Source organism: Cenococcum geophilum, assembly GCF_001692895.1.
Source record: "Cenococcum geophilum 1.58 unplaced genomic scaffold K441scaffold_74, whole genome shotgun sequence".
NCBI classification, from domain to species: Eukaryota; Fungi; Ascomycota; class Dothideomycetes; order Gloniales; family Gloniaceae; genus Cenococcum; species Cenococcum geophilum.
The window spans coordinates 132,951-201,330 of NW_027137632.1; the positions used below are offsets into that span (position 1 = coordinate 132,951).

General features: G+C 40.5%; 11 protein-coding genes across 11 annotated transcripts; 5 read left to right on the plus strand and 6 right to left on the minus strand.

The window, feature by feature from the left end:
• The first annotated feature begins 15,788 nt into the window (after positions 1 to 15,788).
• K441DRAFT_700754 (uncharacterized protein) lies at positions 15,789 to 16,698 on the plus strand. Its single transcript, XM_067653280.1, has 2 exons — positions 15,789 to 16,057; positions 16,115 to 16,698. Exons 1-2 carry the CDS (start codon positions 15,871 to 15,873, stop codon positions 16,444 to 16,446), a joined length of 519 nt encoding a protein of 172 aa, XP_067497555.1. The 5' UTR covers positions 15,789 to 15,870; the 3' UTR covers positions 16,447 to 16,698.
• A 4,593-nt stretch (positions 16,699 to 21,291) lies between these two features.
• Positions 21,292 to 21,978, minus strand: K441DRAFT_682086 (uncharacterized protein; the record flags this gene model as incomplete). Its single annotated transcript, XM_067651539.1, has 3 exons — positions 21,292 to 21,324; positions 21,392 to 21,787; positions 21,946 to 21,978. The coding sequence occupies 3 exons, from the start codon at positions 21,976 to 21,978 to the stop codon at positions 21,292 to 21,294; spliced, it is 462 nt and encodes a 153-aa protein (XP_067497556.1).
• A 17,322-nt stretch (positions 21,979 to 39,300) lies between these two features.
• On the plus strand, positions 39,301 to 40,717 carry K441DRAFT_739727 (uncharacterized protein; the record flags this gene model as incomplete). The annotated part of the gene is made up of 3 exons (XM_067654360.1): positions 39,301 to 39,918; positions 39,994 to 40,088; positions 40,157 to 40,717. Exons 1-3 carry the CDS (start codon positions 39,777 to 39,779, stop codon positions 40,715 to 40,717), a joined length of 798 nt encoding a protein of 265 aa, XP_067497557.1. The 5' UTR covers positions 39,301 to 39,776.
• A 3,999-nt stretch (positions 40,718 to 44,716) lies between these two features.
• Positions 44,717 to 46,484, minus strand: K441DRAFT_682088 (uncharacterized protein; the record flags this gene model as incomplete). Its single annotated transcript, XM_067651540.1, has 5 exons — positions 44,717 to 45,683; positions 45,735 to 46,112; positions 46,166 to 46,241; positions 46,304 to 46,332; positions 46,384 to 46,484. 5 exons carry the CDS (start codon positions 46,482 to 46,484, stop codon positions 44,717 to 44,719), a joined length of 1,551 nt encoding a protein of 516 aa, XP_067497558.1.
• Positions 46,485 to 46,969: 485 nt separating this feature from the next.
• On the plus strand, positions 46,970 to 50,336 carry K441DRAFT_690767 (ARM repeat-containing protein; the record flags this gene model as incomplete). Its single annotated transcript, XM_067652414.1, has 10 exons — positions 46,970 to 47,037; positions 47,170 to 47,332; positions 47,388 to 47,555; positions 47,609 to 48,323; positions 48,372 to 48,925; positions 48,982 to 49,260; positions 49,305 to 49,409; positions 49,455 to 49,573; positions 49,623 to 49,702; positions 49,753 to 50,336. 10 exons carry the CDS (start codon positions 46,970 to 46,972, stop codon positions 50,334 to 50,336), a joined length of 2,835 nt encoding a protein of 944 aa, XP_067497559.1.
• An 88-nt stretch (positions 50,337 to 50,424) lies between these two features.
• Positions 50,425 to 51,281, minus strand: K441DRAFT_591001 (uncharacterized protein; the record flags this gene model as incomplete). The annotated part of the gene is made up of 2 exons (XM_067644822.1): positions 50,425 to 50,958; positions 51,012 to 51,281. The coding sequence occupies 2 exons, from the start codon at positions 51,279 to 51,281 to the stop codon at positions 50,425 to 50,427; spliced, it is 804 nt and encodes a 267-aa protein (XP_067497560.1).
• A 136-nt stretch (positions 51,282 to 51,417) lies between these two features.
• On the plus strand, positions 51,418 to 53,344 carry K441DRAFT_647282 (decaprenyl-diphosphate synthase subunit 1). Its single transcript, XM_067646849.1, has 2 exons — positions 51,418 to 52,712; positions 52,767 to 53,344. The coding sequence occupies exons 1-2, from the start codon at positions 51,522 to 51,524 to the stop codon at positions 52,926 to 52,928; spliced, it is 1,353 nt and encodes a 450-aa protein (XP_067497561.1). The 5' UTR covers positions 51,418 to 51,521; the 3' UTR covers positions 52,929 to 53,344.
• Positions 53,345 to 53,362: 18 nt separating this feature from the next.
• K441DRAFT_669653 (putative acyl-CoA dehydrogenase) lies at positions 53,363 to 55,144 on the minus strand. Its single transcript, XM_067650172.1, has 3 exons — positions 54,528 to 55,144; positions 53,831 to 54,459; positions 53,363 to 53,728 (listed from the first exon to the last, which is right to left on the minus strand). Exons 1-3 carry the CDS (start codon positions 55,026 to 55,028, stop codon positions 53,569 to 53,571), a joined length of 1,290 nt encoding a protein of 429 aa, XP_067497562.1. The 5' UTR covers positions 55,029 to 55,144; the 3' UTR covers positions 53,363 to 53,568.
• Positions 55,145 to 55,625: 481 nt separating this feature from the next.
• K441DRAFT_621810 (DASH complex, subunit Spc34) lies at positions 55,626 to 56,563 on the minus strand (the record flags this gene model as incomplete). The annotated part of the gene is made up of 3 exons (XM_067645978.1): positions 56,458 to 56,563; positions 56,000 to 56,407; positions 55,626 to 55,944 (listed from the first exon to the last, which is right to left on the minus strand). The coding sequence occupies exons 1-3, from the start codon at positions 56,529 to 56,531 to the stop codon at positions 55,626 to 55,628; spliced, it is 801 nt and encodes a 266-aa protein (XP_067497563.1). The 5' UTR covers positions 56,532 to 56,563.
• Positions 56,564 to 56,762: 199 nt separating this feature from the next.
• On the plus strand, positions 56,763 to 58,513 carry K441DRAFT_690771 (26S proteasome non-ATPase regulatory subunit 3; the record flags this gene model as incomplete). Its single annotated transcript, XM_067652415.1, has 3 exons — positions 56,763 to 56,841; positions 57,006 to 57,313; positions 57,383 to 58,513. The coding sequence occupies 3 exons, from the start codon at positions 56,763 to 56,765 to the stop codon at positions 58,511 to 58,513; spliced, it is 1,518 nt and encodes a 505-aa protein (XP_067497564.1).
• A 194-nt stretch (positions 58,514 to 58,707) lies between these two features.
• On the minus strand, positions 58,708 to 60,075 carry K441DRAFT_328529 (ankyrin). Its single transcript, XM_067641206.1, has 4 exons — positions 60,030 to 60,075; positions 59,813 to 59,978; positions 59,543 to 59,710; positions 58,708 to 59,417 (listed from the first exon to the last, which is right to left on the minus strand). Coding segments are annotated over exons 1-4 (852 nt in total). The 5' UTR covers positions 60,032 to 60,075; the 3' UTR covers positions 58,708 to 58,901.
• Positions 60,076 to 68,380: the final 8,305 nt, after the last annotated feature.

A 68,380-nucleotide genomic window follows, 5' to 3' on the forward strand; every position in this document is an offset into this window, starting at 1 on the left:
CGAGCTCAGACGTGAATTTGATTGGAGCGGATGTTCCTTCGGCCCGTTAACAAGTTAACTAACATCTACTAAAATCACGTCTAAGAGCGTTTGGCGAGTTTTGTTAAAAGCATAAGCAAAAATCTTAGTTTTAGCAATTTTATAAGGGGATTTCCTCCACAATATAATAAAATAAAGTCTTTAAAAGTTAATATATAAATTTTAGGGGGCTACTTTATATTATCCCCTCCTAAATTTAAAATTAATTTTGTTAAAGTTAAAATTCCTATTATTAAAAGTATAAGTACTTTTTATATAGGCCTATATAGGCCTATATAAAAATATAAAAAGCCTAAAATCTTATAATCTATAGAGCTTAATCTCCTAAGTAATTTGATATAATTTTTACCTTAAAATATATTATGGGGATATTAATTAATTTTGTTAGGGTTTATAAGTTTTCCTTACTAAAAATGCTTGTGTTTCTATATAAATCTTACTAAAGTGCCTTAAACTAAGAAATCGATCAAATATCCGAAGGAGATTAGCGCGCTAGTGTAATTGATTTCTTGGTCTAAGCTTCTAAGGTAAGACTACGTTAACCCTCTCGCCTCCTTACCTTAGCGAGCTTAGACGTAATTTTTTAGCTAGTTTTATTAAAAGTGTAAGTAAAAATCCTTAGTTTTAGCAATTTTATAAGGGGATTTCCTCTACAATATAATAAAATTAAGTCTTTAAAAGTTTATAGATATACCTTAGGGGGCTACTTTATATACTAATAGCTTTAGAATTATATTATCCCCTCCTAAACCTAAAATTAATTTTATTAAAGTTAAAATTCCTATTATTAAAAAAATTAATACCTTTACTATTACGGAACCCTACCGCAGGGGCCTCTATAGGAGAGCCCCGTGCTCTCGCGTATACTTTACGTATAGCTTATATTAGCTACGCGTAGGTATATTACCTCCTTACGCCCTTAACCCTTACGATTGATCGCATAACGTCTTATAGACTCCTTAAATATATACGCTCTATAGCCACTACCCCCGTTCTATAATATTACGTTACACCTTTTTACTACTAATGCTTAGCCTATAACTAATTCTACGTCTCTATAATATTGTAGGCGCTACTAAAAGCAGTATATCTATAAATTACCTTACTTTATACTTCTAAGGAACCTATAATAGTAAGACGATATTCCTTACTAGCTACTATATTAAACCTAAAGAACAATTTAATACCTATACTTAACCTATAACGCCAATTAATCCTAGGAGAATTTAATTTATTAGCCCTAGCCTTAACCCCTAAGGAGATAAACACTAATAATGTCTTATCTTTTATTAACTATATAACTACAGATAAGTAAACAGAAGGGCTACTACCTATTAAAATAAAAATATAAGACGCCGAGATATTTGCAAAAATGGTAGTATAAGACCCTAATAAATACTACCGCATTTTATAGAACTACTACCTAAAGCTTATATAAGCTAAGATGTATATTACCTAAGATTACGATATTATCTAAGACCTATAAGCTTATAAGGCGCTTACCGATAATATATGTTAAGAAACTAAAGATAACCTCCGCGTGTCTAAACGCGACGTTTAATAGTTAAAAAAGGCTAAGATTGTACTAATTACTACAGTTACTGAAAAAGAAGGCATAATTAAATACCTATAATCTTAGCTTAATAAGTATATTTGTAATAACGCCAGATACCTCTCTACTATATATAACGCCACCTAAGTCTTTATACCCCTAGCAACTTTACCTACTTAACGCTTAACGGAGGGCTAGTGCTAAGCAGCTTTACCTAATAGGAACCCCTACTAAAGCAGCGACGATAAAAGCTATAATAATTGGACTTAAACTGCTACTATAGGGTCTAATATACGCTACCCTAATCCCCTAGTCTTTTAGGGAGACCGTAAGGAATATAGCCACTAAAAGATATAAATCCGCGAGAAACTAACTTAGAGCGCCTGCCTTTTTCCTACAGAAGATATTAAGATTGGCTATATTATTAGGCGAATAAAGGGTATACTATTTAACAGACTCTTCGCCTAATGGGAGACTAGTGGCCCCTAAAAGTGGCAGTCTTACTAAGAAGTCCTTAACGATCTTAACCTAATATACTGCGACTACGACCTATTGGCCACCAACTAAGCTAAACTACGTGCCCTAAAGATAAGCCCTACTAAATTATTTAATGAGTTTTATATTAAATTCTAGGAATATACCGAAGCCCTTGCCTAAGACGATATTAAAGACTAAAAGGATTTCCTTAAAAAAGTTACTTATTGCCTTAGTTACGCAGCCGCCAGCTATAACTATAACGATGTTTATAAGATGGTAGTAGCCCTATAGAAGATTAAACGACGACTAAATTAGATTACTACTGCTAACCCTTACCTAAAGACCTCTTTATAGAAGCCCTCTGGACCTACTAAACCTATATATACTAAGCCACTAACGCCTACTACCTTAAGTACCACTAGAGCCAATATTAACCTCTCTATACTAACCTTTCTGTAAAAACTCCTAAATAGAGAGCGTAAGCTATTCTAGAAACTAGGACGCTACTATAGATGCTATTAAGAAGGCTATTATTACGATAACCCAAACTGCCTAATAGCTAGGTTTAGTACCCGCCGCCTAATACCTAACCTAATGCCCTAAATACTAAATATATTACTACGCGCCACTACTATATAAGACGAAGACGTAGTAATAGTAGTAGAATTAGATATAGAAGCGGAAAACGCTAAGTTTCTACCCTAAGTCGCGGGTTGGGACGCCCTAATAATAGAGGGATTTATATATCGGCCTGCTTAATAGATAACTTAGTAAAGATAAATAGATAGAAATAGATAGTTTTACTTATAATAGGAACTACTACTAAAAAATAATATAAAAGCTGTTCTATAATTAACTGCGAAGCTACTAATAAATTTATAGATACCTAATTTATATGCACTTATAGCCTACCTACCTTACCCCTTACTAAAGCCCGCGCCCTATAACTCGCTAATAGTAGTTCTACTATATAGAAGATTACCTATATAGTATAACTCTACTTAGATATAAACGGGCACTAGAAAGAGCTTTAGGCCTATATTATACCACTTACTAACTACCCTATTATCCTTAAAATAAGCTAGCTTAAATAATACAACCCCGCTATTAACTAGGAAAAGAAAAAAGTAACCTTTAACTCTAAATACTGTAGAGAGACTTGCCTAGGATATAGCCTAGCCGCCTCTATTTACTTACTAGGATATTAACCTAAGAAACCCCTTATTACCCTACCTACGACTAACTACTACTATGTAAGTGCCGCGGCCTTCTACCGTATAGCACGTAGGAAAGGCTAGACCGTTGCTGTAGCCTCCTAATTATAACTATATAAGCTTAATAAAGAATAAGACTATATCCTCTATAGTAATAGGATAGATATAGTTGACCTTTTAGAAGATAACGCCCCTGCGGAACTCCATGGACTTTTACTTTTAGACTTTAAGAAGTTTATAAAGCTTAAAAAAGGACTTACTAATAAGGAACTCTATAAGCTCCTCCCTAAAAGGTACTACTATTACGGACGCTTTAAGTACAATGTTACGACTACTTAGAGAAGAGTCAGAAGAAGCTAGTTAGTTAATACAGGCACGGTCCAGAATAGAGCCGGTAGAACTATGTAATAAGGAATAGTAAGCGAGTCATATAATATTGTACGCAGTATACGCAGTGTATAAAGGGAACGTACGTACAATATGTATAACACGTACATTATATATAAGAAGGATTTTATAGGAGTACGGTTATGTATTTAAGGACCCTTAGTCCCTACCTAGATAGTTCCTTCCTTATAGTAATTCTTAGAATACAATTAGAGTTAATCTGTTAGGCAACCACTCCACCAGTTATTATTACGTTGTTAACTTTAATTTGCATTACCTATATACCTAGCCCAATAATAAGCCCATTATAGTACTTGCTATAAGGTTCCGTTATACAATTACTACCTAGTTACAGTATTAAATACAGAAAGTTAAACAATATGCTACCAAAAGCAGCCACTATAACGCTATCGACGGCGGCAACTACTTTAAAGTTAGGAGGTAACACCAGTATAGCAGATACTAACTTATAACAACCTATAACGGTTAGATAACTATAAGAGATAGTTAACTAGTTAATAGAGAATAATATAACACTTAAACAGCGGATTAACGGGATAGGGGTAGCAAAGATTAAGTTACCTTTAATTAAAAGATTCTTAGGGGAGAGATTAAAGCTTAAAGGATTCCTTATATAAATGCACTTTAAGGTTACGCAAGAAGGAGTAAAACTACTAACACCTATAGATCGAATAGCATATGCAGGGCTATTCCTATTAGGAAGAGCACTTAAATGGTTTAAGCCTTACCTTATAGAAATACAGACAAATAAAATAACAACCACTAACTAAGAGGTGCGGTTTATATTCTTAAGTTAGAAGGGATTCACGGAGCGACTTATACAGATATTTGGAAACCTAGAGGCAGTAACTATAGCAAAAAGAAAACTCTAAGATATTACGTAACAAACCTTAGCAATTAAGTATATAATATAGTTCTAAATATTAGCTATATAAGTTAAGTAGAATAATAAGGCGCTTATGGCACAGTATAAATAGGGACTTAAGGCTAAAGTCTAGGACGTAATTATTCTAATAGAAGATGTGGATACTCTAAGGGATTTAATAGATTAAGCGATTAAGATTAATAATTAGATCTACTAAAGAGAACAGGCTAAGAGAGGTTAGGATAGAGTTCTATAGTTATATAAGACGTAGAGTACGTAACGATTAAAGCTAAGTTAAAAACTATGGTATAGTGCAGAGCTAATAGACCTAAGCGGTACTAAAGAAATCTATAGGAGATAGAGTAAGAAACTATAGAAACCTAGAGGTTAAGGATCTAATAATTATAGGACTAAAAAGTAAAGGCTAAACCAGGGATCTTAGTAGTAAAAGATGTTTAGGCAAACTCTATAATAAAGTTAGTGGTTTAGAGATAGAGCTTATATAAATTATAGGAAACAAGGTCACTTTGTAAGGGATTATAAAGATAGTTAGAGTCACTATGTAATAAAGGGAACTAGACTAGTAGAAGACACATATATATAAAGGGATAATAGTATACTATAAGGAACAAAGGAATGTTTAATTAAAAGTTTCGCGTTTTATTATAACAACGTATGCTAAATTTATAAAGACGCTAAGTATAGTGTAAGCTATTAACTATAAGAGCTAGAGTTTAGAGAACTTAAAGGAACTAAGGAGTTAAATAAAGAATAAAATTAACTCTATAAGCTGGATTAAGATTTTATAGTAATATATAGATAAAGATTAGCTATAATAAAAATAGAGTCGGAGTACTTATTAATTAACAGCGATAAGGACAGTAAGGGAACTAACTAGGGGTATCTGAACCTTAATAACGCAATAGAAGTAGAGACTGAGACCGCCACAGAGCAAGGTTCAGTAACGGGCATTATAACACCATTAAATACGGCATCTATCGCTTTATAAGACAGAAGGAGTAATATTTAAGAAAAATTAAGCAAGCAGACGACTGCTAGTACTAGCTTACCACTTAATAAAGGTAAAAGGCCAAAAGCTTAAGATTCTTAAGATAAGATAAGGTATACCTAAGGACCCACAATAGACAAAAACCAATAGAGTAGGGTAGTAGCTTAGTTTAAGAATATACAAATAAGCTTAGGACAGAGTTTCCTATAGGCATAAGACTCTTAAGACAAGATAAGTAAGATTTAAGATTCTTAAGAAGAGATAAGAATACCTAAGCCTAGCTAGACTAAGGCTAGAGTATAGCTTAAGAAAGAAGCAAGCTTAGGATTAAGAATCCTATAAAACTAAAAATTCAATATATAAATAAGGACCATTAACGGAATTAAGAAGTAAGGGGACTTTAAGGATCCACTTGCGAGACGCGAAAGAAAAGAAACTATAGAGGAATTTAGAGTAAGAATTACCTTATAATAAGAGCAGAAGATCTAGTACGCTAGGTTATATAAGGGACAGAGCACCTATATAAAGAATTACTAATAGACCTAGAATAGGTACACTAAGAGCTAAGTAGCTTACTAAACTAAAAGAAGAAGAGAATCTAGGGATTTTAACTAGGTTTAAAGAACGATATATAAAGGGCTGTTATAACGCAGTAATAAAGAGATACTTTCTTACGGACGAGCCGTATACACTTAAAGGACTGTACTAAAAGTGGTATAGATAATAACACAATAACAAGTAGGAAGATTTCTATATATAGTTAGATAAAAAAGTTATCTAAGACCACCCGATTACGGAAAAGGCTATAACTTATATTAAGAGAGCCTTAATTATAACATTAAAGGATCTAAAGGAGTAATTAGAGGACTAAAAAAGTAAAAAGTGAATCTTAGTACCTGTAAACAAAGTCGCAACGCTTAGATTAATATAAGAAAGGTTTAAACTTAAGGATAAAGACGAGCTAAGAGTTAACCTAAAACACTAAGTATATTATATATGTAGATAATGCGTATAATATATATAGAGCACCTAAGGATAGGAACCGGAAATACCTAGTAAGGATATATTGGGCACCAGATAAGGCAAAATATTAAAACGCTAAGTATATATATAGTTGGCACCTAGTAGAAGTTCAAGGACAAGGGGACTTAACGCTTTAACTAGGAAGATTCCTTACGGAAGAATACCTAAATAGACGACAGTGGTGGGAATATCTAGAGAACACCTATTTATAGTATATTAAAGATAAAAAGCAAACTAAGTATTAGCTAAAAGTGGACTAAGTATAAATAGGATTAAGCAGCCAATAATTAGGAAAAGTGGAGGCCTATAGGACTAGAGGGAACCAGTAGTAGAGCCTTAAACCCTTAAAGGAATTTAAGGTCAACACCTAAATTTACGAATTAAGTGGTAAGATTAATAGTTTAAGGCACTAATAGATAGTAGGGCAATACGGAACCATATCTTACTAGCAGTAGTTAAAAAAAATAGGGTTACTATACAGAAAAAGGGAGCACCCTTACCTATTAGTAATAATTTTAGGAGATCCGATAGCCTATAGAGGAGGTATTATTAATCTTAAAATAAGACCTATTTAGTTAACCATTAAAGGAAGATAAGTTAAGATATTTTTTAATATATTACTATTAGGGAATAATAAGGCAGTGTTAGGGATACCTTAGTTATAGGAATACAATCTAAAGATTAATTAGGTTATAGGTTAGGTTAATATTAGAGATACTTAATAATATAAGATATAATAACAAGCCAAGTTAGTATAGTACTAAGTAGAAGCGACCTATAAAGAAATAGAAAAAGGGCTAAGCTATATACTAAAGAGATACTATAAGTACGGCAAAAAACTATAATCACTAGAAAGTAAAAAGCTGTTAGAGTACGTAGCATAGGACTATAAGATAGAATTAGAACTAGGAATAAGTCTAAGGTTCTTTCTAATCTATAAGCTTACCAAAGAAGAGGGTAAAGCACTAAAAGAGTTTATCTAGGAAAACTTATAAAAGGGATACATTAGACCATCGCAGTCATTAGCGGGTTATCCAGTACTATTTGTACTAAAGAAAAATAGCAAACTAAGGCTGTATATTGACTATAGATAGTTAAACAGCATTACTAGGAAGGATAGGTATCCTTTACCCTTAATTAGCAAAATCTAAGATAGAATAGGCAATGCGCAAATCTTTACAAAAATAAATCTAAGATGGGCATACTATTAGATTAGGATTAAGGAAAGCAATAAATAGAAGGCAGCCTTTAGGTTAAAGGAAGGACTATATAAACCATTAGTTATACAATTTAGGCTTATAAATGCACTAGTAATATTCCAGAAGCGAATTAATAATATATTAGGAAAATACTTAGATAAATTTGTTATAGTATATCTTAACAATATTATTATCTACTTAATAACGAAGAAAGAATATGGAGAACATATTAAATGGGTTTTAAGGAGACTACAAAAGGAGCAGATGCTAGTAGTAATTAAGAAATACAAGTTCTTTACTAGGAAGACCAATTTTATCGGATTTATTATTAAACTAGGCCAACTTAGTATAGATCTAAAGAAGATTAAGGCTATAGTAAATTAGCAAGAACTAGAAAATATTACGTAGTTTAAATCGTTCCTAGGGTTTTGTAATTACTGCAGAAGGTTTATAGCTTAATAGTTAAAGGATATTAAGCCATTTATAAAACTAATAAAGAAAGAAGAACTATAGGTATAGAAGAGGAATAAAGGGAACTATTTAAAAGAGTTAAATAGTTGTTTACCTAGGAGCCAGTTCTTAAAATCTATTAACTATAGTTAGAGACGGTTATAGAAACAGATATATTAGACTTTATACTAGGGGCATACTTTATATAAAAGTATTTAGACGGATAGCACCTAGTAGCATATTATAGTAGGAAGATAATACCACTAGAACTAAACTATAACATTTATAATAAGGAGTTATTAGGTATAGTTATAGCACTAAAGGAATAGAGAGCATTCTTATAAGGTATAGAGAAACTATTTATGGTTAAAACGGATTATAAGAACCTAATAGGATTTCTAATAATGAAGGAACTTAACTAAAGACAGGTTAGATAGGTAGAGATACTTATAGAATACTATTTTAAAATTTAGTATACTAAGGGTACAGACAATACGTAAGCCGATGCGTTAAATTAAAAGGCTAAACTACAGAACGACGAAAAGCCATTAGGGGCTTTACTGCAAAAAGATATAGATGGACTAATTAGATACAATTATCTAAAAATCGCAGTAACTTAAGAAGATAAGTTGGGAAAAGTCTATAAGACACTAGAAAGCTTTTAGGTATAAAGAGTTTTAAAAGCATAACTAGAAGATCTATAGACAGATATATACGAAAACTAAGAAGTAAAGTATATCCTAAGAAGCATAGCAGAGCACTTTATAGAGGACTTCTATAGGGGACTAACTTAAGGACATAACAGAGCTATAGGCTTAGTATTAAGACTTTAGGAGGAGTACATTATTAATAGAATCTAGAGGATAGCTAGAAGGGTTACTAAAGAGTATCTAGATTACTAAAAAAAATAAACTAGTAAGGTATAAGCTATACGGAGGGCTACAACCTATTAAAATACTAGAAAGACTATAGGAGGTTATATTATAGGACTTTATTGTTAAGTTACTAAGGTTAAAGGACCCTATTACTAGATAAGATTACGATATAATCTTAGTAATAGTAGACAAACTTATAAAGTGGGGATACTTTATAGCATATAAAAAAGAAATCTTAGCGGAAGATATCGCTAGAATCTATATTAAGGAAGTATTTATAAGACACGGAGCACTAGGCAAGATTATATTGGATAGAGATTTAAGATTTGTAGTAGTATTTTAGGAAGTATTCTTAGTGGAGTAAGGAGTTTAAGTAGCAACTTTTACCGCATATTATCCGCAAACAGACAGTTAAATAAAAAGATTAAATTAGACACTAGAGTAGTATCTAAGGCACTATATTAATTATATACAGAATAATTAGGTATCGCTATTACTAATTACATAGTTTGCATACAATATAACACTATAAGAAGGAATAAGTACGTTATTATTTAAGGCAAATTACGGATATAAGCCAAGGACATTATTATCGCTACGTTAAGTAAAGAAGATAAGTAGCACAGCTAAGTAAAGAATAGAGAATTTAATAAATCTTTATATAGACCTTACGGAAATAGCTAAGGTGGTATAATAAAGAATATAAAGGTACTATAACGCTAAGAGATCTAAGGGACCAGATCTTAAGGAGGGGGATAAAGTATAGCTATTATATAAAAATTTTAAGAGTTAACGACTAAGCAAAAAGTTAGACCATATTAGACTAGGACCTTTTAAAATTACGCAGAAAATTTCATTGGTTATATTTAAGTTAAACCTACTAGCTAAAATAAAGATCTACCCTATACAGCACATTGTAATGCTAGAGCCAGCACATAGGAATGTTAAGCTACTAGTTTACAAAGTAGACACGTATAGAGGATAGAAAGAGAATAAATAGCAAATTTTAAAGATCGTTAGTTACAAGGACGTTAATAATAAAACATAGTATAAAGTAAAGTAAATAGGCTATACTAAGACTACCTAGGAGCTATTAGAGAACCTAAAGAATGCTATAGGAAAGGTATAGGAGTATTAGAAGAAAATAGGTCAGGTAATATAGATAGAAAGAGATCGCTAAAGAATAAGTTACCTAAGGGGGACCTAGGAAGAGCGACTACTGAATTACTTAGAGTTGTTTCTTTTACCGTAAGAGGAGAGTTAGTTCTCTTATTACTAAGTTCCTATAGACCTTATTCTATAAGTTTCTACTCCTTAAAACGGACTTTCTTATAAACCTTCTTAAGATAAAGAAGATAGGTAAACGCCATAATATAAGCATCTAGGGCCTTCTATTCCGCATCACGAGAACGCTTAAGTTTAGTAAGAGCCTGCAATAGTTTACCATTAAGCTTTATAGTAGTAAATTAAACACAAAACCCTATAATAAATTACTTAGGGCACTTGACGACTATTAAGGATAATAGGACGCGTATACTTAGCGTTAGAGATAGAGCGAACGTTATAGAACAAATAAATATTTGCTTTAGTGCACTCTAAACATAAAAAGGGTTGCCGGGAGGAAGAGCTCGCTAACGTAATACAAACTAACCCCTCTTTCGCATAACGAGAATACGGAGATAGTATTATCTTACTAAGTAACAGTATACTAGTAACGGTGCGAGTATAACACTACGCTTATAAAGAAGAAGGAGGTTTAGAAACCTTAGAAGATATAATAAGTAACAATATTAACCAAATTAATTAGACGGATATTACACCTCTAGTAAACAACTTAGAGATATTTAGGATCTTTAAGGACAAAGATAAAGAGGAGGGAGATGGTGTTACGGACGCTTTAAGTATAATATTATAACTACTTAGAGAAGAATTAAAAGAAGCTAGTTAGTTAATATAGGTACGGTTTAGAATAGAGCCGGTAGAACTATATAACGAGGAATAGTAAGCGAGTTATATAATATTGTACGCAGTATATATAGTGTACGAAGGGAACGTATATACAATACGTATAACACATATATTATATATAAGAAGGATTTTATAGGAGTACGGTTATGTATTTAAGGACCCTTAGTCCCTACCTAGATAGTTCCTTCCTTGTAGTAATTCTTAGAATATAATTAGAGTTAATCTATTGGGCAACCACTCTACCAGTTATTATTATGTTGTTAACTTTAATTTGTATCACTTACACACCTAGCCTAATAACGAGCCTATTGTAGTACTTGCTATAAGGTTTTATTATAACTACGACTTTATTAATATATGCTTATAAAAGAGCGTAAATATACTCCCCCTATATTAACCCGATAACTATACCATTAACATTAAATAAGGAAAAATGCTACCTTATAAGAGACCCTACCTAATATCTAAAGATAAACTTCTAGTTATAAAAAAGTATATTAACGAATACCTTAATAAAGGATTTATCCGCCCTAGTATATCCCTAGCAGCTGCCCCTATTCTTCTTACTAAGAAGCTAAAAGAAGGTATCTAATTCTGCGTTAACTATAGAGGACTTAATACTATTACAATTAAGAACTAATACCCTATACCGCTTATACGTAAGACTTTAAAGCGGCTTAGTTAAGCCAAAATCTATACTAAGCTTAATATTATTGCTGCCTTTAACTATCTTCGAATATAAGAAGGTAACAAATAGAAAACCGCATTTATATTACGCTTTGGCCAATTTAAATATACCGTTATACCCTTTAGCGTATATAATGGCCCAGGCACCTTCTAAAGCTATATTAATAACGCCTTATAGGACTACCTTAATAACTTCTGCTCTGCGTACCTAGACGATATACTTATTTATAGTNATAACCCTTTTAAGTATACTAAGCACGTTTAAAAAGTCCTAGAGCGCCTTAGGGACATAGGACTTTATATTAATTTAAAAAGGTGTAAATTCTTAGTTATAGAAGTAAAATACCTTAGAATAATTATTACTACTAAGGGTGTCCGTATGGACTCTAAGAAAGTATATATAATTACCAAATAGCAAGCCCCTAACTGTATTAAGGACGTATAAGCCTTTCTTAGTTTCGCTAACTTTTATTAGAAATTTATATACAACTTCTTAGGCGTAGTAGCACTACTTATAGTAATAATGTGAACGAAGGGCCTTTTTATAAAAGGAAGAAAAACGCACCTATATTTTACCTGGATGCCTAAATACAAGAAGGCGTTCTAAGACCTTAAAAATGCTTTTACTAAAGCACCTATCTTAGCTCACTTTATACTAGGATAATAACTCTACCTTAAAACCGACTCCTCAGACTATATTAACGCAGGTATTCTCTCCTAGATAGGTAATAACGGCCTCCTCTACTTAGTCGCATTTTACTCGTCTAAGCTTATATTATAAGAGTATAACTATAAGATCTATAATAAGGAACTTCTCGCAATTATATAAGCGTTTAAGGAATTCTAACCGGAACTTTTTTTAGTAGAACCTAATTAGCCAACTAAAGTCCTTACAGACTATTATAATCTTAAATACTTTATAACTATAAAGTAGCTAAATTAACGCTAAGTATACTGGAACGAGTTCCTCTTTAGTTTTAACTTTAAAATTATATATAGACTAGGAGTATAAGGTACTAAACCTAATAGCCTAACACGCCAATTATAAGACCTTCCTTAGTCTAAAGATAACTATTATAATTAGTTCCAATAACAGATAATCCTAAAAGTATAAAATTTGGCCCTAGGCATACTACCTATAATAGAGCTAACTATACCTTAGCTTTATACCATAGAACTAAAGTTACCTTCTAAAATTAATAAGCTTATTACTACGGCATATAACACCTTTGTTAACCTATTACTATATTAACTTATTACCGTAAAGACTGCTAGCGCCTATACGCTACCTACTAACCTCTAAAGCTTAGGCTAGATTAATATAGTAGCCTTAAAAGTAAAAGAGAATAGGCTCTATTATAGAGGCCGCCTATTTATCCCTAACTTAGAAAATCTATAATAGTAACTAATTTAAATGGCCTACAACCTCTAATTAAGCGGCTACTTAGGTAGAGGAGGAACCTATAAGCTTCTTAACCGATACTACTTCTAGCTAAAAATAATAAACTTAGTTAAACGCTTTATAGGCGCCTGCTATAGTTATAAGCGCGCTAAGGCCTTTAATATAAAGTACTAAGGACTACTGCACCCTCTACTAGTACCTATATAATAATAGGCAGATATCGCTATAGATTTCATTATTAACCTGCTACCCTATAAATGACATGGCCGTATCTATAAGAATATCCTTATAATAATATACCGACTTATAAAAGAGCGCCACTACGTCCTAACTAAAGGCGTAGCCGTTAGCGACGTTACTAACGCCTTTCTTTACGAAGTTTACTAACTATATAGGTTACCTAACTTAATTACGTCCGACTAAAGTATATAATTTAACTCTAATATATAGAGATGAATCTACTAACGCCTTAGAATCTCCGTTAAAATATCTATATCCTTTTATTATAAAACTACTAGGTAACTAGAAAACGCTAATGCTAGTATAAAAGTATACCTACGATAGGTAGTTGCCTATAGTTAAGATAACTAGGTAGATTACCTCCTACTAGGTAAATTTGCAGTAAATAATTATATCTTAACTACTATAGGACTTACCCCATTCTTTGCGAATAAGGGTTATTATCCCTAATCTAGTATAGAGTTACTAGAACCTATTAATAAGAAACTGCTATATAAAAAACGCCTTAAGATATTACTTACCGACTAGTATATAAACCGTATAAAAAATCTACTTAACTACTATAAGGGAGAAATGGCCTAGGCTTAAGTAAAGTAGGCCTACTTTACTAACTGTTATAGAACGCCACCACTAGAGATGCGTGTTGGCGACTAGGTATAGCTAGATATACGCAATATCTCTATATAAAGGCCTATAAAGTTACTTAATTATAAGAACCTCGGCCCCTATTTAATTAAACGAGTTATTAATAGGGGAGCTATATATAAGCTAGAACTTCTACCTACCCTAGCCACCCGTGGGATATGGCCTGTATTTTACCTATAGCTACTATATCTTTATTAGCCTAACTCCTTACTAGGGCAGATATAGCCTAAACCCCTACTAGTACTAATCTAAGATAAGAATAAAGACGAGAACTATAAGGAGTGGACTGTTAAACGAATTATTAACTCTAAATACTTTGGCAAAGGTAGAGGATAATAGCTCTACTACAGAGCTATATATATAGGATTCGATAAAGATTAGCTAGAATAGTAACTATAGGAAGACTTTAAAAATGCGAAGGATCTAATTAGCAACTTTTATTATATAAACCTATATAAACCGGGCCTAAGTAGAGATTTTATACCTAATCCTCTATAGGAGTCCTTATAGAGTTAAACCGTTATATATTACTATATAAGGGCAAATTACCGTTAAATTGCGGTAAAGTGCAATTATATAACCGGAATATTGTTAAGATATCTAGGAACTTTAACCGGTAGTTAAAGTTATCTAATTAGTTGGATTTTTAGATGCCAAGCCCTATTATATAACGTTGTTTTAAGCCTTTAGTAATACCCCCCTTTCTTCTTTTCTATACCTTAAGTGTCCCTTTTATATATATATAGTAACCATAGTGTCGCCGGAGCTCCGCCTCTATAGGAGGGGGGGTAATGTTACAGAACCCCACCGCAGGGGCCTCTATAGGAGAGCCCCGTGCTTTCACATACACCTCGCGTACAGCTTATGTCAGCTATGCGTAGGTATATTACCTCCTTACGCCCTCGACCCTTACGATCGATCGCGCAACGTCTTGTAGACTCCTCGAATACATACGCTCTATAGCCACTACCCCCGTTCTATGACATTTACGTACCCTTATATATGGGCCTATATAAGGCATAAAAAGCCTAAAATCTTATAATTTATAGAGCTAGATCTCCTAAGTAATTTAATATAATTTTTACCTTAAAATACGTTATGGGGAGATTAATTGATTTTGTTGGGGTTTATAAGTTTTCCTTATAAAAAAAGCTTATACTTCCATACAAATCTTGCTAAAGTCCCTTAGACTAAGAAATCGATCAAATATCCGAAGGAGTTTAGCGCGCCAGCGTAATCGATTTCTTAGTATGAGTCCACTGAGGTAACTCGCCTCCTCGAAGCTGTCCTCAACGCCACGTCAACACCATTCCAAGCCTCGTAATAGCCATCTGCACCGTATTATCACTATAAGTTATGGCTGTAGAGGAGCTTTAAGGTGACTTTAGCCTTAATTTTATATACACTAAAAATTTCTACATAAAATCAATCAAGTGACCAAGCAGGCAAGCAAGCCGAGGCCTCTCAGCTTGGCTGGCTTATTACCAGCTCTTGCTCCAAATAATTGCTTTGGCTTTTGACTTCCCGCGCACCATAATAACTTGCTGGTGGAGATAGGTCTCTTATTGGTAAACTTAAAACGTAGGCAAATACGCAACGCTCTTATAGAGTGTGTTTCACCACTCGGTGGCTTAGTAATGGCCTGCGGATAGCGAATAAGGGACAAACACTTCAACTGCAGCGCATTGACAGCGGGGCAATGCGGCACAGTTCGGAGCTTCAAGAATTTTAGGCAGCTATGACAAGGCTCCCTCTATTGCCAGGTATATTGTTGTTAGCTTCTTCCCGTTCAAAAATTCAAGTTTATCAATAAAATCATGAATTTCCCCTGTCAGCAATGTATTGGCAAGACATTTAACAGCTCAGAAGCACTAAAAAACCACATGAGCTCACTGCATTACTTGGAATGCCAAACATGCGGTAAAAAATTCTCTGACAAGCCTGCCCGCAAGCAGCACATTAACGACGTCCATTCCAAACCAGATTTAAACAAGGGCGATAAGTGTAAGAGCAAACAAGCCCTCCAACAGCATATGGCTTCTCCCGCTCACGCTCCTGCAGCAAAACGCTGCAAACGGCCGTCCGGTGATCGGCAAGTGGTCAAGCAGCACTTGGGAGGCCCCGTACATGCCCCCATATACATATCCAACACGTACAACAATTTAGTTCATAGCGTACAATCGATACCGCAGCATACGGCAGGTGCACATACACGTACTGGCCAACCATCGTCAAAAGTTGTCCCTAATACCACTATGCCAAAGCGGTCAAAGAAGTCGGAGGAAATAAAAGCGGGACCTCGACGGAGGCTTAGCCCGGAGAATGAGCGCAAGAAGGACAAGTTACAAGGCCAAGACGAGAGGATCCCACGCGGACGGCGGCGCTCTCTATGAGTCAGTCCGTGGATTTTTTTGGTAATATACCCTTGTTCGGAAAGAAGGCCTTTTTGGCAGTTAAGTTAGGGCTTCATATTGTGTAATGCGCTACTGCTGTAGCAGGATTCTGTACTCTAGTGAGAGGGTTTAGTGGGATAACGTTAGGCCTGTTTTACAAATGAGCTTCGTTTTTACCCATGGGTTACTTAAACCATAAACCATGGATGTCAGCCACGCTTATCAGTATCTTGGGTGCAAACATAAATGTGCAAGAATTTGGTTTTCACTTATCCTTTAACGCGTTGAAATTCGCCCAATGACTATCAGCCAATTAAGGCCTCGTTTGGCCCTCTATACCTTCCTAGGCCCGGCTTATATTGTTCTTATAGCGCTCCCTTATAGGGCAGCTGCGGTCTATTATTACTTAGTGCCGGTTATAGGTCCATTTATTCTTAACGCATTAACGCCCTATTTAGGAGCTATATATACCGTACTAGATCTTAGCAAATCCTGTCTAGAAACGGTATTAAAGATATAATGCCTACTAATTTAACCGTCCTAAGATTAAGCTTCCGGAGTTAATTAGTAAGTTTCTCTAGTTTGGGGTCTATTTCCTAAGTTATTTAATAGGTATTTGCTGACTCGCTTAACTAAGAGACTATAGGTAGTTAAAGGGTAGCATCTCTTTAGTTTGTTATAGCTAGTTACTAATTATAAAATTGTTTAACTAGCTAACAAAGGCCTTATTCCTTAGGATTTATTATTAATAACTAATTGGCGCCTTTATACGAATTAAGCCTATCTTTTATAGCTCTCCTTAGCAGGTAGAAGTTAAAAGACTCTCGCCTATTAGGGTCGGCTCCTGTTTTAGTTATTATATATTTTTAGTATTTAAATAGGAGTCCTCTTGCGAACCAGTACCCTTATTTACGGTTTTCTAAATTACTAGCCTTAGTAACCTTCTAGGAGATTAACGTGAACTACCTATAGTATTCGCGTATACTGCTGGGTAGATTATTTCTGCACTACAGTATATAGGCTTTTAAGAATTCTACTGTTTTAACTTATTAAAAGTAGTTACTTCCTTAGTAGTCTATCTTAAGCTTTCCTATAAGTTCTATCTAGTTACTAATAGTAAACTTAGGCAGACTTTAGATCTATATCCCTATATAATAGTTACAATACTCTAAAAGTCCTTAATACTTCTTATTATCCGTAATATAGTGCCGGATATATAGCCGCTTATACTATTTAATAAATTATAACACGTTTTATTCCGTAAAGTAAGGAGTCCTAGGGGTTCCCAGAGCTAGTATAGGCTAGGCCATAATATATACCTTATCTCGTTCTATTAGTAGTTTAGTAGGAGGTAGTAGACCTACAGTTTCTCTAGGGATAGGTAGGTGGATCTTATAACCCTTATCCTCTATCTATTAAGGGTTGTTAGTCCCTAATATTATAGGAGTTAGGGTTAGTATTGTATGCCCTAGTTTAGGAGAGCTTCGCGGTTTAATAGGCTACTTACTTTCTTCTCCCTTTTTAGCGCCTTTACCGTTGTTGTAGAATAGTCCTAATATTCCTAATAATCCCTTTACTAGTACTATTACCATTATTATAAATTTAAAGGTAGCTCCAATAAATATAAGAATAATAATATAAATTATTGTAAATATAGTAAATAAAATATAAAAGACTTTTTTCTGCCGTTCCTAGTATACTATAGTTCTTCCTTTTATCCTTCGTCTTACTATGCTACGTACTTGCCTTCTTATTACTGCTTACCGACCACCACTCCCACATAGAGAGCTCGGTAAGTGTCGTTAGTTTATTCTTTATAGCGGTGGCTACGCACCAGTCGCTAATATGCCCGTGCTTCTTTGTCTCGGTCGTTCTATTACAGTTCTAGATTGTTCCTATACGTCTCCTATATATAGAGCACTAGACTTCTAATCTAAAGAGCTTGCCGTCGTCCCTATATGGAATGCTATAAAATATATAGGAGGGTACGGTATCTCTTAGATGGAAAGTTAACAGTGCTATTAGGCTGTCAGTCTGTTGGTCTGTCGGTCGGTTATAATTAGTTAGAATTAAGCAGTAAGAAGAGAAAGATAAGAGTGTATTAAAGGAAAATTGTATATCTGTCGGTGTTGCCTAAGTTATTAAAGACTCTAAGGGCTTTAGACCAACATATATAACTATAGAAGGCCTAGGCTCTCCCAAAGCTACGCCTAATCTAGATATTAAATCTAGGGGGCCAAATCACACCACCATACTATTACGGTTAAATGCCAATATTTCTTTAAACCCCTTCTGGGACAAGCCCTTTATAATCTCCCTTTACTATAAGGTAAGGGCGATTAAGAGCTAACTGTAAGAAAGGGGGGGCAATATAAGGGATATTCTTATAGTTATTAACTAAAGAGCTATTAAGACTTAATTGTAGGCGATTATCTCTTTAAGACTAATTATATGCGATTAAGTCTTACCCTATTAGCAGATACTCTTTTTCTACCTTAAATAGGCCTTTTTTCCCACTAGGTTTTAGCTATAGGTTAAGGTTTTATTAAGGCTACTTAGCTAGTCTTTTTTCTTTATTTCCCTATATAAGCAAGGCTTTTATACTACTTACCTTTTTATATATAGAAATTAATTAATTTAGATATATAGGCTAGAGGCTAGCCCTAATAAAGGGGGGGGCAATATAAGGGTTATTTTAACCCTTACTTAAGTACGCGCCTAAAAGCTCTTAGGGGCTACTAAGGCTAGCCTTTAGCTAGCCCTTAGTACCTCCTTATAAGCACCTTAGGCTTACAGCCCTTTCCCTCCTTATTAGTTCGTCTCTATACTAAGGTATTACTATACCTACTCTTTACCATATTGTCCTCCTTTATTAACTCTCCTATAACTTATATTTAGCTTACCTACTCCCTACTATATACCTAGGCAATATGCTTTATAGCTAGCCCCTAGCCCATATACCTAAATTAATTAATTTCTATATATAAAGGAAGGTAAGTAATATAAAAGCCTTACTTATATAGGGAAATAGGAAATAGGGAGAAGAACTAGCTAAGTAGCCTTTGTAAAAACCTTAACCTATAACTAAAACCTAGTAGAAATTTTTTTTTTGAAAGGAAAAGAGTGTTTACTAGTAGAGTAAGACTTAATCGCGTATAAATAATCTTAAAGAGATAACCGTATATAGTTAAGTCTTAGCAGCTCTATAGCTAATGCTAGATAATCTTTACTTAGAGCTAGCTTAATTGTATAGGATTAAGGTAAGCTCTTAAAGCTATAGCTATAGCTTAAGGAATGGCATTTAACCGTAATAGGATCTTATAAGCTAAGTTATAGCTTTTAAAGCGAGCGAGCCGTAGCTCTTTGGCGAGCTATAACTCTAAAAGACAATCGCCTACGATTAGGTCTTAGTAGCCCTATAGCTAATAACTAGAGAGTTTTTAGGTTAGAGCCGTAGCTTTATAAAAGATTATATAGAATCTTAGAGCTATATAGCTCTTAAGTAAGCCATAGCTCTAAGAGACAACTGCCTATAGTTAAGTCTTAGCAGCCCTATAGCTAATAACCAGAGAGTCTTTAGGTCGGAGCTATAGCTCTATAAGAGATTATATAGAATCTTTAAGCCGCCGCTATTCTTTTAGGTAAGCTATAGCTCTTAATACAAGCTAAAGCTTTTAAAACGACCAAATCCTTATAGAAAGATAATCGCGTATAATCTTTAAGCCGTAGCTCTTAGACGAGCCGTAGCTCTAAGAGATAACCGCCTACGGTTTAGTCTTAGTAGCCCTATAGCTAATAACCGGAGAGTCTCTAGGTTGGGTAGGATTGCATTTAATCTAAAAGCGTATAGTAGCTATAGCTTTAGAAGGTAGTCGTTAGTTCTTTAAATAGCTATTATATAGCAATCGGATAGCCTCTAAGGTAGCTATATCCCTTTAAGGACGTTTAACCTTCTAAGCTCTATTAGTAGGACTAAGTGAACCGCGGTTAGCCTATAGAGTGTTTGCAAGCTTAATCGCGTAGGATCCCCCTTAACTCCTGCTAAAAAGTTTTTAGATAGCAATCGAATTACCTTCGGGTCGCCGTCGGGGCAGAGCTGCACCGCTGCACTGCCGATCGTATGCGGATATACCAATCGCCAGGAGGTAATCGCGTACGATCCGGATGGCCCCTAACCCTTGGCCAGGTAGCTACCGTCTCCCTTATCTCCTAATCCGTATCTATCAACCGTTATACGGATGCGATCTGCCAGACGTCTGCTGGTGTAGCTGCTCTGCAGCATACGCGATCGTCCTAGGTAAGGTAGAGGACCTAATCCGTATTCCAATAAACCTTTGTATGCGGATGCGATCTGCCAGGCATCTGCTGGTGTACCTGCTGTGTCGCAGTGAACGCGATCGTCCTAGGTAAAAGTGGAGGATCGTGAAATGGCTCGAGGGCGAAGCCCTCGGCTTGCTGCCGGCTACCACCCGGAAGGGTGTAGGATCGGTTCGAATGTAAGGCATATTGCCCAGGTGTACGGTAGGGAGCAGGCAAGCCGAGCATGAGTCACAGGAGAGTCGATGGAAGAGAGGACGATATGGTAAAGAGTATGGCAATAGCCTCGTACGGAGACGAACCGATGAGGAGGACAGGAGGGCTGCAAGCCCGAGTGAGAGTCAAAATAACCCTTACAAGAACCCAGAAACAAGATCGTTGACGATAAAGCCAGGGCCGATGCATTGCAGACCGTTGTTGCTATATTGAAGCATTTTGGGAAAAACTTATTCCATTAGCCTTCTTTAAGCTCTTGAATTTAGTTGGGCGAGGAGATCCTACGTCTTGCAATCTCAAGTTTTCTTTTGACTAGTTCTGCGCTCTGAATCGAGTCTTCTCTAGCTACAGGTTTTTAGTAAGCCAAATGTTACGTGGAGCAATGCCGTCGTAAGCGGTCCGCTCTACTCACATGCATGACTACTTGATCCTCTATAGTTGAGGTTAAGGGAATTAAATCATCAGACTCGTCTTCGTATTCGTCAGGCTCCTCGCTTTCTCTCTCAGTATCCTCGGTGAATGTGTCTTGATCTTCATCTTCACCCTGACAATCGCTAATATCATGAGTTGACAGCCAATATTTGAGCTTTGTTTGGCTGTCTGTAATTTTCGCTGGCAGAGAGGAAAATTGGATAGGAGATGGAGCGTCTAAGCCAACTAAGTGACCTAACTCATCATGCTTTGCCATGTGCCGAGCAATTTGTCCATTGCCAACCCTTTGTTTCGACACAGTATTCCGGCAAGTGGGGATAGGGCACATCCATCGCGGGGTGTGTAGCCTTTTCACGTGGTTCCTTACTGCTGGCATCTGCGCAAAGGTCGCTGTACAGCCGGTTGGCTCTAGAAAAGGGCATGGGGCTCTCGCGCTCAGATGCACAGCAGCATAGTGCTCCTAGGCACTTTGCTTATTGGCAAACGTGCTCTTGCAGACAGTTATTTCAGCTGCAGGATATGGAAAACGTTTACCATCATGTGCCGTCCTGTAGAGTCTAAGCGCATCGCTGTGTGAAAAGAATGTTTTGGTACATTCCTTTTTTAGACAAGACCTCCGCTCATGAATGCCTAGATGTTCGCGGCGGTAATGATTCTTTGCGGCTTGGGCGTCGGCGTATATCTTTGGACAATCAGTTGATAGACATGTCTATCTCTTCATACACGTGATTTTTTGTTAATTTTTTTAATTAGTGGCTGCGGCTCAGGGGCCTGCAAATGGCGGGCTTATTTTCCAGCTTTTATAAGCTGTTTTTACTGTAAAAAGGCAGGAAAAATAGCCCTAAACTTGTAAGCCTATAGTCCAACTAGCGAAGGTACGTACTTATAAAAAGTAGGGTATAAGCTATATATATAACGGGCTTGTATAAGTACGTCTAAACTATATAAAGATGCTAAGCTAAAGAGAAGAAGAGGGGGCCGCTAAGGCGCTAGTAGTAAGCGAGCTAATAATAATTTTCTATCCTGGGGATAGAAAATCCTAATTAGCTAGTTTTCACGTAATTCCATATAAGCCCGATTGTACAATAATAGTGGTGGAAAAAGACGTAGTAGGTAGTATGCCCTAGCACCGTCCCAATATATATATATATAAGGTGAAGAAGCGAACGCTTAGGTAGGTGGGTGAATTAACAGTAGCTTTAATTAATAAGAACTAGCATATTCGAATTTAATTAGATAATATTATTACTGCTTAAAGTTCTTAATAAAGAGACTTTAAGCCGTGTGCCGTGGGTTATGTGACTCCCTATAGACCCTATCATCTATCTCTTTATATATATAATTTTTTATTAATTTTTTTAATTGGTGGCTGCGGCTTAGGGGCCTATAAATAGCGGGCTTATTTTCCAGCTTTTATAAGCTGTTTTTACTATAAAAAGGTAGGAAAAATAGCTTTAAACTTGCAAGCCTATGGTTTAAGGAGAGCGAAGCGTAACCGCAGCTAAATTGGGAGAAAATGTGTGTAGAGAGATATATTTTAGGTATTAGCCTTATATATAAGGCTAAGTTAAAGAGAACGCTAGTGGGGTGCCTAGTTGAAACCTTTGTAAAAGGCGGAAGGCGTTGGCCTGTGAGGTTAAGTAATAAAGGCGGAAGGTGTCTGATAACTAGCGGCCTAGGCGTTAAACCTCCTCGTTAGAGAAGCCGTGGTCTAGGGTATATTGGGCCGCGCCCCTATAGAAGCTATAACCTATATACTGTACGGCTTAGATGCTATAGAGGGTTAGCCTTAATTTAAGCATCCTCCGCGTATATGAGGCGGAGAATGCCGTGCTACTAGATGCGGTAAATAGCGGCGCGGAGGGAGCCTGGGGGTTTAGGAGAAAAAGCCTCTGTAGCGCTACTATAGGGTAAACTACGTTAAATGTGGCGGCTACTATAATTTAAACGCCCTGCTTATCCTTATTAGTCTTACTTTATTTAAGATAAAAGGTAAGGTGATCTTTAGAGGGGCTAATCTATATGTTTAAGCGGGTAGCCTTGGTCGCGGCGAATAACGGTTTAGACCGTTGCTTATTAGTATAGGAGATCTCGCCTATACGGAGGCACCCTGTGAAGGCGAGGTAGAAGGCGGTGTTGGTATTTACCCCTTAGATCGAGTTGCTGCTAGTCGCGATCTTAGCGAGGATGCTATATAAGATTGGTAACTTTAAAGTAGCTTCCTTTGGGCTAGGGTTGAGAGAGGTTGCCCTATTTAGTATGTGACGAAGTAACGCATTCTTAAATACTATAACTAGGAGAATGTAGTTAACGTATATAAAGCGGATTGTGGTAAGGTATAAGTATATAGTCTTTAAAGCTACCCTGCCTATATGCGGAGAACTATTGCTATACATTCTTTATGCTACCTATTTTATAAAGTTGGGTAACTAGGCTAGGTATAGCGCTACAGCCCTTATAGTATAGAAGAACTCTTATAACTTTGTACCTAAGGCGTACGTCTTATAGGTGCTAAGCTTAATGCCGTGCTATAAGAGGCTTAAAACCAAGTGAGATTGGCCTAATTGGGTAATAAACGTAGGTGGTAGGCCTAGTAGGTTAATTAATAAGCCTAAAGATAAGCCGTTAGCACTAAGAGATTGATTTAAGGATAGAGATTTTTGGCTGTGGCCTAGTCAAAGCGGGAGAGTACGTTAGCTAGTATATTATCTTTGGATAAAATTTAGGAATATTGCAACTAAATGTTAAATGCGGCAGCCTGGACTAAGATTTGTTGGAGGAGCAAATTGGTAGGGCCTTTAAGCACTGTATTTTGTAGGCCTATAAGGGCGACTATATTGTCCGTGTGGATGTAAATAGATAAATGTTACTAGGTAGGGCTCTATTTTATAAATGCGTTAGTAATAGCGAGTACTTTAAGCATATTAATGTGGGTATAGAGGTGCTTAGGGGTAGGAGATACTATAAAGAGGTTGTTTTGTGGTAGCGTGGAGGTATAAGGGCGCCATTAACTATAAGGAGTAGAATAGGTCTTGGCGGAGAAGTAGCTTAGGCAGCTATAGAAGAAGCTAGCATAACCGTATTTAGATAAGGCGTTTATAAAGAGATAGATCTAGGGGTAAGCGATATCCTCCTAAAAGAAATAAACCCTATTTTAAAGCGCTAGGGCTTTACTCTACTAAGCTAGGTTGGAGATTACCGCTAATAGGATAGGTAAAGTATGGCGGTTTATAAGAGAGAAAGCTGTAATAAGGTCCTATAGCGATCTTAAATAAAATCACCCTAACTAGATAACTTTTACGGCCTAGGTAAGGCTGCCTTTAAGTTACTAGCACTATTTAAGAGAGACTTAGGGCCTAAGGATGAAGGAGGCGAGTAGATCTTGTAGTGCTATCTACTTAGTAGGGCTAAGGGATAAAGAGAAGGTATTAGTGTTAATCTAATAGCCTAATATATTTAATACCGTGCTATAGGAGTCTTTTATAGCGTTAGGAGGAAAACTAAGTAGTATAATTATAAAGTTATATACGCGAACTACTGGTGCGTAGCTGGTGTTTAGGTGTAAAATAAATATAAAGTTATCTAGATAATAAACTAGTGCGAAGAAGGCGATAATTAGATAGAGGTAGCGTTTAAGGACCCAATATAGGGCTTCTGTAAAGAGGTTAAAGAGGAAGGGCGCAGTGGCTAGACTAAAGGGAAGGTAGTATTTAATATATACTATCTTCTCCCACTTAAATCCTAGTAGGCGTTGATCGGTAATAGCGACTAGGATATTCCGAAAAGCGTCTTTAAGATCACGTTTAAGGATAATAGTACCTCTCCCGGCGAGGAGGATAAGCGCTAAAATATCGTCTATAGTGCTATAGGCGAGGGTAGAGTAAGCCTTTAGGATAGTAGCATTAACGGAGAGGCCTTGGCGAGGCTTAGGCGAAGAGAGATTATAAATACGGCGGAAGGTTCTATCTAGCTTAGGTATAAGTCCTAAGGGGAAATAGTAGGTTGCTTTAGGCGGACGAATAGTAATACGGCCGATGGGCAGATTAGTAGCAATCTTTGTAGTAATTACCCTAGGGTTAGTATTAGAAGGGAGTTGATTTAAATATATACGCGCTAGTAGTGAGGTAGTAACTCTAATCCGCGCGCTATATATTAGGATACCCTTAATTAGGGGGCCAAGATCTTTAGGGTATAGGAGTAGCTTATCCCTCTAGGCTAATATATTTAATAGTAATAGCGAAGTATAAAGTGGATGCCTTAGGGTAAACGCCTTAAATCTTGGCGTTAAATTTAGGTGTAAAGGGGGTATAAATTATTACGGAGACCCCTTGTAGTCTTTCTTAACGTAATTCCCTCTATATACTTTATAGAGATATTAATAGGAATATAGTAATTTAAAGCACGGCCGGCCTATATTCTAATTACCGTATACCTAGCCCTATGGGGATAAGGTAGATATATCTGCCTAAAGGCGTTTTAATAATAAGCTACTATGGGAGGATAATAGGGCCGGGTGTAGAGTGGCGAAGTTATAGTTAGCTATTTATAGTTTAATAGGGATAGCCTAGTTAGTAGGGTTAGTTTAACTAAGCCTTATAGCTCTCTAGTGGACAACTATAGCTAAATTAAGAACGCTGTTTTAGATAAACTATGCGGAGAAGCCTATAATAGCTTAGTAGAATTTTACTATTGTGATAGCTAAGGGGGTTAATATAGTCTAGAGGGTTTAGACAATAATACTATAGTTAGTAAAGCCCTTAAGCCAAATACCTATAGAGGAGAAGTCCTTTTTGGAGCTATTGTTGGAGGCAATAACTCTTCTGTCTGCTGTTAACTCTATTTAATTAGAGTTAATCCTAGATGGGTTGTTATGTAGCTTTATAAGGTTCTCTAGAACGAATATACCCTTTTAGATTGCGGTAACTTTGGAGACTAGGATCCCAGGGAGAAGCAAGTCTAGGCTCTTTACCGTAGGAGGAAGAGAAGACTTATTAGAGTTAACCTCTACCGTATTAATTATAGTAGGGTTCTTCTTAATAGCGGTGAGCTGAGCCTAGTATATTTCTTCTATGGCTAACTTTGCCTGGGCTATGGAAGCAGTGAGTGCTTTAAGGGTAGCCTGGTTTAAAGCTACCTTATAAGTGCGCTCCTGCTTATAGTCTTTCAGCTCTTATTTATAAATGTCCTATAGGCGCTTTTCGGCTGCTATTACGGCTGTGGCGGAGGGTGTAGGGGCCATAGTCACGGAGGGGCGACACGTTTATGAGCCTTTGCTATTAGGAACGCAAAAATGAGAGCGTGTGCTATATGCGGGGGCGTCTTTAAAAGGGTCTGTTATACAAAGTAGACGGAGAGGAGTGACGGTAACGGCCTGAATTTGAGGCTTTAAGGGAGGAGACTCGACGGTTAAATAAGATTAGGATAAATGAATTAATAGCAGCTTCAATTGACGAGAACTAGCATATTTAAATTTAATTAGATAATGTTGTTGCTGCTTGAAGTTCTTAATAAAGAGACTTTAAGCCGTGCGCCGTGGGTCACGTGACTCCCTATAGACCCTATCAAATATCGTTTGCCAGTATATGCTCTTTTATGATGCCTCTTTACGTGGTTTCTTGTACTGAAAGTCTTTATGCATTCTTTGTAAGGGTAAGGGAAGCGACTTGCGGCTTTTCTGTGATTGCGGCGATAGCTTGGGTGGTCTGATTTAGTTACGGCTTCTTTAGTCCGGCCTATCTTTGAGCAGGGCAATGATTGATATGGGTATTAGGGCTGCCCCAATGTATTAGTCGATTTAGTGTTCCGGAACTTTCTGGTAGGCTTCGCAGAGGAATTCAGGTTAATTATCAAGGAATTTCGATACGAGGCTTGGAGTATTTGTATTCGGATAATGAGAAGAATTCATAACTAGCGCTAAGATAGAGATCTAGAATTGTATACTAAACTGAAAAGCAGTAGCTTAGATTATCGGAGATATTAGGCTCCAAATCTATTCCTGTAGCATTCCTGTACACTTCGCTGCTGCAATCAGCTCCCATGACAGCGTATATACTTTTCGAATAATTTGGTTGAAAATTTTAATTTATATATATTAAATAGGTATAGGTCTATCAATAATTACCTTTACGGCTTCATGGTCTAGTGTAAGCAACGCCCACGTCAATTCTTTATAAAAACTTTCTGAACTTCTTAGGGTATGATTCCTGCTTTGGGTGCAGGAGGCCCCGCGTTCGAATCGCGTAAGTGTCGTAATAATCACTATCTAACTCTCGCTAAACTCTACAGGGTGGAGCCCGCAAGTAATTTTTATTTTTATTAATATGATATTTTAGTATAACGTGTTCGGTAGTTGCTAGCAAGTATAGCCACCTTAAAAACTTACCAAAAAACCCAAAAATCGTTTTTTTAATATCTTAACAACGGCTTAATAATAATTTATAAAATTTTATAATTAAACTTATATTTATTTTAAGACCTATATTAAAGTTTTAATAATAAGAGCCGCTATTACTAAATACACTTAGCCGTATTTTTAAGGTTAATATCCTAAAATTATATTTGGAGTCTATATATTAAAGGGGCTGCGTTATAATTATAGGTATCGGAGGTCCGGGTTAGGCTTGGCATAACCTTAGGTTATATACAACCCCCTAAAGTCCGCGATATATCGTCTAAATATTACCCCCCCCCTTTGGTTGTGGCCCCTACTTTTTGGACGCGTTTTTAAGGCCTAGGTTAGTACTGGGTTAGTATAGAGGGCCTTAGCGCGCCTTTAACCTTACCGTCGCCTTAATAATACATTTTCCAACCCTCTTCTGTCCTTGTGCCTGCGCTAGCTTATATAAGGCTTCTAATTTTATATAAAAAGGCCTACTATGATTCTAATTGTATAATATAGAGCCCTCTTTTTCTTCTCCTTTAATATTTACGCGTTTGGTGACTTTATTTACCCACGCTGCGCTTATACGTCTCCCCCTTACCTCTTACGGATATGGAGTCTTTTAGGAATCTTCTTACCCTATAGTCTATTTTACGGTTAAACGAAGCCCTCCTAGCCTCCTCCTTCTATACTCTCTAGAGCGAATTTAAGGCCTAGATAGTACGGCTATATAATATTTATAAGGCCTAGCGCTTAAAGGATATAACGAGGGCGTATAAGCCGAAGTAGAAAGAGTGGGAAGACTAGTATATAAGACTGGAAGGTAATATAGACGGCGCCTAGGTAATAGAAGATAAGCTTTGCCTATTTTTAGAGTAGTAAGTTATTAACTAGGAATTATAGGCCGCTAGCTATTAAAAACGCAAGTTAAAATAGAAAGAGATGTAGAAAGATAGTGAGTGGGTAAAGAAGAGGTAGAAGACAGCTAAGGGAAAGGTAGCCGTAGCGGCAGCCGTAGCTATAAGGGAGGATGCCGTAGAGGAAGGAGAAATATAGGATAAGGAGGCCTTAGACGCTCTATTTAACGAGATAGTCTAATACTTAGTTATAAATAGCTATGTTTCCGCTATTACCGAGCTTTATACATAGTAATTAGAAGATAAGGCCTTACAGCCGCTATAGGGGGCGAAGCTCTTAGTGGTACTAGATAGCGTCCGCTGCGATAAGGACCGGATTTAACGCGTTAACTTTATTAATTAAGGCCTATTTACAATTACTAGCGGCTATAACGTTAAAGGGCTTAAAAAGGCGATTACTTAGTACTAGGAGACGGGCTTTAAGATGCTGGGTTTAGTTAAGTCTTACCTTTAAACTACGGCTAAGCATTTATTAGGTTTATATTTGGTCTATATAGCTACCGTTTTCTAACCTATTCCTTAGGCTATACTACCGTTACTTAGGGTAAAAGTAAATAAGACGTTTAGCTTGCTAACCTTATCCTTATTAAACTAGAGAATAAAGGGCCTAAACTAGATAAGTTGGCGTTATATATAATTATATTAATAATATAAGGGAAGCATAATTAATACGGTAAGGTTAAGTATATAGGCTATATATATAATACTAACCCTATCCTCTACCCTTTCCCTATAATAGCCTTTTACTTCTTTAACCGCTAGGGCAAAGATAGCGCTAAGAGCTTTTTATCCTTTTAGCAGCTAGAGGACTACTATAACCTATATGTCTTCCCTAGTAGCATTAAAGTACTATAATAGCCGTTAAGCTATTATATGCAGTTTAAATAGAATAAGAAGATGTTTTAGGGGGTAGAAATTTACTTAAAGAAGAAGACCTATAACGCCTATAAGTAGAGCGTCTAGTATACCGAGCTTAGCGGCGTTAAGGAGACCTAAATTAAATAGACCGGATGCTAGAATATAGACGCTATAACGGGAGCCTACCTTAGCTATCTACCCCGTGCGTTTATATAGTCAATCGCCGGCTTCCTAAAGAAAGGAAAGGGCTACTTTCTCCCCCGCGTATAAGAGGTGCCGGAGGAGGCCCTTTACTTAAAGATATGGCCTAAGATTAATGTCTAGCTAAAATATATAGAGACCTACTACCTAAAGAGGGCTGATAATAAGGTTATATAGCTTAACCTTACGGGCTTAGGATTTCTACGCCTCCTTTACGCGCTTAAGGTAATCCTATTATAGGACTTAGTAATTCTATATAAGTAGTTCCCGCCCTACCCCCTATAGAAGGACTCCCTTTTTAGCTATAAGGAGTATTAAAGGTTTACTACGCAGGTAAAAAGCTCGCTAGCTAGCGTAGTTATGCTAGATAAGATAATAATATAAAAATACTGGCCCGCCTATAAGGCCGTAGCTAAGCTAAGATATAAGGCCGCAATCTTAGAGATAAAGGGGGTTTGATTACGCGTGTAGACGATTTTAGAACGCCTTAGCGAGATGGAAAGGTTATTAGTATTATTCGCACCTATATAGATCTAGTAAGGGAAGACGGGTATCTAGATAGGGCCTATAAAGTCTATACGTCCGTCTTTAAACGGCTTTATACCCTTACCTTTGCCTATACCTATACCCGTATTTATACCTACGTTTATTTCTAAATACGTTAATGGCTAGATTCTGTCTTTAGATAAACCCTCTTTTATATATCCGACCCCTACGAAGATACTAAGGGGTCCTTAACTATCTACTGCCGTAAAGCCTACTTAGCCGTTTACTATAACGTCTACTATACCCCCGCAGCAGCTGCCGTAAGCTTTTACTATACCCCCGCCGCAGCTGCCGTAAGCTTCTACTATACTCCTGCCGCAGCTGCCGTAAGCTTTTATTATACCCCCACCGCAGCTACCGTAAGCTTTTACTATACTCCTACTATAGCTACTAACATGCGGAACGTTGGTCCCCCAACGCAAATTTTGACCCAAGTGTAATAAGCCAATTAGTTAACCCAAAGCTTTAATTTAGAGCTTTATTATATAAACTTTAATTAATATATATAGAGATGAGGTTTTCCAGGGGGAGACCCCCTGGGACCCCCCTATATAGAGCTTTTGCTTAATTTAGAAGTAGTAGTAAGATTAAGGCGCCTTGGTTACTGCTAGGTAAGGATCTACTGCAGTGACCGAGGCGCCCTACTTGAGCCGGGCCTAAAGAATATATTGGTCACGAATATAGCACATATTTGGACTGCAGAGCTTTAATGCAGAGCCCTCTACGTAGGATATAATATAGTAGATTGTGATTCCAATTTGAAGCTTTATATACTAAATATTTTTAATGCCTAATAACTATTAACCACGTCATTGCCCACCCAGTTCGGACGTACGACGACACGATGGCTTAGCAACGACACAATAGCTTGGCGCCGAGTAATAGGAGGGAGGAGAGGGAGGGGAGGAGATTGGGGGTGGCTCGGCCACTGCAAGAAGGTCGTGATATTGGTGTGGTGTTGAACTTTAAAAATCGTGTCCTGGGAGCTTAATCGACGACCCCTATATAAAACGTCAACAACGTTTAATTATAGAGCTTTAAACCGGCAGATCTCTTAGGAATGCCTATTACAAGCAGCTCCGAGTGCGAAATCTAGAATATTTAGTAGTGGTGTGAGTATGGGACAGGGTATATATTTGCGTTCCTAAATGTCGTCACATAACGCAATTTTTGGGTGACGAAAACTAGCTGTTGATGTTACTCGACTGACACCTACCGGAGGTTCCTCCGTCCTTCCTGTCTTCTCTCTCGCCCGTCTCCTCGTCCGATGCTATCCATATCGCCACGTCAACTAATAGATCCCTTAGTGGGGACTAAGGAGTATTGGAGCACCTCTAGCTCTTATAAGGAAGAAAAAAAGAAGAGAGGAAGGTATAAAGGAGGGAGTATTTATAGACGGGAGGAGGCCTGCAAGCATAGGAGATTAGGCAGCCATAATATAGCCATTGACGTTGCTCGACTGACACCTACCGGAGGCTCCTCCGTCCTTCCTGTCTTCTCTCTCGCCCGTCTCCTCGTCCGATGCTGTCCATATCGCCACGTCAACCAATAGGTCCCTTAGTGGGGACTAAGGAGGAGTATTAGAGCACCGCTAGCTCTTGTGAGGAAGAAGAAAGGAAGAGAGGAAGGTGTAGAAGGAGTATTTATAGACGGGAGGAGGCCCTGCAAGCACGTGATTTGGTAAGTACTAATAGCACGAGATTCTTGTACAAGATGGGCTTGATTGCTTACCAAAATATAGGGTGTCTCTGTCACTGCAGTGGCTACTGCAGTGGTAGAGACGCCTTAAATATTTGATGTAACCGACTACTGAGGCTGTCGATGAGTGGAAGGTAGGCTACCGATGTGGTGCGAACGATGTAGTTGTTGATATCGTTTATGGCCTGTTTTTGCTTCTAGTGTACGCGTAGATCGTCCTTGTATTCGGCGTAGAGCTGGTTGTAGGTAGTGAGCTGGTTTGGGTCTAGCTTTGCTATCAATGTAGCCGTGGGTAGTATGTCCCTTGGTGTAGGCCGACTTGGTAGTTCTAGCTTTGGAAGATTTGGAAGATCGTCTTTCTTCTTAGATGGGTTGATATACTACTATACCTCGTTAGTTTTGGCTGTGTCTTAGATAATAAAGAACCATTGAATCTAATCGGATGGCTTGTCAAGGATGAGGTTGATTTTTAATTCGGTAGGGGTCGTCATTTTTAGAATTTGATAGGTCAGGAAGGGTCCAGGTTAGGGTCCAGCTAGCGTCTTGGCAGAACCTTATTTGGACGTTGATTTGATTCGTCAGTTTAGATCACCAAAATCCAAAATTTTGTCACGGGGAGCGCGATTGATGACCCCTACTGACAGCTCTAACCACGTCTAATTTTTAATTTATAAATTGGCAGATCTATAGGTAACAGTTATTGCAAGCAGCTCTAGGTGCGGTATATATAAAATCTTAACTATAGGGTAGAGAAGTCGTGGCTGCTAATATGCGGTCCCAAGTAGCATATATTCTCGGAGGTCACGTGACTCCTTATATAAGCGACATTTCCGCCCTTTAAAAAAAACTTGAAAAATTCTAAAAATTGATTAACGCTATAGATAGCAGCAATATTGATCCGGCAAGACTGCCAATTCTCCCTGTATACCATTATATGTATATCTAACAGCTCCAGAAGCGGTAAGAAGGTAGGACGGATAGGGGGGTTAAAATTTAGAAAATTGTATTTCGCGGTTAAGCTGTTCAAAAATTAGGAAACTAAGACGAATGCCGCATTCTCCGCTTACCTCCGAGCCAGTATATAATTTCCTATTTAGGAAAAGTCGTTTATAAGTAGTTGCTACTGCCTCCGTACAAAATCTTCTTATTGTGCCTCTTTGGTCTTACTTGTAGATAACTGAAATTGTTCCATATTAAACCCACGTTTAAATATAAGCCCTAAAAGCTTCTTAACTCGTAAGATTGCTACATAGGTTAGCCCAGCTATCTTATCCTTTTCCTTAACATCTAGAACCACCTGGTTAAGTATTAAGCCCTAGCTTTTATATACGGTAAGAGCAAAAGCCAGAGTAATTAGAAATTAACGCCGTAAGTAAGAGCCTCTTATACCCTCCTACTTACGAAGCACGGAAAATATAGGGATGACTTTCTTACTATCCTGCCGAGTGAATAGGGCAGGTCCGTTGTACCCATTTACCGTAATTAGTAGTGACTAAGGCTAATCCTTTTTAATATCCGCGTGTCCCTTCTATACAATATCTTTAACTGTACCAGTAGTACCGTTTACTAAGCCCAGTTTAACCCAGATATTCTATATTAGCATTACTTTCGCGCCAATACATAGGGCTAGATTCTCTATAGTATCGCACTAATTAGGAGTAACTTTCCGCGCACCTACACCAGTGTTAACTAACTTAATAACCACCACTAGCTGTAAAAGGTCGCGAAGCCGAATAGTGTTATACTTACCTATAGCAGCGCGCGTACCATATAGCCGAATTATATTATTAAAGCTCGCAACCTTATCGGTGGATAGGCCCTGCTTATATCTAGTTAAAAGAAGCTTCTAGGTTAAATCACTTACAGAATTACTACGTAGCTCCGTAAGGGCTGTCCTAAATGCAAAGCTCTTAGTGTTATTACCGCCCTACCGCATAACTTGATCTAGGATAGCTATTCGGTTAATTGCCTTATAGGCTCCTTTTCCATAGCTAGCGAGCTCTAACGGCCTAGCGGGTAGATTGCTGTATAAGGCCGCCTAACCTACAGGGGGAAGCTGATGGAAATTGCCTACTAGCAAGATATTTAAGCCTCTGAAGTAGTTGTTGTTACGTATAGGGTAGATCTAACGGAGGCGGCGATCGATCTAGGCCAGATATACTTGCCCGATTATAGATTTCTCGTTAAGGACGAGATAGTAAATATCCTTAAAAGCTTACTATAGAGGCGTAAGACTAGCAGCAGGCAATTCCTTAAATAGGCGATTTACTGGCAACCTTAATAGATCGTATATAGTTCTGCCGTTAATATTAAAGGCAGCTACCCTAGTAGGGGCTGCTTAAGCTAATAGCATTAGCTTGCTATTAGCCCTTACTATATTATAGAGCGTAGTAGAGAGGACAGCAATAAGATATAATTTGCCGGTTCCTACCTTTCTATTAATATTAATCCGCAGTAGGGGGGGGCTAAGGCCCGCTTGGATCTGCCTATAGTAATTAACTATAATATTATAGATATAACGCTAACCTAGTTATAAGGAGGACGGAGTTACTATTTAGGATAAGCGGCTCTATGGTAGAGGCTATAGCCGTACTTCCTACTAATAAGTCCTCTTATTAAGCTGCGGGTATATACCCCAATACGTACTCTAGTTGTAGTTATAATTAAGCTCCCTATCACTAAGCCTGTTAGAATCCTTAATTTTAACTCCGTTGGTATTTTAAACGCGGGCATGCAGGGCCTTAAAGGACTAGTATAGCTCTAAGTCGTCTACAAAACCGCCATTAAACTTATTAATATTATTAGTAGTTTCGCGGCCTTCCTCTAGTTTCCAATTGTAGAAGTAGTTAGGTAGGTGCTAATAAGAGTTAACGTAAGCCTAATAGGAAGCTATATAATTAGGGGCCCCAAATCCATTAGTATAAGTAGCCACTTTCTTATACTCCCTCCACGGGTAATGAAGAATAAGCTTTATATAGCAGAACTTAGGATACTGCGGATAGAAACAATTGCCGTTATATCGCGGAAAGTATAATATAACTTAAGGCCTTACTCTTAGCCGACGCTTATAAGTAGAGTAATTAAAATAGAGTAGAAAATTAAGGAAAGTAACGTCCTCTACCCTATCTAGGCGGCGCTTATATTTCTTATAGTTAGACAGTCCGTACCCTCTTAGTTGCCTATTATTAAGCTTATATATGGCGCTTTAATTATCCTCCTAGTGGTAGTTTAAAGTTACTACATTCCTAGAGCCTTTGTAAAGGGGAATATTAAGAAGTAAATAGTATACCTCCTATACTAACCAATCGCGTTTAGCAATAAGCTTATTTATAAACCTAGCTACGACCGAACTAAAGGTATAAAGGCTATTAGTATGCGGCTATACTAATTGGAGTAACTCCTAGTAGGAAGTTAACTTCTTCTCTTCCTTGCTGCAATATTTGCCTATATAGTTAACTATTACTAATATACTCGTAGCAGGTAACGTATTAATATTCGCTATCCACACTAATATTATAGCTGCATTGTAACCATTAAGAAGCTTATTATTACGCTATAGACAGAACGTTTAGTAATATAGATTTTAATCCTTTAATATAGCGGCCTTATTATAGAGAGAGCGTGGAAAATAGAAGCAGCACTCCTTTACTCTAGTAGAGCCTTTCTTTAATCTTAAGCAGTAAGATTTAGTATAATTACGGTGCTATTAAAATCGATTAAGGCAGGCAGTAAGAAGCTTACTAGTATTAAGCTGTTCTTTATAGCTAAGAGCAGAAGAATATTAGAGATCGGGAGGCTTAGATTAATTAGGATTAATTATAGATATAAAAGTAGCCCAGTACTTAGTAAAAGCCGCCCTTAAGTTACTAGCTAACGGATCTGGCCTTAGGGCTGTTAAACTCTATAAGAAGCCATATATATAGCCGCTACCTTATACCTACCACTCATATTAAGACCAAAAGTTAGTACTATTAAATAGGCCTATAAGTATATGCTTCCTAAACAGATTAAAGCGGCGATGTAGCCAGTAAGCAGCAATATATAGATTATTATTAAGATTTTAAGAAGCAATCCGGTAGCGCTAAGCCTTATTAATAGCCTTATATTTATTAAATAGAGGCATATAAGAGTGTAGATTATGCTAATATAGATTAGTAGCGCTAAGTATAAAGAATAGAGACCCGCTCTTAATATTCTTAGCATAAGCCGTAAGCTCATTTCTCTTCTACCTCCAGTAAGGTCTAGTGCCCTTAAGGTTCCATATATACCGTATAATCTTATTTAGCAACTAGCTACCCCTATTACTATTTATAAGATTACTAAGCTTATCTAAAGATAGACTATTTTTATCTAATCGGCCGCAAAGGAAGCGGGTGGCGTTAAGGGCTTGCTCTCTTATAATCCGATTAAACACGTAGTAGTGAAATAAGGGGTGGCGGCCAAACCGACCGTCCTAATACTTAAGCATATACTTGGCGTACGCAGCTAGGGTAACCGTACGGCTTCGTGGTATATTAAAATTGGCTTTACTATAAGGAAATAGAGTAGGAAAGGCGCCGCGCATAATAAAGCTAGCTGATCGCTTAGAGAGAGGTGTTTATTGCATAGTGGAAACCTCTAGGCCCGCTTGTAGGTCTTGTTAGTGTTAAACCTCGCGACCTAAAAGCTCTAATTCATTAAGGTTAGGTACTAAATTAGGAACTAAAGTATCCAGTACGTCGTCATTAAATTCACCGTCCAGTATATTACTGCCAAGCTCGGTAGGCAGAGGATCAATAGCAGGAGGACGTTGCATAGGAGCAGTAGGGTAAGCCGTTAGGCCACTAGAATTAGACTCTAACTCATTAATATAAGGTAGCTGATCTAATATAGAGCCATTTTCGGGTAAGCTAGTAAGCCGAGTGCTATATATTTTAACGTTGCGATAATTAGAATGATTGGCCTTTAGAAGGTAAAGCCACTATACTATAGTAGAGCGCCTTATAGTATACTACTTGGTGAACCACCGACCTAGGTATTCGCCACCCTCTACTGCTATAGGCCTCACGACCAGTATATCGAGTTCAGTAGGTAGCCATGGTAGCTGCCTCTAAGTCTTTAGTATGTTCTGGCCAAAGCAGCAAACGTAGCCAGTATAGCGATGTTGCTGGCCGCGTACACGCACGACTTGCAGATGAACGTATACGCGCGCAATCAGAAGCTCCTCCACCGCGGTAAGTATAGGTAGGAAGCTAGGAACAGGCCCCGGATTAAGCCCGTTGCTTTCACCAAACAGGGGAGGAAGGGTTAGATATTTAAGGCTATTAGCGTCCTTAATGTAGGCTTTACATACACCTATATTATCACCCTTTATAGCTAGGCCTATTTAGAACCACCGCTCCTTATAACAACTGCACGTCTCCATACATTTAGCCTATAGTATACTCCTAAACTTCTTAATTCGCTCCCAATTAACAGCTAAAACGGGTAGTGATATAGCCGTAGTCGGAGCTTGCCGCGAGAAAGGTGGTATTAGTAGTAGGGTAGGTATTAGCGGTAGAGTAGGCATAGGAGCTAGTTCCAGCAAGGACGTATTTAGGCTATCTGGGGTGCTTCTTCTACTGCACGGAGCTTCATCTGTAGTATATAGCGGAGGAGTAGGCAAGTAAGCTTTACCCCGCCAATTAAGAATGCGATACTCCCATTATATTACCCTAATTATCTTCCGCCGTTAAGCTATTTCAGGGGTATCTTAACTATTCTGGCCACAAGGTAAGAAGACGTCCTCAATATCAGTTTTAGGTAAAGCATTTCACTAGCGCTTTATAGGACGAGTCTTAGTAAAACCAAGCTCTGCTTTCCGCCTATTTAAATCATATTTAGAGCCCTAGGAAAGTAAGTAAAAGTAGAAGAAATATATAGGGAAAACACGCCTTTAACCGACACAATTAACATTACTTTAAAAGCTTAGTAGATAGGCCGTTTTTAATAAAATTAATACGGGGTTGTATTAAACAGCACTTGCTACACTTAATTAGAGCAGGTTCTACTATAGTTAAGACGCGTATAGTAGTATTGATAGAGATGTTAACAAAAAGGTTGATTTGTTAATAGTGAGATCTTAAATATTTTAATGTTCGTCACGTGTATTCTGCAGGTAGATACCGCCCGCGGTTTTTTTTTGGACCAATTAAAAGCCGGCTTGGCAAGGGTTTGAAATCCAGGACCCGAAAATATAAACCACTCGTACCTCAGGTCAATAAGCTAACACTTAACCTTTCCTATTTATTCTTAACCTATAGGCGCCGCTAAGGAAATATAAGATACTTTGGGGTGGTAATTTGGTGTTCCGGCTCTAGGCTGTTACGGCACCGTAACGGATCTAGTTAGGGGGCTCGCTTGAGCCTTGGCATATGTATATAGACGTGTCCTTTTCCACCTTCCGCTCCTTATCTTGATATCCGGGTCTATAGACTACCAATTATACAGGCTTGCATACGTTCTTTACGGCGCTCGTGCCTTGATTGACTGAGTCGCTGTGATATAGGCTAAGTAGACTTTAGGGCTAGTAGGTGGGCCGTTAATTAAAGCTCTTAATTACTGCTAGGGGGCACGCTAGCGGGTTAACGGTGAGGCTATATTTTATAGCCGTCGCCGTAAAATAATTAAGGATATAAGATGGCGCGTAGAAGATGGTACGGCAAAAGATAAGAGATAGGCTATTAACTAGCTGGAACAGCTACGGGGCCGGTATTCTTTAGATTGGCTTTATAAGAATATCTAAATAGTTATTTTACTATAGTAACTAAGACGCCTTAATATAGGACTATAGTAACCGTAGTGCAGTCCTATATTAAGACGTCTCGGTTACTAGAGTATAGTCCTACATTAAGGCGTCTTAGTTACTGCAGTGCAAGTGTTTTAAATTTAGAGCAATATTACGTGACCGCCCAGAAGTACCGATTAAACTTAAATTATGTACCTTTTCGCCCAAAATCGCATGCGAGGGTACTCGGGGGCGGTCGCTGCGCGACCTCGTGCGGGGTTCGCGCGCGTTATCAGCAGGGGTGGCCCTAACCTCGTATTCACCCGGGTCCTAACCGCGCCAAATGACCCCCCCCGATATGTGATAGTTTTCCTTGTTAGTAAGAAGCTTGGCCCCGGCAGGGATTAACCGTTCCGTCTCACGCACAGTTCACCACGCTAAAAATCGCTGGATGGCACCCAAACCGGAAAATCGCCGTCACTCAACCCTATATAGGTATCCTTTTCTCATCGTACAAGCCTTTGGCCTCACGCTTATTTCTGCAGCCTCACCACCTCCTGACACACTTCAGCCCAATTAGGAGTCAAAGAGCGGCTTTCGGGCGTATGAGCTCCTCCTGGGCCGAGTAAATCATTTGTCCGCCGTTAGCCAGGCTTTTGGTACAGCGCCCAGCAAAATCGAAATGAAGCTACGGACGAAGATCCCTAGCAGCTGTAACGGACCTTTCCCGTGTCTACACGGGGAATCCTGTGAAATGTGCTGTGGAGGTGAGTCAACGCTGCTCGGTATATATATAACGCAGAAACGCCCAACCCAGGTGGTTGGTGCACTCACTACGAACAACGCTCACTTTGCTACTGTCTTTACTTCATCACCCCTCTCTTCTATGTATGAGGTAGCCTCGTTTTACCAAGTCGCCTACTTTCCAAGAATATTTCTTCGAAGCTCTTCCCTGGGTTGCCCTCTTTGGTGCTGTTAGTATCTTCAAGTCCATGGAAGATAAGAAAAGGGAGCAGGAAAAATGGTCCTCACAGCACACGGCATCGTCGCAGCCATCGAGTTCACCTTCTACCTCCTCCTCTTGATCCCCACCGCCCTCAATGTCCGGCATTGGGGCGTCCGACAGCACACCGGGTGGATATTCATGACGCTGTACGCGCTCCGTAAGTCAAAACCCCCCACCACCCACAGCCGTAACTCCAATTCCAACCCAACCACTACCCACTAACACAACGCAGTGAAAATCACCGGCGCCACAATGCTCATCTACTCTCTCGAAAACCCAGGCAAAACCAGTATCGGCCTCCAAGTCGCCATGCAAATCATCTACAGCGTCGCCCTCGGCCCCCTCCTCTCCGCCACCCTCTCATTCTTCAACGGCTCGCAGCCCATCCAATCGAGCCAACCCGCCCAAGCGGTCGCCGCTCCCTCTTCAACAACCTACCCCGGATGCTGCGACTAGTGCACTGGGCCGTGCTCGCTGCGCTAGCCCTCGGCATCACCGGCGGCGTGGACCGCGCGCCCAGCAGCAGCGGCAAGCAGAACGCGAGCTACGACTCCGGCGCGACGTACCTGAAGGTGTCGTCGATCCTGTTCCTGGTCGCGCTGGCGGGCATCGCGTACGGCCTGGCGCGCTACTGGACGCAGCGGTCCGCGATGGTCGAGCCGCAGCGCTCGATCCTGCCCGCCATCGCGGCCGCCATCCCGCTGCTGCTGCTGCGCATCATTTACTCGCTGCTGTCCAGCTTCAATCTGGACACGACGACGAGTACGGGCCATACGATGGCATTTAAGATGTTTACCGGGAATATTGCCGCGTATGTTGTGCTGGCTATGCTGCCGCAAATTGGCGTCGTGCTAATCTATACTGTGGGGGGTTTTGTGGCGCGGAAAAGGAAGGCCGGGGCTGTGAGGGCCGCGGGCGAGGTCGAGGATGGGAGCAATGGTAAGCTCCCTGCTTGAGAGTATTCCAAGGATACTGCGCATTTCTGAAGGCGTTTTGGCGGCTTCTTCTCTCTTATACCCCCGTGTCGGAGTGGCGTTAAAGATGGTTTTAGTGGTATTCAAGGATTTAGCGCTGATTTGCTTTTTTTTGCAGAGGTTCTGCTGGGTTTCGGCGCAAGTAGGCTTTGAGAAGCTTCGGTTCGCTGTTTGTACGATTTTTAGGGTCTGAGACACCGCAAAAATAGGTGATGTCCAAATGGCTACGACCTTTTTTGAGGAATTGTTTCTTGTATTATTGAGAGTAAACAAACTAAACATATCCAACTGCTGCTATTCGTTGTTGGCTCTGCCCCACTATCGGAATTATTATGTATCTTGCCAAAAGGGATATATGATGGGTCTTTGCGATACTAAATCTGCTTAAATTTTCCTCGTTTATAATAGTCGGCACAGCTCAAACTATCTCTTAACAGGATCAGGGAGATTTATCCAAGTCTATTCGTCTAGTCGGGCTTGTACGTACCGTCAGGATTATAACGCAGCCTGTACCATAAACCTCCAACGCCCCGAGTCCAAGCGAAGAGCCTAAAAGTCATGCTGCTTAGACCCCGCTCCGCAAAGAACCTTGTCGAATCGCTGACTCTATTTATCAAGCAGTAGAGTTTCCAGATCAGACTGGGGTGGTTTTGACGTGCCGCGATATTGAGTACTTGCTTCCGAAACATAGCTAACTTGGCAGCTAAGATCCAAACCAGCCCTTCCAGATCTGTCGACCTGGTGTCAATCACTACTATATTAGGGTTAGATCAGGGGTGTCTATGACCCATCCAACGTGTATATATAGTCTCTTTTCTTCTTAGATCAATCTACACGAGTCCGTTCGACAAGATCCGAGTCCAAGAATATCAAAACGGCAATATCGTAGCAAATTCTGGTCCCCTCGCCGCCAAACATATTCCTAACTCCAACCCAAGAGGTACACACGCAACATCCACAAGCCGTAATTATCCTGGGAATAGGCAGGCTGGAATCTGAATACCAGAGTGGTATATGCCGATCCATAAGAGTACAACCAATGCTGCTCAAAATGGTGACAACTAGAAGCGGGAATGTCCACTCAATTACATATAAGAAGCTAACTGGCGCCTTTTACGAGGCGGCTTTGGGGTTGGTGTATTTGGTGTAGAGTCGCTCGACGCGTCGTCACCGCCAGAGTGGGTAAACCGATCAGAATTAAGCTTAGAAATAGTAGAGGATATATTGTTCTCCTTAATTATGTTAGTGGATAAGGGAGGTATAGCGTTGATTAAGGGTAGAGTATAAAAATTATAAAAATTAATAAGATCTGTTCGTACTAACTTAATAGCACGAGTGAGTCGTATCCACGGGCACGAAATACATGTAGTATCGTATGCTTGTTTGGATGGTGACTTGTTCTTCTAATTGTACATGAAGAGGTAGAATTTAAGGGGTTTCCTGAGCTCGCTTAGCTCACGTGATTGCGTCCATAAATTCCCGTGCGAACTCGTTCAGACAAGATCTAATTTAATATTTAGTAATTTTTACTTTTTATAGGTTTACCTGATAAATTTAATATATATATGTATTATAAGGAGACCTAAGAGTTATTTACTAATATGTTAACCTTATTTTTACTACCTTAACTCTAAAAATCTGTAACGTGTCCCGCTCCACGTCGCCATATGGCCAAAAAGATAGATAGTGCTCACGAATCTATCGCGATTGTTGCGGGATCTAATATATGTACTCTTACAAAATCTTTAATATTTAATATCTTTAGCATTAAATATATCGTATTGATAAGAGCACTGAGGCTTGGCTTGACATTTCCGTCACAATGATTTGTAAAGACTAGGTACGAGAAATTTTTAGAGGTATACGACGAAGGAGCTAGATCTAGTGACAACCCGAGATTTGGATGCAGCACCTAGGAAGGCAGCTAAATATTGCAAGATGGCCTTACCCTTTTGGTGAGTCACCGCCACAATGCGACACTACAAGGAATTGGAACATCACTATTCAAAGCGAATTTTGGTTATAAACTAAAAACATTACTGTTACTACGACAAGCAAAAAAAAACCGGCTAAACCGTAAGGGATATTATCATGGTCCCTCAGAGCAACCCAGGGCTGCCATCAGTATTAAATATTGATTATTGATATTGAATATTAAATATCGAACGTTCAATATCAATATCAATACGAGATGTTTAATACTGAAAGATTTTTAGAGTTGAGGTAGTAAAAATAAGGTAGATATATTTGTAAATGACTAGTAGTGTAGAAGATAAGCATAAAGGCTTTATTAAATTAAAGCCTATTTTAATCTAAGGTATAGCGCTATAGTAGTGGCTTAATCTAACTTATAGAGCTAACTACCCATAACTTTCTTAAATGGCTATTAATATATTATCTATACTATTAATATCAGCAGAGGTAGAGCGAATCTTTTTAGGTATACGGCAAATAATTTTATAGGAGCGTATATTACTAGGGAGTATAAGTATTAAATATACGGAGTGCTTAAAGAGTTAGCTACTAAGCTCTTAGCAAAATCTAGAGAGCAATTAATACCTACTATACCGCGCCAAGGATTACAAACTTAACGACAGTGGTAAGAGAGTAGTTGCAAGAGAGCAGCTATTTTAAAGCTCTATTAAAGCTTGGGGGCGTATGGAGCCTACTTGTAATTAAAACACCATGCCAAGACTGTACTACATTTAATATTTAATATCTTTTTAATACTGAATTACTTTCAATATCAATATTCAATACGGCCTCATACTAATATTGAATATTGATGGCAGCCCTGGGGCAACCCTCGGACACCGAGTATTGGTTAGTGGTTGATACTGTGCTAGAGCAGCCGATTCTGTTCGAGTCAGAGGACGAATAGCGATGAACTTGATATCTTGGTAAGATCCATGCCCAGTATGAGAGGAGATTTGCAGATCGCCCACAAACCGAAGTGGGCACGCTCTTCGGCTGCAGTAAGGCCACCGTTGCCTATTTCTATCACACCGCAACCGTTGAAGCCGCCTGACGCAGCATAAGATATGATACCTGCATTCGAGGCTGCGATGCTGGCTACTGAAGACAATGTGTTCGTGATGTCTCCTACTCGCCATGAATTCCCAACCTGGGACTCCCACGCCCAAACAGAATCAGCGCCCCAGTTGCAAAGCGAGTAGAGGATTTTTGAATTGGTTGCTAGCTGTCGACCTGAATCGGACGTACTTACCATCGTCTTACTACTGTCTCAGTTACCTACTCCTTGACTCGGTCACCGACTCGGTCACCGACTTAGTCTACATCATGTATATATAGTCTCTTTTCTTCATAGATCAATCTACACACGAGTCCTCATTTTCTGACCTCATTTTCAAGTCAACACTAGCAATGCATCCCTCATCGTTGCATACCTCGGTTGCGGATTTCCACTTGGAGTATTGCAGTTGTCGTACTTCCAGCAATCGACGCCCCACGCAGTAAGCTGCTTTGCGTCTTGCGTTTCATAGCCTTGGGAGCCAGGATAGCCTGAACAAGTTTTCGTACCCGAATCTCTGTAAAGCCCAAACTTCAGACCCATGCCGTGAATCTTGTCGCCAAACTCTTCATCCCGTTAGGGAATTTAGTAGGGTCAGCTATTAGATTACTACTCGAGTCTCGACTGATCGTTGTCCACGAATTTTACTTGCATCAAAAAGCATAGATACAGGGTGTTTGTATTGTCCTGCCATTATATAGTTTATCGATCTCCTTGGATCCTAAACCTGCCTAGAAGAGTCAGATGAAGTATTTCTCCTTGGCTCCGCCATTTATAGGGAAGTATGATGTCGAGGCGGTAGCGATGCCTGTGGACCGACCTGCCTGGCGTTGGCGATGGAATAGATTAAAATCGGCAGCTAACCGTTGGAGCCCCACAATATGCACCCCAAGTTCCAAGAACCCAGAACACAAAAATTAGACGGAGTCAAACGGGGAAATTCCTTTTAATCAACTCACCCCAGCAGCCGAGTTGGACCCTAGAAGACCTGCTGAAGCTTCTTTCTCTAGACTCAACTTCATATCAAGCCAGGAATAAAAGTTCGGAGACCGGCAAAAGCCTTCGTACAAGCCATCCCTCGCTTTATGTCTCTGCATGGGGCTTTGGCCTCGGAACTTAACGGAGCTGCCATGTTTGGACAAACTAAGCAAGAAATCCGCTTCCGAAAAATTGGCGTATCGATAATTACCCCCTGGGGCGATAAAATTTGGCGATACGTTTGTGGCTAGATACCTGTTCACTGGAGCAAGATACTGGGCAGTCAGCTCCGCGTAATGGCGGCGAACAAGAGAGCCGATTTCATTTTTTGTTTGGCTATCGGCTCTCAGTATAGAGTCCAGACTCTGGATGAGCGTTCGATCAGACTTCACAAATCTCTTTGTCGAAGGATGAGAATCAATACCCCCAGGCATATCGAGCGCGTTGGGCATATGATGACGTAAAGAATGATGCCGCTTTATAGGCACGTGTCCATCGACATTGTGGAGATATAGGACATGAGGTCTCCCGCGCTCATTGTTCTCCGTGGCACCCAACACCCTTTTAAGAAGGAAGGGATTGGTTATTCCAATAATGAAAGGCCGAGGCGTACCTCCATCAATGCCAATCGAGCGAAACTCTGATTGCATAGTCATGTACGGCTTAACCTCTCCAGCATACGGAATAGGCCGAATAAGGTCGACTAGAGCTGACACCGTTTCACTGCATAGCTGAGGGCTCCTTGCAAGGACAATGATGCTCTCGCAAAGCAGCAACTTCTCATATACAATATCAACATCCGAAAGGCATGGCATAAATGGCATAATGTTGTCCCATGAACCGGGCGGCTCATAAGCGTAGATTGAAACTGGCTTTCCATCAGAAATCAAAGGCGACGATGAAGCCAGCCCTTGTAGAGGAAACGCGGGGTGCGGGGCCCTTGTTTGATAGTAAGCGTCTTGTTTTATGAAGAAGTGTTATAGAACCTACACTTCGAGCGTTATAGTTGAACCCATAAATGGAAGTTCATGGCGTCCCAACGATGGAACCGGCCACGCTAACATCTGAGAATATGCAGCCTCCAGGGCAGCAGGATCACTAATGACCCCAGAGGAAGTGATTTGCTTGAGTAGATGGAAGAAAAAACTCGTAAACTCATGGTTCGATATCAGCACAAGCGTCCTCTGATTAAAGCTTCGTTTCATGGTATCATCGAATTCTTGGCGAAAGACGCAACAACCGAAGAAATTGTTCGCGCTGCCATATGGAGAACATGGCGAGTTAAGAGAGATGTCGGGGGAGTTGTTACTGATGGTGAAGTGGAAAGCAAGGTCCTCTTCGGTTTCAGTGTCCTGGCGTTCAGGAAAGCTACAAGGGATTTAGGATAGTTGGGCATTCGAGACAGATTTGTACAAGCATACCTGTTAAAGCAGATAGCCGAGAGATCAGAAGTTGAGAACTGAATATTAGGAGGGTATACAAGCTCAATTTCGGGGCCTTTGGGCAAAGCATATTAGCTTAAACGTCTCGACTAATTAAGGTAAATAACGAGTACGTACCAACGTCGACATTGAAGTTACATATGATACTATCTGTGTCAGCGAGAACGACAGTATGGAGCCAGAGGAGGACGCCTTACAATGCCACAGCCCAATGCTGAAAGTGGTTTGGAGGGTCCTGTCGAGGGGGGTCTTGTCTAGAGCGTCTGTGGGGATGTAGGACTTTCTTGAGTTTCTCCATGATCAGACGAAGCGCCGTTGCTGGGATCTATTCAGCTTGCCGGGCGTCGTTGGAGATTTAATCAGTATGGCGGAATATTGATCAACTCTGCATCCCGGTATTTACTGGATTATAGTTTGGTAGGCTGACATTGAACAGTGAGGCAGGTAGGGAGATATTTTGATTCAAGAAGGACTGGAATGGTCCAAGGGTTTGAATAAGAAGCCGAGCGTGTGTTGATGTGACCCATACCAGGCCCTAGCGCGCGATGACGATAATCCACGGGTAGATTCGCTTGTTCGAACGCGCGCTGCTTTCGATAATGCTGTAACTCCGCCGTGCGACTCCCTCCACCTCTCCGCACCCAACCCTCCGACCTCCCTATTCAGCCCTACTTTTGAGAGAGCTTTTCTTTTGCTGGTCCTCTTGCTGGTCTTACTGACAATTTGACCTTATATTCGCAGCTTTGAGCCTAGCCATGTAGGTTGCCTGTCAACCACAGGATCATGGATGTCAACATTCAAAAGGCCCTGAATGACAAGCTTTACGATAAGCGGAAAAGCGGCGCGCTCGAGTGAGTCATTTGCTCTGTGTTTGTCTACTGAATCAAAAGTTTGTTTGGATATCTGGCGTCTTTCAGCCAGTATAACTGGGCTGCAGAGGGGCTATAATGCTTAGCACGCTTGTTAACACTTCTTTTACATAGACTCGAAGGCTCGATTCGGGAAGCACTAGCTGCTAACAACCATGATCGGATACAGAAGATCGTTCACCAGCTCTGTCACGAATATGCTTATGCTGTTCACCAACCACATGCCAGAAACGGAGGTCTCATTGGGCTTGCAGCAGCCTCAATTGCCCTTGGATCTGTAAGTGAAGCAAAATAACGGACTTCTGTAGGATATAACTAATTCTCATACCCAGGAGGTTGCGCGATATCTAGAAGAGATTGTTTCTCCAGTCCTGGCTTGCTTCTCCGATCAAGATGCCAGGGTTCGATACTATGCATGCGAGAGCATGTACAATATTGCCAAGGTTGCAAAAGGGGAAATACTTCTATACTTTAATCAGGTCTTCGACGCTTTATGCAAAGTACGGAGACTATATGGCTATCCGTAACAATCTGGCTGACATCGGAATCGTAGCTTGCTGCGGACTCGGAATTATCTGTCAAAAACGGGGCAGAGCTGCTCGATCGACTTATCAAGGACATCGTGTCCGAATCTGCGGCATCCTACGTTTCCATATTGAACAATCCTGATGAGGCTAGTGCCGATAATGAATCTGAGCAGACCCCGCCTTCTGTTGATGCCCCTACAGCATTCTCGCTTTCACGTTTCATCCCACTCCTCCAGGAAAGGATCAATGTTATTAACCCCTTCACTAGAACATTTTTAGTTTCTTGGATAAATTTGCTTGATTCTATACCCGATCTTGAACTGGTATCACATTTACCTTCTTTTCTTGCCGGACTTTTCAAGTTTCTTAGTGATCCTAATCAAGACGTGCATACCGCAACACAGACAGCCCTCGACAAATTTCTTTCGGAAATCAAGAAGATCGCTAGAATCAAACGTGGAATAGCCGAGAGTCGAAAGAGTCAGGGAGAGGATGGGTTGAAACACTCCATATCAAGCATTCGGAGCGCGCCAAGCGTAAACAGCGACGACGGAAGCACCCCCCCAGATCAACGCGGAGCAAATGATGAGCCAGATGACGAAAGTATTGACAGCGAATCAATGACGGCCAATGATGAGAAATCAGGCAGCGTCGAAGATGACTGGATACCAGGACAAGACGTTCAAGTCGACCACGCAAAGATTCTGGATATTCTGGTGACTTTTCTAAGCGATTCTTCAGGTGCGAGAGGCTACACATCTTGCGAGTTTTCATCCTGACTGTTTGCAGAGGAGGAGATACAACTCACGGCGCTCCGATGGATTGACAGCTTCTTTGAGATATGTCCAGAAGACATTATGCCTTTTGTACCTCGTCTATTGTCACATGTCCTACCGACAATGTCACATGATGTGGAACAGGTTCGGCAAGCCGCCAACCGAGTCAACACATCTTTGATGGAATATATCATGTCATTGTCAGAAAAAGGCTCAAAATCCGGTAGTTCTCCCTTGGCGCAGCTCCAATTACTATCCGCCTCGGCAAATAATAGCAGAGAATTGGGAAATATTGATCGTAGGGATTCTAACTTTTCGACCAAGACGCCTAGGCCAAGCAACCGGGACCCTGCCACGGAGATAAAGGCGGCGGAGAGCAGAATGGTTTCCAGAACACGGACGCCCACTCCTGCTGAGGACCGCCCTGCTTCACCCCCCCAAGGGGCAGATCTAGACTACCAGGCTGCTGTAAATGCATTAACATTGCAATTCTTGAATGAACATGAGGCCACTCGTGTGGCGGCTATAGCATGGCTTATCATGCTGCATAGGAAAGCACCTGGAAAGGTAATCATCCATGTATTTACGAGACTACTAACGATGCTAATATATTGAGTTGGAAGATCCTATCAATCGACGACGGCACGTTTCCTGCACTACTGAAGACGCTTTCGGACCCTTCAGAGGCGGTAGTTACTCGTGATCTTCTTCTTCTTTCACAAATATCAAAAAACAGTGAAGACTCATACTTCACTTCATTTATGGTAAATTTACTGAAGCTCTTCTGCACCGATCGACGACTCTTAGAAACTCGAGGAAACCTTATTATCAGGCAACTCTGCGTTACCCTGAGCGCCGAAAGGATCTACCGCACTATGGCCGACTGCCTGGATAAAGACGAGGTTTGTGTTTTCTGTCAATATGTTCCGACAGCTGACTAGTGCAGGATGTTGAGTTTGCTAGCATCATGGTGCAAAATCTGAACAATAATCTCATCACTGCTCCAGAGCTTGCAGATCTTCGAAAACGACTGCGCAACCTAGAAACCCGCGTAAGTAGTATCGGTCATATTGTACAGCTATTCTAACATTTATAGGATGGCCAAACGTTCTTTGTGACCTTGTTTAGGTCATGGTGTCATAATGCAGTAGCAACTTTTTCGCTCTGCCTATTGGCACAAGCTTATGAACAGGCATATCACCTGCTCCAAATATTGTATGACCACGAATCACGTATTTTCTCTATTTGACACTGACACCGGCAGCGCGGAACTCGAAATGACAGTGAATATGCTAATCCAAATAGACAAGTTGGTTCAACTTCTCGAGTCTCCAGTTTTTACTTGTAATACCCCCTTTTCCGTCATCTCATATACGCTAATGAGTATTTTGTAGATCTTCGTCTTCAGCTTCTCGAACCTGAGAAATACCCCCATCTCTACAAATGCCTTTACGGGCTATTAATGCTGCTTCCTCAGTCCTCCGCATTTGCTGCTTTGAAAAATCGCCTAGGTAGTGTTAGCGCGATAGGCTACCTTCACATTGCGCCACGCACGTATGTCCCCTCCTCTGTTTCTTCATTTTATCATTCTCGGCAGAAGAGCTCAGAGACTGCTCCTTCTAGTAGCCAGCCAGCCTCTAGTGTCTCAAGTTTTGAGCGGCCAAACAGGCTGAAGGCAAGAGAGGAGGGCGGCATCAGATGGGTCGAACTTCTCGAGAAGTTCAAAAACGTACAAGAGAAAGCGCGACGATCTCAGCGACTAGCCAGTCTCGGTTACGATGTAGCAATAACACCGACTCATGAAAAGGAAAAGGCACAGCCTCCGGAAGTTCCCCCGAAGCATACTCGACCAAATTCGGCAGCAAGCACAGCGAGACCTGCCCCGGTAGTGCAACAAGGCCATCAAAAGTCGAAATCGAGCCTAAGTAATCTTGGTCGTTTTGCAGGAGGGGTTGGCGCAAGAAAGACAAAGCGATGACCTTCATGAGAGATTTTACGCGTAGTTTGAGTGTAAGCAATGATAATGATAATGCTCGGCATCGTACGAATATACGCCTCTTGACATTTCATCTATGTTTGCCCTTTCTATGCCTGAGTGTTTCGTCTGATTTGTCAGCTGGTGGTGAATTCAGTGCTCTGTTCTCCTCCTTCCCGCCAGTACCATCGATAACCCACGACTCTAGGATCTTCTTGATTTCGGGCTTCTTCTTTTCCCTCTGTTTTGCCTCCTTGACTCTCCGCACATATCCGCCATATATCACAACTTCTGCAATCGCCACAACGCCACTTCCCGTCATGCTTAGTCCCAACCTCTTCGGTGTACTCCAGTGTCGTGCAGCTACCCATATAAATACACTGCAAGCTACGATTGAGATGAGGACGTTAATGATGAGAAGTATCTGGCGATTGACATCCGCATAGGTGACTTCGTCCTCGTCTTCGGCGTAGTCGACGGCAGTGGGATAAAGACGAGCGTTTGGCGTAGCGGGAAAGTGACGATTATGCATTTCGGTTACTGGGGCTGAGTTGAGCATCCGTTCATATGCTCGTGCTTCTTCTTTGTTGCGGAGACGGGCCATGAGGGCTTTGTATTCGGAGGTCTGCGGGTGTTAGTGGCGTATTTGGCTTGCGGCCCGATTAAGAGGCTGCTTACAGGTTCGGGCTTGGGTTTTGCAGGTGGGATGTAGACTTTTGAGCCTCGCAACAAATCACTTAGATGATGTGGTATATCGAGCTGTTCTGAGTGGCTCTTGAGAAGCTTCGAGATGTCAATGAGCTGACTGTGGGATATGGGATCGCCAGCTTCGGGCTCGACGAGAGAAGGTTCTGATGGTAGCTGAAGCTTGATGAGTGATTTTGAGTCTAATTCTTGACATTTTTGAATTGCTACCACAACGGCAGGGGTTATAGTAAGAAGCACCATAGCTGGTGATAAAAGTGGTGTACCTAGGCTGGGATTGAAAGTCGGCAGGTCGGTTCCTGAACTTGGCGAATGACGCTAATATGTATCCGCGAAAGTCGAAAGCCACCAAAACTTCGAACCTGAATTATTCGTGCTTCAAAACTAAGGGCTCACTTGAGCCTACCTAATGCGCTTTTTGCCCAATTGTCTCCGACACGATTGGAAGAACTTATCTAATCCTTCCGCCCTTCCTTCTTTGGAATGAAGGGCTCTACAAAGCTCGTCAAGAGCTCTTTAGCAGCACGCCGTCCGCGGTTACCACAGTGCTCACACACTGTCGTACCGATACATCTTGCTGCCCCTCTGGTCTCCGCCTTCTATCACCCTTCTCGCCGACGCAACCAGTCAAGCTGGGCGGCTGTATTTTCTGCAGCGCAACATGTATTCAACAATGCTCCTGACCCTAAATCGCCTATAGCCGTGGATCCGTTCCAAACAGTCGCAAAAGAGATGAAGTTCCTCACAGAGAACATAAGGCAATTGCTAGGATCAGGACATCCCACGCTAGACACAGTGGCGAAGTATTATACGCAATCAGAAGGGAAATATGTACGGCCAATGCTGGTCTTGTTGATGTCTCGTGCCACTGCGCTCACACCCAAGAGGTGCCGGCAGAACAATATACAAAAAGCGGAGTCTATGGACCAGCCCATATCTCCCTCCGACATCCTTTCCGACGAGAACCCTTCTGCACCTGGATACTCACCACTCACATCTATAGCCAACGATGCTGCTTACGGCCGAGAAGATTCAGAAATATTGCCGTCACAACGGCGACTAGCAGAAATTACTGAACTGATACACACTGCATCCCTCCTCCACGACGATGTCATCGACCATTCGCAAGCTCGACGGTCTGCCCCATCGGCGAATATAGCCTTCGGGAACAAGATGGCAGTATTAGCGGGAGATTTCCTGTTAGGGAGGGCCTCGGTCGCTCTGGCACGGCTACGAGACCCCGAAGTAACAGAACTGCTGGCGACGGTGATCGCAAATCTTGTAGAAGGCGAATTCATGCAGTTAAAGAATACTGCACGGGACGAGCAAAACCCACTCTGGACCGAAGACACCGTCACGTATTATCTGCAAAAGACCTACCTCAAATCTGCAAGCCTGATAAGCAAGTCTTGCCGTGCTGCAGCATTGCTTGGGCAAAGCAAACCAGAAGTTGTTGAGGCTGCATATGCTTACGGGAAGAACCTGGGCCTAGCGTTTCAGCTTGTGGACGACATGCTAGATTATACTGTTAGCGGGGAGGAGCTTGGAAAGCCTGCTGGCGCTGATCTGGAGCTTGGTCTTGCTACAGCACCATTGCTTTTTGCGTGGAAAGATAACAAAGATCTCGGCGCCCTTGTAGGGAGGAAGTTCTCAAAAAAAGGGGATGTGCAAAAGGTACCACATTCACTCAAAATATATGAGCCTGTCCGCTAACAGACAAACGTCTAGGCGCGCGAGCTCGTGGCTCAAAGTAGCGGCCTGGAGCAAACACGAGCACTAGCTCAGGAATACGTTAGTAAAGCCATCGAGGCCATTAGCGCTTTCCCGGAGAGCGATGCGAAGAACGGCCTTATTGAAATGTGCACAAAAGTCATGAAACGACGAAAATAGACATCTTTACCCGGCTTTTCGAGGCGGCCATTTCATTGCCGTGGAATTGAAGTGGTATATTTGTATTATAAGTTCTAATTTGGTAAGCCCTTGGTCATCATTAATTATCAAAACTTATCTGGGGCCCGAGCTAGTTCTTGGGGTCTCAAATTTTTTTCTTTATGGGCGTTATGTACATATAGATTTGACGCATATATTGACTGGCTAGAAGGTATGATTTGATTGACTAATCATAATTACGATGATATAATCAAGGTTTGTGGTTTTTGCATGGTGGCTCGCTTCCTGATCAATCTGGACCGGCGTGGCGTGGATCTGGGGTCAAATCCAATGCATCATACCTAGATAGTTACTTCTATAGGCTAGCCCCATTTTGGATCCAATTGGCGCGAGTGTTCGCGCCAGTCCAAATAGATCGCTCGGAAAACTTGCATGACTGGGAACCCTCACACCCTCTTGGGGTCAATAACTGTTAGCTACATCGTAATGATTATAGATATGGTGGACTAATAGATAAGGTAACTACCACAGCTGTCCCAAGACCATCTAGGTCACTTGACGTATCATCCCGCTGAGTGAGATGGTTATACCTTGGCCGTTGCTTTGATGGTTGTCCACGAGAACTTTGCTTGTTCTAGGTTTATTCTTTAAAGGTCGCCGCCCAAGGCTGATAGTCCTCCGCTGAAAAGATCTTCTCAATTTGCCGTCGCCTGACACCTACATTCCCTCCGTCAAACAGAGGTAGACAAACCGCGTCCTCCAGCAATCGCGCAAAAGGTTGCTCTTTGGAGTATGAAGTCCTGCGTTGCACGTTTAATTAATATGAGATTTTGTGTTCCAATGTCTTCTCTACCGAACAAAGAACACAAGAATCTAAGTTGCAGTGAAAACGGTGAACTCACATCCCAACAACCTTCATAGCGTCAACGACGCAGCCCACTGCCTGGTCAGAACACCACACCTTCGCCTCTAACGCTATTTCCAGCCTTGCCTTCCAATCTCCTGGGCCATTCTCTAGGCAGCTAGAAGCCTTCCAGGTCAGCGCTCGTGCCGCTTCCACCCGCATCTTGATGTCGATCAGCAAGTCCGCAACGCTCTGCCTTGCTAGAATCGGTACTGTGCCACCTCTGGTGTCAGATTTCGCGAACTGGAGCCCGGCTTCGAAGGCTGCGCGCATGATGCCTACAGCCATAGCCCCAACAATGGCAGCTGAGGAACCAAACGTCTGCTCGACGACGGTAGCACCCTCCCCTGGAGCAGCAAGTAAGTTCCTACCAGGAACGCGAAAGTTAATGAAGCGGCTATGTGGCCCTGAGGCGGCTTTGTGGCCCGCAAGGTCGGGGTCGTCAAGGACCAAATATGCGTCTGAGGAGTTGTTGGCAATTTCGTCAGGAGTTACCATTAAGATGAGAATCATAGCAGTAGGGTCGACTGACGGATCCTGTGGCCCGGCCTCTGGAGAGAGCCGGCAGACGACGCATTGTAAGTCAGCACCCTTGCCATCCCAACCACCACTATTAGTTGTCCAAAGCTATGCATGGTATCAGCAGAAATGAATGCACGATTTTGCTCGGCCAGTAAATGACGTGGGCATTGCACCTTGTCGCCGTTGATAATCCAATCTTCTCCCTCCTTCTTCGCCGTCGTTTGCAAACCCGGTGCCCCCTTTTCGAGCCAATTCGCTGTCCCGCCCGGCTCCGAATGCACAAAGCTTGCCAGCGGCTCACCGTTCCCACTCAAGAACGGCTTCAACAAACGTTCGTGTTGCTCAGGGCTCCCGCCTAAGATCAGCGGTGTCAATCCTAACCCCGTGCCAAGAATCGTCAAAGAAGCGCTTGGCTCGACGGAGTAGAGTTCCTCGACTAGGATCGCTGCGTTGATGAGACTTCCTGCACTACCTCCAAGCGCGGCAGGGATCTGGCCTTTAATGAAACCCGCTTCAACTGCTTTACGGTAGATAGGACGCGTGGATTGGAAGCGGGTTTTCTGGTTGGGGTGCTGATTGTAAATGGCTGGTGCTGCTGCGAGTATATTTTGGGCAAAGTCACGAGCTCCGACGCGAAGCTGGGCTTGTTCGTCTGTTAGAGTGAAGTCAATCATGTTAATGACGAGAAAAGGGAGGTGAACACTGAAGTGAGATAAGTGTAAGAGTAGTAGCGAATATCAATCATGCTTGTCTTATGCAACCCCAATATATATTCTCCGGCTAAGTTATCAATGCTTTGTCATACCTCATCGAGAGTGTCGATGCGGGGTTCGCAAAAGGTGCAAGCTCACGAACTCTAGCGGGGTGCCTAGGGTTAGTGCTTATCACTATTAATAAAACATAAGAGCTACTTTCACTTCACTATCCCTTGCAACGTTGATTTGGGTCCTATTCTTATCGATAAGGGTTGGCCAATAGAATCAATAGGATCAAGGCTCCGTGACCATACGCGTACTTTTGATTCTGGTGTTCCCGCACGGACCACCTCCAGTAGGACCCCAACGTTGCAAGGGATACCCTATTCTGAAGAGGACCACTCAGAACTCGAAGCAACCCAGCGTTCCTCTCTTCGTTTGCTTAAGAAGGACCTGGGTAATATATCCAGATGCGGAAGCCAGGATATGCTTGGGTGAACCGTAGAGTTATGCAAGACTATGCCATCACCTATGCGACGTGGTGTGGTGATTAGATGCCAAAATTCGTTATGTGATCTATCTCAGGACTCCCGAAATATCTCTTTCCATCGAATTCACTCGCTCTTCTAAGCCCCTTTTCTTACGCTCCAATTCCCTGACTTCTTCTTCTTCTCTTCTCAGATCATCTTCAGTCATAACTATCTCAGCGGGCACCTCAGCCTCCGGTTCTGGATCCTCTGGCTCATCATCTAATCCAAAGTCGCGAGGCCGATTCATTCTGCTTAACTGGGCAGCCTGTTCGGCGACCCGTAGCTCGTAGAGTTCAATAGATGATTCGAGTTGTCGATGCCTTTGACGCAAAGATGCTATCTTTTCGCGTGCTCCAGGTATTGGACTACTGAGGGTCAGATTGAAGCTGGCAATCCACAATGGAAACCGATGAAACTCACTACACTCCACAAAGCTTCTCCGCGCCCTGTAGAAGAACCTCCACGTCCACCTCATTCCTATCCCTCCCATCAAAAGCCCTATAACCGAGTCCAGTTCCAGCGCCCCCTCCTCCGCCTCTACGAATCTTTTCAACCAGTTCCGTCCCGAGCACGGCTGCTACAGCTGTGTTTCTCCTAGGGGCTCGTACAGCATTCGCACCGCCACCGATGATACTGCTATCGCCTCCATTAATGGTAAATGCAGTGTTCCGTCGGTTTGAGCTCACAGATGGGTCTTGAGCCTTTGGTGGGGTAGGAGGTGGAGGAACGGAGAAAAGAGCGCGTTCATGTAATTCGGTATCCCGAATCAGAGCTGTAATATCATGAGGGTGAAGAAGCGCATTCGTGAATATCTTCGGTGGGGGGAAACTATTTACGCGTTTAGATAGAGGAGTGTGAATTAAAGGATTTAAGCGTACGGTAACTCGGCAATTGAGGCGGCACAGAGTGAAATTTGCTCCAAATGGGCATCTAGAAGATTCATAACGGACATTTATGTTTCGCTGTCTTCAAAGCAGACCGTAGTGATATCTTTTTGACTCAATCAACCTGTCAACAGCCGTGACAGCTAGCAGAGGACGGCTTATCTTTTCTCCGTACAACTCTCATCACCGAAGCTTGAGCTTCAGTGTCAACCTCATCAACGCGCTGTCCATCCACCCTTCCCTCTACGACCCATCTGCCCCTTCTCTTCAACTCTTGCGAATATTTAGCTCACATCACCATGGCTGAAAGCATGGAAGGCGTCGTCACCACCGACGCCGAGCAGCCGGTGGAGAACCCTGCCGAGAAGACAATTGCTGGTAAGCTTCTATTTCATCCATGGTCAACATGGTCAAGTTTAAATGCCTCTGTGCACGTTGTACTTCCTCATGTGGTCTTCGGATGTGTCCGGACTTTCTTCAAGCAACCAGCCTTGCGTTTATTAAATATCTAGCTCCCGAACATGCTGACCCTTTGGATTAAGACATCAGAAGCAACTTTACCCTGTTAGAACGAGCTGTTGCGCAGTTTGATACCCGCTTTACTCTACGCGCTCTACGCTCAATATCTTCCCTCCGAAAACGACTTACCGATCGTATCCTATGTTCGGTCATAGTGCTGACTTACCAACCTAACAATCCGACTGCCAGGATCCTCATCGAGGCTATCGGAATGGACGGAGAGGCTATCACAGATGTAGTTTCTCAATATGCAGCAGAGTTTTCAAACTCCAAGCAAAGTCTAAAGGAAATCATACCAGAAATAGATGTGTATATAGCAATCTTGATCCAGGTAGGGATGCTCCTCTAGCACACCTACGGCTAAGATGCCTCAGTATTGGATAACTAACGCCCATTTCAGGTTTACCTTTACGACTCGAAGGAGTTTGAAGATGGTGCCGAGTTTTCCTCGACCTTGGTAGACAGAATCCGTGAGCTCAACCGCCGGACTCTTGATTCTTTAGCGGCAAGAGCCTATTTCTACTTCTCCCTATTTCACGAGGAGCTGGATCCCAAGCCTCCATCCCGACAATCGCTAGTCATATCTATCCGTGGAAAGCTTCTGGCTGCCTTGCGGAGTTCCGTTCTTCGCAAGGACCAGGATACCCAAGCTGCTGTCACAACCTTGTTACTTCGAAACTATATCTCCACTGCCGATATCACGCAAGCCGACTTGCTTGTAGCTCAAACCCAGTTTCCCGCAACTGCGCCGAACAATCAGGTTGCACGATATCTCTACTACCTTGGTCGCATACGGGCTATACAACTCTCATACACTGAGGCGCATGAACACTTGACTAGCGCAACTCGGAAGTCCCCAACCAACGCTGTAGCTGCCGGGTTTTACCAAGCCTCAACAAAGCTCCTAGTTGTAGTTGAACTGCTTATGGGCGATATTCCAGATCGTGCAATCTTCAGCCAGCCTCGCCTCGAACGTGCGTTGGAGCCTTACTTCCGCCTCGTGCAAGCCGTGCGTGTTGGCGACCTTCAAGGTTTCTTGAAAATTGTTCAGACATATTCTTCTACATTCCATCGTGATGGAACCTATACCCTAATCCTTCGTCTCCGCCAAAATGTCATCAAGACGGGCATCCGCATGCTTTCCCTATCGTATTCGCGCATCTCCCTTCGTGATATCTGCATCCGCCTTGGGCTTGAAAGCGAAGAGTCAGCTGAGTATATTGTTGCAAAGGCTATCCGCGACGGAGTTATCGAGGCTACCATCGACCACGAGAAAGGATATATGCAAACCAAGCAAGCTGGTGATATTTATGCCACGCGTGAGCCTGGTGAAGCCTTCCATGAGCGGATTCGTGCGTGCTTGGCATTACATGATGAGTGTGTGAAAGCAATGCGATATCCAATGAACCAGCACCGCCTAGAGTTAAAGAACGCCCAGGAAGCGAGGGAGCGCGAGCGAGAACTAGCCAAAGAGATACAGGATGGGGATATCGATGAGGATGATGCAGCTGGGGAATTTGAAGGATTGTAGCAGATGCAATCGGGGACAGTTCATATCATGACTCCTAGAGGACCAACCAGAAAAGCCTTTCTCGGATGTAAGATATACTTTGCTTCCATTCAGCGGGTATTGAGAGATAGATTCGCGCCTGCAGCTATGAGTCAGGCCTACGATGTAATTGTGAAATTATCTTTTCCTCAAGGCCTATGAACGCAAACTGTCCAAATGGATGAAGCCCTTCGGCTCCCGAAATAGGCTTGAAATTAGTGTAGTATAATCCGCAGAGCCACCAACGCCCATAATGCTTATGACCACAACTTATGGTACAAATCCCCCAATGCCAGTGAGATGCTTGATAACCTTCAGCCCAGATTTCTTAAGCCCAAGCCCAGACACCACTATGCTACTACTTATACACTTAATCCCCACTGCTAGCCCTCGCCCTTGTGCCGTCTCCAGCAAACCATCCCTCGCTCCTCCCCGCCGTCGGAGTCATAGCCCGCCGCCTCTCAATAGGACTCCACTCCATTCCAGGCGCCGGCAGCCTAACGCCTGTATCATCTCTCGCTCTCCCTTTGTCCATCATGTCCTCACTCGTAACCAACCTCACGCCAGCAGTACGCTGCCTTTCCCTCTCGCGGGCCTCCCGCACCCCTTCTGCTCTCTTCTTCTCGATCTCAGATACGAGGTTCTTGAAATACACTTCGGCGGCCGAGGTTGCAGAGTAGTGCACTGGAGTCCAGGAGTAGGCGTTTTGGGCGAGGGGCGAGGCGCCATACTGGAGTAGGAAGCGTAGCGTTTTTAGCTCACCAGCAGCTGAGGCGTGGTGCAGGGCTGTGTTGCCATCGATGTCGTGAGCGCTAATGATAGACGGTGATGTGCGCAGGATATGCGGGAGCAGGTTGAGCGTGCCGGTGCGGGAGGAGAGCATCAGCTAGGAGTAGTGGCAGTGGTCAGTAAGACCGCTGTGGGAAGGGCTCCAGATAGGGGCAGAGTATTAAGTGACGAGGTTCGAAGTGAAAGGATGGAAAAAAGTTGAAGAAGTGAAAGGTAGCTTACAGCGTCCAGCCCCAGTTTGTTCGTCCACGACACGCACTCTGGGAACCGCTCCACGAGCAAAACGCCCACGTCTCCCTTACCAGCGGCGGCTGCAAGCATCAGCGGTGTGTCCCAGTCTCCGTTACGGCTAACACCTTCGTCTTCATGGCCGATTTCAATGAGGAGTTCCTGTGTAATATCCCAATATTAAACTTCTTGTACTCTATATCCCAAAGTTGCATTGGGCACGCCCTGATAGTGGTATTGACATTGGGGTTTAATGGGACATACAGCAACTTCAGTGAAGCCTGCTTTTGCTGCTAAATGCAGCGATGTGTTGCTCTTGTCCTCGAAGTCTGGGTTGCGGAGGAATGAGGGGTTGTTGCGGATAATGCGTTTAACGAGGGCGAGGTCGTTAAGAAGGATGGCACGGCGGAGGCGCCGAGGTACATCAATCCTAGCATTTCATTAGTGACTCCAGAGAATTTTCGAGAGCTCAAAATCGTACATAATGGAGGCTTGGCATGTTGTTTCGATGGTGTTCACGGCTCGGCTGAGCGCCCGCTCAGTCGCTGAGCCACACGTGACATTAACAACCTCCGTCGGCATTCGCGAATGTCCACGGCCAAGCCTGCAGCCAAGCCGTGGACATATTCGAATCTTACCCCCCGCTGATCGAGCCGCTGATGCGCGCGTACTATTGGCCTATTGGCCCAGCCGTCCGCCTATGCATTTACCATATGCGGTAAGGTCACTCATCCGCTCGCTAAGCGGCTGGTAAGTATGCTTTCTCTACTTCTCCTCCCCGGTCTATATCTGCATGTAACGAAGCCTTATAGTAGATACTACGGTGGACTTGTCAATGGGCTGGGTATGTAGGTAAACGCAATAAGACACAAGTGTACTGTGGAGTAAGTGCCCAACAGATTAACTCCAATTGAATTCTGAGGCTTACGATAAAGAAAGAACTATCTAAGGTAGGGACTGTGGTCCTTTAAATACACAATACTACTCCTAAGAAATGTACTAAGTACGTTGGTACGGTAGTACGTTGTAACGGAACCTTGTAGCTTGTACTACGGTGGGTTCTGTCAATGGGCTCGGTATGTAGGAACAGATAAGTCAACAACGTAATAACAACTGGTGGAGTGGTTGCCCAACAGATTAACTCCAATTATATTCTAAGAATTACTATAAAGAGAGAACTATCTGGGTAGGGACTATAGTCCTTTAAATACACAACTATACTCCTAAGAAATCCCTTTACTACGTAAGGTACGTAAGGTACGTAAGGTACGCAAGACGTTCCTTATAAAGCTCACAGAGCTCATAGAGCTTATTATATAACCTCGGTTACTATTCCTCGTCACATAGTTCCACGGGCTCCATCCTAGACCGTGCCTATATTAACTAACTAGCTTCTTCCAACTCCTCTCCAAGTAGTTGTAATATTGTACTTAAAGCATCCGTAACACTATCTCCCTCCTCCTTATCTTCGTCCTTAAAGATTCCTAGTATCTCTAAGTTGTTTACTAGAGGTGTAATATCCGTCTAATTAATTTAGTTAATATCCTTACTTATTATACCTAAGGCCATTCCTATCTCTCCTATTAAACGTTAGTCTCGTACTATAGCGTCTATACTATTATTAGGAGAGATTATACCTTCCTATTCTTATTATATAAGAGGGGGGTTAGTCTATATTATAATAGCGTCACCTATTAATTAATAGCCGTCCTCTTATACTAAGTGTACGCGAGCGAATATACGATTATCTTATAATGTTCAATCCGTTTCTAACGCTAAGTATACGCGTTTTATTATCCTTAATAGCCTTTAAGTTCCCTAAGTAATTTGTTATAGGGTCTTATATTTAATCCACTACTATAAAGCTTAATAGTAAACTATTAGAGGCCTTATCTAAGATTTATTAGCTTTAGCGTAATAATAAACTTTATCTTATTTGTATTTGTGACAAAAAGTGTCATGCCCTTAAGGCTCGTTGGACTGCTTATGCTCGTCTACTTCGTCTTAAGAAGATACGTAAGAAGGTTCGTTTTAAGGAGTAGAAACTTATAGAATAAGGTTTATAGAAACTTAGCAGTAAAAGAACAGATTCTCTTTTAATAGTAAAGGAAACAACTCTAAGTAGTTTAGCAGTTACTCCTCCTAAGTCCCCCTTAGGTAGCTTATTCTTTAGCGATTTCTCTTTATTAATACTACCTAACCTTTTCTTTTCTAATACTCCTGTACCTTTCCTATAGCGTTCTTTAGGTTTTCTAATAGCTCCTAGGTAGTCTTATTATAGCCTATCCACTTTACTTTATACTATATTTCGTCGTTAACGTCTTTATAGCTAATAATCTTTAAAACTTGCCATTTGTCTTCCTCTTATTCTCTATATATATCTGCTTTATAAACTAGTGGCTTAATATCTCCGTATGCTAGCTCTAGCATTATAATATACTATATAGGGTAGATTCTTATCCTAGCTAGTAGATTTAACTTAAATATAACTAATAAAAATTTTTACGCAATTTTAAAAGGTCCTAGTCTAACATAGTCTAACTTCTTACTTAGTTGTTAACTCTTAAAATTTTTATATAGTAGCTATACTTTATCTCCCTCCTTAAGATCTAGTCCCTTAGATCTCTTAGCATTATAGTACCTTTTTATTCTTTACTATACCACCTTAGCTATTTCCTTAAGGTAATTATAAAGATTCATTAATGTCTGAATAAGGTTCTGTAATATAGTAGACACGGTTACTTGTAACCAATTGGGTTAACCACGTGAGCTAAGCGAGCTTAGGAGATCCATTAAATTCTGCCTATAGAAGTAAAAGAAAGAAGAGAATAAATTAATTAAAACCAAAACCCCCCCCTACCGTAACCCGAACACTAATTAGTGCCGTATAGATTAGCAAAGGAATAACGAAGAGAGGCACTGTCTGATTCTCTAGACCTCTTGTTAAAGGCTAAGAATTAAGGTATTACTTGCTAAGCCTAAAGGCCAGTTTATAAGGTTACTCGCGCTTCTAACCTACGTCTATTACGCCTTTAGAATAATTAGTTTGTGGTTATTTCTACGCTTCTAGTTTAACTGTTAAATCGAATTAACTGCGGAACTAAAAAGATGGCTACCTCCGCAATAAATACTAACGCGATGGCTACCTCCGCGATAAATACCGAAAAATAGGAGACTAGAATTGACGCGACTATAACCAGCATTAAGGAAGTTAAAGCATTCGTTAATTAGCGTTTATCGATATATAAGGAGAAGGGATGGAAGGGATTCGACCTATAGGAGAGCTTTATTGACGATTTTAAGTCGTTTATAAAGGATATACTTAATGACCTTGGCAAGGATCGATTAAAAAAGATTAGGGATTACCTCCGCGAAAATGGCGTATATATACGGAAGGAGGCAAGGAAGTTAATTGCAGACGGTCTTTTAGGAGTTATTCACGAACCAACTCCTTCAAAATGGCCTGCCGACGACTCTGTCGACGACGACCCTACCGACGACTATACTGACGGCCCTACCGACGACCATACCGACGACCCTACCGACGACCACACCGACGACCCTACCGACGGCCCTACCGACGACCCTACCCCAGCTCTACCATCACTATCGACTGCCCCCGCTCAAATTATTCAGCTAACCCCAGTAACTACCCCCCCGACTTTAGCACGAATTACCTAAACTATAGACCAGCTCGCCCTATAAGGAAGCTTTGGAAGGGAGATTACTAACTTAACTAAGCTCTATACGGATAAAGTTAAGTACTCTAGTAAATAAGACAACTTCGATTTTAAGTTTAAGATTTTTGAAAACTACTGCCTCTGAGCCGGCGTCCCTAAGTAAGCGTACACCATTGCTATTCCTACTATGCTCCGCGGCCTTACTCTTAAATATTACGACCCTAAGGCGGAGGCGTTTTGGACCGAATTTGCAAAGGGAGAGAGATAGAGACTACGGACTTATCTACTAGTATCCATTTCTCTTATTTCCTAGTTGTTGCCAGTGTCTGAATAAGGTTCTGTAATATAGTAGATACGGTTGCTTATAACCAATTGGGTTAACCACGTAAGCTAAGCGAGCTCAGGAGATCCATCAAATTCTACCTGTAGAAGTAAAAGAAAGAAGAGAATAAATTGATTGAAACTAAAACCCCCCCCCACCGTGACCCGAACAATTAATATCTCTATTCTTTCTTTAGCTGTACTACTCGTTTTCTTTACTTATTATAGCGATAATAAGGTCCTTAGCTTATATCCATAATTTGCCTTAAATAGTAATATTCCTATTCCTTTTTATAGTGTTGCATTATATATAAACTATATAATTAGTAATAGCAATACCTAATTATTTTATGCATAATTAATATAATGCCCTAGATACTGTTCTAGTATCTAATTTAATCTTTCCGTTTAACCGTTTGTCTGTAGATAATATGCGGTAAAAGTTACTACTTAAACTCCTTATTCTGCTAAGAATACCTCCTAAAATACTACTATAAATCTTAAATCTCTATCTAATATAATCTTACTTAGTACTCTGTGTCTTATAAATACTTCCTTAATATAGATTCTAGCGACTTCTTCTATATATGCTATAAAGTATCCCTACTTTATAAGTGTTGGGAATGAGGTAAGTTGCCGTCGCATGAAGCATATTGCCGTTACGTGTTGACGTGGCCCTAGCGTGGTGAGGAACCTTAAGTTCCTTACCCCTTTCCTTATTCCTATTAATAAGAATTAACTAATATTACTGTAACCCTACTTAAGTAGTTATTATTAGTGAGTTACCCTATATTTCTAACACTGATTAGTAGTTAAATATACAGTTAACTATAGAGTAGCTAGGTTTTTGAATAGAAGAGATAGTCTTATATAGGGGTGCTATATGCGCTTATATGGAATGGATCCCGGCGATACTATACTACCTTAGACTTACGGAAAACTAGTAATAGAAGTGTTACTGAGTACTAGGAGATACTAAGTTGCGTCTATTACGTAGAACAACTATATTTACGAAGATTTGGTTAAGTACTTTAGGTTAGAAGTGTTACTAAACCTATAGTCCTAAAATTAACTTCTGAAACGCGTTAAATAACTACGCATATTGTTGACCTGAATCGAAGTTCCTTACTACTATCGTAATACTGTCTGACGACCTAGATCGTCTATACGAACTATGTCTTAGTTGTCTCGTATCTTGAGCTTGTATGTCTTATCGAACGTCTTATTACCTGTTTCTCTTAACTATGACCTACTATATGACGACGTTGTTGTTATTGTATTTGGGACCTATCTGATGTATATAAGAGAGCTTCTAGAGCCCTCTTTAATAAAACAGAGTTCTTATTCCTGATCGTCCGTTTAATAGTTATAAGCCCGGGCTGTTTACTGCATTATTTTTGATTCTAAAGCCTTTATTCCTATTAATTTTAATTATTATCTTAATTGTAGATAACTACCCATAATAACTTCTTAACAAGAAACCCCTCTTGTTATTATATTATCCGTTATCCTTATAAGCCCAAATAATTAGGATGAATGGATTAAGGTTATTAAGTTAAAAGCGAATAACAATTGTCTCTGGAAGTATGTTGACCTATTAATACCTAAGACCGATCTGCCATAGCTTAAAGAACCTATTTGTGCCTTACCTAAGGATACTAATAGCTGGGGGAAGATGAAGCTCGCGGACCTAGATAAGGAGGAGAAGAAGGAGCTCTGTATGTTTAAAGCCGACTATAGGGATAATATAAAGCTATATAGAAAACAGTTGTCAGCTCTTAATACGTTGCGCAGCCATATTCTAAGCTTTATCTTACGTACCTACCTTATTTACATGTTTAAATGTACTACTACCTATAACGTCTTAGTATCTCTTAAGAAGAGAATTGCTCCGACTAACCACGCCTGAAAGCTTTAAATAGCCACTTAATATGTAAGGCTTAAGAAGGCGCCTTGGAACCAGAACTTTAAGATCTAGTTATAAGAGTGGGAGAAGGTGTACACTAAGTGCAAGGAGCAAGCTCTACCTAAGGTAGATGGTAATTGTTTAGTAAAAAACTTTATATATATAGTTAAATTAATTATACCAAGCTGGTTAGAATATTAGAAGAATAAGCTTAATAAGTGTAAGTGGGAGAAGAAGATGCTTTCTATCTTCTTTAAACTGGTTAAAATATACTAAAACTACCATTGTACGGACCTTGCCTAGAAGGGCAAAACCCTATAAGGAGGATTATTTGGAGTTACCTTTAAAGATAACTTACTAAATTTAAAGCCTAAATTAAAGCCTTAATCGTTAGTAGATAAGCAGAAGAAGGAGAGGCGACTGCCGCTAGAGTGCCTATGCGGAAAATGTTACTACTTTAATAAGTGCTGGTATATCGTAGAGTTGATTCCTCGCCTATTGTAGTTTAAACCAAATAACGAAATTTAGAAGAAGGTGGATAAGAAGATTGCTAATATAATGCCTGAAATTAAGGCTTGTATTAAGTAAATTAAAAAGGACGATTAAGCTAATAAGGATGATTGAGCCAATAAAAAGCTAAAGGAAGGCAGTAATTAGAGCTTATAAGGGCCTACCGGAAACTTTGTAGTTTATTATATAGGATTTAATAACACGACTTCTAATTATAAGCTTTGCGATAGTGTGATTCTTGACTTAGGAACTAGCCTATACGTCTTTAACGATAGAGCTAGGTTTATTAGCGATATTAAGCCTATATTAGAACGCGTCTATACGGGCTTGTATATAGAAGAAATCATAGGCTATAGTACAGCTATAGTTACGATTAATAACCTAAAAGGGAAGAGATAGATATAGCTTTTAGGAGTAGCCTTTATACTAAGCTTTTATACTAACTTGGTATGTCTTAATAAGCTTAATAATAAGGGAGTCTACTGGAATAATAAAGAGAACACTCTCTTCTATGGCGATAATAAGACGTACGCCTATTGTGGCCGCCACTGTGGTTAAAACACCATTAAATATAATAAGCCAAAAAGTGACTTACCTAAGGCTTTATTTGCGACTTAATTAAAGCTAATAAAGCATTTATTAAAGCCTCTGCTAAATTAGGCAGAAGGCTATATATAGTACTAGTAAATAGGCTATACAGGAAAAAACGCGATTAAGTAACTACCTTAGTTAGTGACGAGCGCGATTATAAAAGGCCTAATGACGGTAGAATGTAAATCGTGTGGAGTAAGTAAAGCTTATAAGGTGGTATCTAGAAGACCTCCGACTTGGTTGCTGGTTCCTTTCTATAGAATTTACCTTAATTTAATACCCGGAATAGTTATATTTAATGGCGATAAGTACGTAGTATACTTCCTTAACGACGTAACGCGAATAAATAAGGTAGAGACGATGGCTAAGAAGTCATCTCTTACCCAAATTGTTATTAAATATTGTAATATTATCGAACGACGATATGGCTTTAAGGTAGCCATTATCCATATAGATGGAGAGACGTTTTTTATAGGCGAATTTAAGGAATAGGCAGCTGAATGAGGAATTAGTATTAAAAGATTAGCACCTAATACTTAATTATAGAACGGTCTAGCGGAACGATTTGGGGGGGTGATTATATAGAAGGCTTAGTGTATAAGAATTAAGGCTTATTTACTAGAGGAGCTATATTCTAAAGTCTATAAAGTAGCTGCCTATCTACTTAATCGAACGCCTAGTAGAAGACTTGGGTGGAAGACACCGTTTAAGAGAATCTAGTTAGCTATGGGTATATTACTACTAAAACCAAATATAGGCCACCTATAAGTCTACGGCTGTAGGGCCTACCCTCTTAAGTATAATATTCTATACCTGAATAAGCTCGCGCTAAGGGCCTATATAGGATATTTGGTAGGATATAATTTAATAAATATATTCTAAATCTACATTCCTAGTCAAAAGAAGGTTATAAGAACTAGAGACGTAAAGTTTAATAAGCGGTTGCTCTATAATGACTTATAGCCAGATCTAGTAAATATACTCTAAGTTAGAACTAACCAAATGTTGGAAGTTATTAATGTTTATTAAATATAGGATCTCCGAGATGAATTGGAATTATTGTCTGATAAAAGTAATAAGACTTAAGACGAGATTTAAGTTAATACCGAAGGGAGACAACAGGTGGAATCTGGTGGAAATGAGGAAGAGCCTAATATTGAGAGTAGTAAGCAATAAGATTTAAGCTCTAAAGACGACTTAGCTTTAGGGCTTTTTACTTTAGATAAGATACTAAAACCTAACTTATTAGAGCCTCTACTACTATCCTTAAATACTTTAGTAAAGAAGCCGTACTATATTCTGGTTCCGACCGATAAAGCTAAGCTAAAGAAGAAGATTAATGGCGATATAGGAGAGTAAAATGTGGTTAAAGGAAAGAGACTTAAAGGATAATTAAAGATCTACGTAGGCTTTCTTACTAATGTTACCGACTAGAGCCTTCTAGCTTAAAGATTAGCCTTTAATATAGGGCTTATATTTTACAAAAAGCTACACTATAATTAGCTCCCACCGCCGCCTAGGAATTGGAAGGAGCTTTAAAGATATTAATATGAGGAAGAGTTCGCGGCTACTGCCTGAAAGGAATATACGGACCTTTAAAATTAAGGAACGTTTTAAGTCGTTAATAAGACGATCTATACCAAAATAGTGCCTATTATCTGGGTATTTATATATAAGACTGATATTAACGGATATCTAACGAGGTTTAAAGCTCGTCTTTACGTATAAGGTGATCTATAAGAGTTAGTTCACGAGGACACCTATACCGTAACTTTGGCAGTAAGATCGTTTAGAGCCTTAATGGCTATTATCGCAATATTTGAC

Bases quoted from the DNA above. Each gene is read 5' to 3' on its own strand.
- K441DRAFT_328529 (XM_067641206.1), bottom strand. The intron at 59,711-59,812 runs GTATGTCCCATT...GATATTACACAG, and splicing joins CAGGCTTCACTGAAGTTGCT to GAACTCCTCATTGAAATCGG. The intron at 59,418-59,542 runs GTAAGCTACCTT...CACTACTCCTAG, and splicing joins ACAAACTGGGGCTGGACGCT to CTGATGCTCTCCTCCCGCAC.
- K441DRAFT_700754 (XM_067653280.1), top strand. From the start codon at position 15,871: ATGAATTTCCCCTGTCAGCAATGTATTGGCAAGACATTTAACAGCTCA. The intron at 16,058-16,114 runs GTAAGAGCAAAC...ACGCTCCTGCAG, and splicing joins TTTAAACAAGGGCGATAAGT to CAAAACGCTGCAAACGGCCG.
- K441DRAFT_669653 (XM_067650172.1), bottom strand. From the start codon at position 55,028: ATGATTGACTTCACTCTAACAGACGAACAAGCCCAGCTTCGCGTCGGA. The intron at 54,460-54,527 runs GTGCAATGCCCA...TACCATGCATAG, and splicing joins GGATTATCAACGGCGACAAG to CTTTGGACAACTAATAGTGG. The intron at 53,729-53,830 runs GTGAGTTCACCG...CGTGCAACGCAG, and splicing joins GCTATGAAGGTTGTTGGGAT to GACTTCATACTCCAAAGAGC.
- K441DRAFT_647282 (XM_067646849.1), top strand. From the start codon at position 51,522: ATGAAGGGCTCTACAAAGCTCGTCAAGAGCTCTTTAGCAGCACGCCGT. The intron at 52,713-52,766 runs GTACCACATTCA...ACAAACGTCTAG, and splicing joins AAAAAGGGGATGTGCAAAAG to GCGCGCGAGCTCGTGGCTCA.